Source organism: Abramis brama (genome assembly GCF_963993115.1).
Source record: "Abramis brama genome assembly, chromosome: 15".
Classification (NCBI taxonomy): domain Eukaryota; kingdom Metazoa; phylum Chordata; class Actinopteri; order Cypriniformes; family Leuciscidae; genus Abramis; species Abramis brama.
This window is the reverse complement of record NC_139977.1, coordinates 2689514-2750461: the sequence shown is the minus strand read 5'-3', so window position 1 is coordinate 2750461 and position 60948 is coordinate 2689514. Positions and strand designations below refer to the sequence as shown.

Sequence of the window (60948 nt, the reverse complement as noted above, 5' to 3'; positions counted from 1 at the left end):
GCAATGTCACATGAGCAAGTGTGCGGATTTCCCTGATATCAGCACGACTGCAAATGTGACATTGATTTTATACATTTTAGAATTATTCAGTGACTCACTCATTAACTGTGACTTGCCTACTGGGGGTTTTAGTTTCCTATTTAAAGTATTTCATTTTTAATATTTATTTGCATTATTCATGCAATTGTAATTGCAGTGTAAATTAATTCACGCCACCTCTAAACGGCATTGAACAGTCGGTGTAAATACATCTAAACGCCACTTCAAGTGCAAATTAGTGGACATTTTAATGGAAGAGTTCATTACTGGTGCAAACTACCAGAAAATGAAGAATATGAACGTTTTCGTGAGTCAGCTGTCCATGACAGGCCTAAACCATAGACTGTATAAAAATATGGACATATTCTGTGATGTCACTTTTTGTGCTTGATGTTTCTGAAGAGCATTTTTGAAGCCCAAAGTGGGCGGAGCCGGCCATCGCCATCTTGGGCGCGCGTCACTCCCGTATAACCGAATATGTGCAGCAAGGCGGATTAGCTGACGTGACGCTAACAGACAGCAGACAAACGGCTAGTAGTGACATCAGCGGCAATCCACCTGTCACTCAAGTGGCCACACCCTAATTACGCAGAAATTAAGGCTTAATATAATTTAAACGGATGAGTTATAAAAAATATTCACCCCCTCACAGTCGTCATGAAGGGCAACATTAGCTATATTGACCAAAACCACTTTTAGTACCAGGTTGTAAACATGTTTTTTTTCTGCTGTAAAGTTGGGCATTTTAACATGGGGGTTTATGGGATTGACTCTCTTTTGGAGCCTGTCTCTAGTGGCCAGTCGATGAACTGCAGTCTAAGTCACTTCAGTGTTGGATTCAAGAGAGACCGGAAGGTTGCCGCTTGGCCTAAACTAGCCATTATCTAATTATTGTTAGCAGGAAATATTAAAATATTTTTTGTCAATATCGCACACCCCTTGATGGTTTTGATTACCAGCAGCCGCCAGTTATAAATGAACGCCAGCAATAGAGACAAAAGAACAATAAGTGCAAAGATGTCGAAGTGGATAGCTCAATAACAACATATCTGCCAACAAATACAAGATCTACTCTGTCATTCTCGCCCTGTTACGCTGTGGGAGGAAAATGATTTGCACAGAAGCTGAACATTTACAGAGATTACGTAGAGTATATGTTATAGTTTTGGTACAACGAAGCATGAAAAAGAAGCATGAACTCTTGCAGGCGGCTGAAACTATTTCACTAAAGGCACAGTATTTCCATGACTGAACCAGAGAACGGCAATGACCAGCATCTATGATTAGTTCCTATTAAAGCAGCTGAGATACATGAGATCTGTACAGGTCGCTGTCTGTGGTCAGACAGCGTCACGAGTTAAAGGAGGAGCTCTCTTCAGAATGAACATTTCCTGATAATTTACTCGTCCCGACGTCATCCACGATGTTCATGTCTTTCTTTCTTCAGTGGAAAAGAAATGAAGGGTTTTGAGGAAAACACTCCAGGATGTTTCTCCATATAGTGTCTTCAATGGGGTCCAACGGGTCGAAGGTCCAGATGTGAGTTTCAGTGCAGCTTCAAAGTCTCGACACGATCCAGCCGAGGAATAAGAGTCTGATCTAGACAAACCAGCGGACATTTATAACAAAATTAACATTTATATACTGTTAAACCACAAATGCTGATGCGCCACACATTAGGTTGAAAGGTCCGGTTTATAAATGTAGGGTAGGGAGGAAAACTTCAAAATCGTCCGACATCGTTGTTTTACCTTTTAATTACTTTATTTTTTTTGTAAATGTTTTACTTAGTCTCTGCACATTCGCTTTGTAAACGTCTTGCGTGACCTTTCAACGTAATTACGTGATGTGTGGCGCATCGCAAATCTAGTGAGATCTACGAGAATTTGTGGTTAAAAGTATATAAATGTTTATTTTGTTATAAATGTCCGCTGGTTTGTCTAGATCAGACTCTTATTCCTCGGCTGGATCGTGTCGAGACTTTCAAGCTGCACTGAAACTCACATCTGGACCTTCGACCCGTTGGACCCCATTGAAGACACTATATGGAGAAACATCCTGGAGTGTTTTCCTCAAAAACCTTCATTTCTGTTCCACTGAAGAAAGAAAGACATGAACATCGTGGATGACGTCGGGGAGAGAAAATTATCAGGAAATGTTCATTCTGAAGAGAGCTCCTCCTTTAAGCCAATGAAGAGTGAGAACGAGGAGTTCGTTCTTCTCACTGTGGAGCCGTTCCAAACCCGTATGACTCTTCTGTGGTACACAACATGACAACCACTTGTTTGTTTATCAGAAGACTAGAACACAGCACACCTTTGGTAACAATGCGGTTCGCAAAATGTCACAACGGTGGAAGGGAAGGTTTTCAGTCAATAAAGACTAACATTCTGACTGGAATGTAGCGCATGGACGACGACGACTACTTTTTTGGACCCATTTACTTCCTCTGCGTGGAAAGACACATTGATACGGGTTTGGAACGACATGAGACTGAATACATGAGGACAGAAGTGTCCTAGTTGGGTGAATCCCTCAGGTGTGCAGAGAGAACACACACTCTTGCTCACGTACGCCACATATCAGTTGGTTTTGTCTCGTAAACAAAACATTTCAGGATAGAGCATCAGACTTCATCACGCGTGTGCTCGATTGATGATGCGATCCAGGAGTGTACAGGTGGACATCAGTGCAGGTCGAGACCTTCAGAAGATCAGGACACAAGGTTTACATCCACTTCAGAGCATATGCTGACTTGCTTTTCTTTGGCATCATCATACAATAATAATAAAATAATAAAATAGCCAGAAAGAAAAGAAACTCAGTGTTTCCTCTCAGATCCGCTCAACACACTTGCCAAAGAAACACAGAGTCGTTGGTGAATGTACAGGTTTTAACTCTTCACATGATTGCGATCACTTCTTCTCTTTAACCCTGAGATAAACACCACGAGTTGATTCATTAGACGTCACCAATGTCATTAAACTGAAGAACTGACTGACAGACGTTGGTTTATGAACAGCACTTTTGCTAATGCAGGATTGATGATTGTTGGAAGCTGTTTTCTAGGCACCAAGAACATCTACGGCCTCAACACTTTCATACAAGCTTTCGGACCATTTCTGATTGCCTTCATCGTGTTAAAATGGGGGGGGGGGGGGGGGGCTACAGAAGGCACGCTTTAATGGAGAATGACAAATGTTTTTTCTGGACAAATGGACCAAAACAAGTTTTGAATCTCACAAAAAGTAAGAAAAAGGTAAGACATTATATTTAGATGTAACAGGGTCACACCGTCACAAGTGGTCCAGTGGAGATTGCCTGACCATTTTTAATGTGATTACCTCTATGTATTGGTATTGAAAAATTAGCATTTGGTATTACAAATTTTGTGTTACACAGACGTTTACGGAAACCTCAGCATTGACTCGAGATGTTCCTTGAAACAAAAACTGATTTTTAGATTAGATTACAAAATACACAAACATTATGTAAACATTTTATACAAAATGCAATGATCACAACCACTCAGAGTTCAACTTCACGGTCAGTTTATAATCGGAAGGATTCGAGTCTCAGCCGTAATGTTGTATTATGGGGTACCTATTGTAGATATGTAGACCATTTGGGTGTTTTGTTCTACCTGGTGGCAGAAAATATAGTAAACACTGTTTACCTCGGCGTAGTAAACAGTGTCGGCCCAGATTCGGCCCACATCTGGGCCGTGTGAAATCCATGTGTGGGCCGACACTATGTTGCTGTGCCGTATTACAAGAAATAATGGGTAGCAGTCGATGGAAGCCACAGAATAAACAATTAAACGGTAATTCCGAGTTTATATTTCACAATTCTGACTTTTTTCCTTGCAATTCCAAGTTTATAATACTCAATATTCTGACTTTTTCTCCTCAGAACTGTGAGTTCATGTATTTTTTTTCCTCAGAATTGTGATATAAACTCCCAATTGCGAGAAAAAAAAAGTCTGAATTGTGAGATAAAAATGTTTAAGGTTTATATGTTACCACATGTGGTAACTGTAGGGCTAATATTTGAATATTATGTAGATCAGATTCATGCTTTAATAATAGGGTAATTGTCGCAGATTTCATCGGTCCAGTCTGTCCGTTTGTTGGCTTGCAACCATAAACATCTGCGTTTCACTTAAAAGCTCGTCTTCGACGACGGTTGTTCTGCCGACACAATGTGTGTGACGAAACTGTGACGTCTGCTCCCAAATGGTTTATCGTGCACATGCAGAACGTCAATTTAGAGACTTTGCTTAAATATTCACAGATGCAACTCTATTGGCTGTAAAAATTAGGTTAAGATTTAGCTGGTTACAAAGCTACAGTTAGTGGAAATCTGGGGGGAAATAAAAATGGCCAAGCAACCAACTCTTTTGGACCACTTGAGATAGACTGACCCAACTGTGCTCGGATCTGTCCACTGGCACACACACACACACGTACACGCAAGGATTACGCTGAAGCGGGCCTTGCTCATGATGCTGGTACGTCTAGACTCTGCCAAAGCGTATGGATATGACGTGTGCTACATTCCCCAATGGCTATTTGTGCTTATTTGTGTCATATTTTCTCTGGTAAATCATTTTAAAGTAGCCACATCCTCTGAAGACACACAACATACATGTTCATTCAAAACAAACACAACCTGAACAGACGTTATAATGCCCACGTCATTGTCCCAGTTCCAGGACAGATCCTATTGCTTCCCAAAAGGACACATCCAACAGTGTTCATTTCGACTTTTTCTTGTTCCTCGTTGTTTTGTCAAGCACAAATGGTTATGGTTGCATAAATGTAGGCGACTGGCTAATATACTCTGACAGATAAAACAGGGATAAGAACACAAGCCATTACAGCTGAAGGTCTGGAAACGTATGCATTGAGAAACCGAGCCTCGTTCTGATGACGTGACAACACTAAAGCGACATCCAGGAATAGCTTTAGGAGGCGAGCACGCTTCGCCGCACTACTTGCTCCTTCCCAGCATGCAGTTGGGGCAAGCGTAACTTTCGCCTGGACGAACGAAATTCAGTGTCACTCTGTTCTGCGTCGGAGAAATAACCATCCGTCTCAGTGTCCGGTGCAGATGTGCTGTTCAACAGCGAAGTTTCACTCTTAGACCGTGACTTGCCTTGTCTAGGTACACGTAGACGTAAGGCCACCTGCGAATCCGTATCCCCAGTGCCATCCCAAGACCCGTGCTCCTCGGAAATGTGGCACGAGTCCATTTTGGAAATGGCTGGTTGAAGCGGGTCTGGCCTGGCTTCGCTACGGCTGTGCCGGTGGAACGATCTCTCTCCTCGTTTGGACCAAACCTTGCCTTTAACCGTGGAACCGGTCCGAGGAAGCGAGGCGGATTTTCTGCGGCTGCGTGGCACGCCTCTCGCTTTGCGTCCCAGCTGAGGAGTTTTCCAGGTGGACTTCATGGAGTGGTCCATCATCAGGCTGAGCAGGTTCTCCTCGCCCTGCAGGAGGCTGGCGGACGGGTCGTCGCTCTCTCCGGAGAGAGACCACTGGCTCAGCATGTTATCTGCAGTGATGTGAACCGACTGAGCCAGCCAGCTGTCAAACGGCGAACCGTCCAGCGGGAAGGATTTGGAGAAACCTGTGGAAAAGATGTGCATTAAACAATGAGTGGACCGATCTTTGTCTGTGTCTCAATGCACAAAATTGGTTTTTGGTGTGGTGTAGTAGTGCAACTGATCACTAAACTCACGGTTCAGATCATATTATGGTTTTTGAGTCACGGATCAGATCATTTTTTCAGACCAGGGGGGAAAAAAAAAGGGGGGAGGGGGGTTAATGCAACTTTGCTTTTCATTTATTACTTAAATCCCACTTTAAGTACTTCGATACCACTGCAAAAATCTAGCTTTTAATAATTACACTTGAAAGACAAGTGAATAGTCAAAATACAAGAACAAAATACACAAATTATAAGCATAAGTAAATACAATATAATAAAGGTCTAACAGTAGTATTCAGGTACAGACATGTAATCATTAAAATGTAAAATAACACTATAGTGTTCACTGTATAAATTAAATATAGATTAATCTTTGTTAAAGATGTGTTTTGTTGTTTGATTAACATTATTGACACAGCAGGAATATTAGGCCGCTGACACTTTAGGACCGAATGCACGGATCTAATATACTGATACACATCCTATTTCTTTCTCACCTCACTTAAGACATGACCAACTGCATTTACGAGAAAATATGCAGAGACGGTCATTTTAACATCATTTTATGTGTATGTGTCCAGTCTCTCTCTGTGTGCGCGGCTCTCTCTCTTTCGCCTCTCTGGCTTGAATGTTTTAAAATCGCTTGAATGTGTAAATTGTCAAGAAAAAACACGTGCAAATGGTACATTTTCACTCTATGATGGTTAAACTTAACACTTAATCCACGAATCACAAGCGCGCCGAACCGTGGGGCAGACGATCCGTACGGTTCGCGGATCAACTGTGATCCCAGTAGGGTGTTCAACCTGGCTCCTGGAGGACTACCATACCAGAGTCTGAACGATTTGGGGGAAAAGATATTGAATTGCGAATTTTCTGCAAAAAATTGTGAGTTAAAAAATATGTTTATTTGTAGGACTGCACAATTTGACCTAAAGGTTGTGATTATATATCATTATTTCCAGGCTGGGCATTGACACAAATTTCACAATTTGAATTTTAACCAAAAGCCTGCATTTTGATTCGAGTTCGATTAATTTGTCGATTAATTGGGGCCTATCAGGTACAGTACATGGCAAATTTCCTCAAGGAAAAAAATCTCTCAAAAATATATATATTTTGTGAAAGATCCTGATGTGGCGGTATAGACTGAAAAACAAAAAATGTTGAGAACCTCTGCTGTATGACAAACCATGTGTAAATTCATAAGTCGACAGCATTGCTGAGTATTTCCTCCTTAAAACTGCAGTGAACCAAAGACAGTCTCAAAAACACGCTTTGAAATCGCTGGTGTTTCTGACGTCACAAACTACCTTGTAACCAATCAGATCAACGTGTGATCGTCAACCAGTGGATCTCTGAGCTGAGTGAGTGAGTGGAGGCGGGGCTCATTTGCATATTCATAGAACTGCGCATACTAAATGAGGCAAGGGTGTCGAGTTACATTCAAGATATTTTTTTTTTTAAATGTCATTTCGGTGATCAAAGATTAGTTTTAAGGGGTAAAATTATTGACTACAGGGTAACTTTAAGAACCATAAAAATGCATTTTAAAAGCGCAACTGAATTGCACTGCTGGTCAGTGGATTGAATCGAACGGATTCATTCTGATTTAAAACAAAAAATAAGTTTTTAAATCTAACTGAATTGGCCATTCACATCTCCAACAGCTGCTCATCTCAGACAGCAGAAGTCTTTTTTGGCAGATCTGTAGACGATGAAACTGGAGGGCTACACACTTACCCAGTTGTGTGAACAGAGAGTTGTCGTCTGATTTCCATTTGTCCTTTTTTTCTGGACTGCTCTTCCTCCTTTCTTTCACTCGTTCCCTGACTCCATTGCGATGAATCTTCTCCCCTCTTAGATTTTTCTCTATGAGGTGCAGAAAACAGAGTATGCAATACACTTAAAATGAGCAATTAATCCTCCCCGGCAGAGCTGAGAAAGTAAATTTGAAGGGTGTGTCTCAATCAGCTCCCGAGCTCGTGAATCAGTGTATCGTGTTCATGAATTCGGGCACTGGTAAGGACAGTAGAGGACGCTGGCTTACTTGTAATGTTATTTAAAGCACAGTATGATAAATACTTTGCTTGTTACATATACGTGCAACATTTCAGCCGTTAATAAATTATAAATGTTAGCTAGATTTAGGGTTGGGAATCGAATACTTGTTATAAAATTAAAATTTTGAATCCTCTCATCGATTCCTTTGTGAGCATTTCAATATGACTTTAAACCATTCAAGTGTGAGTGTTTTCTGTGCTGCACACACATCCAAAACGCACTCACAGAAAAAGTCATTTTAATGTGATTTCAAACTATTCAAGCACGAGACGCGCTGTTTTCAGTGATGCAGGCGTGCAACGATATTGTGCAGCTCTTACAGTGACAGCAGCCTAATATTCCTGCTGCCGTCTCTATAATAACACTAATCAAACAACAAAACACAAAGATAAAACTCACTCGCTGTTCTTGACTAAATAACTATATTTGTAATGTATTTTATTTATAAACTGCAGTGTTATTTTACACTTGATTAGTTTCTGTACCCGAATACCGGAAAATCTTAAAACACTGTTTATTTCAATCGTATCTTTATTCAGTTGTTTCTATTTGTTGCGATTGCTAATTTTTTATTTATTCTTTTAAAATTACTGAGTGTTTACTAGTTGTTTCTCTATAATATTTTTTAAACCACAGGCAAACGCTCCTTGTGTAAGTGTTCTTTAGCCTGTTGATCTTTGTTCATGATATTCAGCTACAATTAAATATTTTGCAATAAGACTAAATGTGAATGATATCCAAGTTTTTTTTGTTTTTGTTTTTTTACCTTATTGGAATCGAAATTAGGAATCGATAAGAATTTTAATCTATAAGCAGAATCGAAATCGGAATCGTTAAAAATCAACTAGCTAGCCTGTCTAGCGACGCATGTTTATGCAGAAATATAATTAAATAATGGTTTATATTTTTAAGAACATCTATCACGTTTCGTTATGCGCAGTGAGCAAGTTTCGTGCTTCAGAACTGAGAGAACATAGTGAGCATCGATGCTCCCTGGTTTTCACAGTGCATTGTGGGACTTTTTAGGGAGCGAACATTTCAGTGCACTGGAAGGATTCAGCGATTGAGACGGCCCTTGAAATGGCCAACTCCCTGATCAGTGCCCTGACTAGTGAACTAGGGAGCTGATTGATACACACCCAAATTATACACCCAGTGCTTCTAAATCTCAAACATGTCACCACACACTGTGAGTGTTTCCCTAATCTAACACGCCTGATTTAGATCATCAGCTCATAAGTGGAGACTGTTGCATAAACATGGCTATTATGTTAAGACAGTGTCTAAAGTTCTAGTGTGACCCACTATCAGTTAGTCTGGGGCAGCCAGTCTTACTTTTCGGTATCAAATTAGGCTAATCTACATTTTTATGTAACCGACTTAAAAAAAGCTATGAACAGTCTTAAAGAAAAAAATGTGATGTCTAACTCGTAAGACTAGTCTTAGCGGTTTATGCAACCGGCCCCTGAATTGAGGACAAAAGGAAGATATGCGATCAGTGTAGTCAGGGTCACACGCACATATGCCTTATGCTTACTTCTTCCCTAGGGCTGTTTGTGTATTATGATTTCTAAGGATTGTTATCGTTATACCATTCTTTTTTTAATGAGGGGTTAAGGGAGTGCTTGGGTAATAGTAATCAACTTTTATGGTCATGACTACACCACCGCATGCAATATGTGCAGTTGTGTTCTGCAGTGTCTCCAGAACAGGTTTGAGAAGCACTGAGTTAGAAGAAAAGATCAGAGAACACCAGACTTTACATCAACGGTCCACAAGAGGGCGCAAGGCATAACTCAACAACAAACAGCAACCTGTTTTATTGCTCATTGCAAAAGAACAAACCTGGCAGTCAACAAGTGCATTTCATTTTAAACTTTATTTAAATTTAGTCAGTGTTCATTCCATATTAGTAAATTTTACTAAATAAAATTGTATAATTGTATTTATATTTATATTTACTAAATAAAATTGCATCTAATATTAGTCTATAAACATTGTAGTTGACAAAACAAATTTTACACCAAATATTTAATAATTTCATGTATTTAAACGCATATCAACATTTACAATAAAACATGTGAAAACTGTCCTGGCTGATCTCCTGGATTAATAATAATATAGTGAGTACACTACTACTGTACAATATTTAGTATGTTTTATATTTCAGTTATTCATTGTCCATGTTTTAATCCATTGTAACTGAAAGAGCTCAATCACAACGTGATTTACACATTTTGCACAACACTGCGTTCATATCTGATTAAAACATGTGAAAAGTGCACATATTCATACTTGTAAAAGAGCAATTATGTGTCACGATTCCCTATGTCTCTGATTTCAAGGACTCTTATTTTGATATTCTTTTGGTTTGCCTGCGTTCAGTTTCTGTTTTAGTTTCAGTTTCCATTGTGGTCTTGTTAGTTGCCATAGTGATTCATTGTTTCATTGATTAGTGTCTCACCTGTTACTCATTATCTTATGTATTTAAACCCTCAGTTGTCTTGTGCTAAAGTTTTGTGCTGGTGTTTCTTTGTATCGTTCCTGATGTTTATTCAATTCTTCTGCTTTAAGCCTTAGTTTGGATTATCAAGTCTAGCCAGTGTGTGACATTATGGAAATGTATTGTCAGAGATTATACTAAAGTATGTACTTGATGAATGAAACCTTTAACGTCCAGACTAATGTGAAGGGCATGGCAATTTTATTGTCATGAAATTATATATTGGTGAATAATTTTCTCACAAGTAGATATCTTTGGGTATGATTTTCAATTTGAACAGCCAAAATAATTTTAGGAACATGACACATTTTTATTAATGCTGACATTTTTGAGTATCTAACCTAAACCTGGGCTGCCAACTTTGGTTTCCTGGTCGGACTGAGATTCGGATGGCATGGGCTGAAACGGCCCGACTCGACTACATTGACTCGCAGATACAACCCAGATTTCTTACCAGCTAATTCATTTATTTTAAAAATTACAATTATTTATAGAAAATATTAAGATTAAGTTTGTTTGTCCACAGTTGTAAGGCAGAAAGACTTTAACACCTTACTGTCCTTTATTTTTCTTTTGCTGCACTCTCTCCTTCCAATAATTACAAGAAACCTCAGTTAATCATTTATAAAAATTACTCTTTTGAACCAGCACTGACGGCTTGGGCTGTTTCTAAGCAAGACACCAGGAATATCCAGGTTTTCCTAGAAGAATCCACCAGGAAAATAAACCCTGACTCATGGCACAATCAGCCACCGAATGTCATGCAGCGCCTCCACATCTCACTGCAGTAAATCTCTGCACCAGTTAATGATAGTTGCTCGAATGTGATGTCATCAAGAGGCTTTGTCTGTTTACATGTGCGCCAATGATATGATTATTTGTAATAATTAGAGTGGGACTCAAACTGAAATAAGATGTTTACATCATAATCAAACCTCTTCACATCTATTTACATGCAGTTTTCCATGAATGCAATTATTACACCGAAAAAAAATATCCGTTGAATTTAATAAAAAAAAATATCTTAAGTGGTTTCACACAATTGATTTTAGCTACATTTAAACAAATGCATTAAGTTGAACTTAATTTTAGTTCAACTTATTACATTTGTTTAAATGTAGCTAAAATCAATTGTGTGCAACCACTTACGATCATTTTTTTAAATTAAATTCAACGAATCATTTTTTTCAGTGTATTAAGAATTATTTACATGTACTTTGATGCACAACATAAAAAAGTTGATCTCAAATGCAATCTGTGTTGTACTTAAATTATGTTGTTTATCTTCTTCATATTACTTTAATATACATTCATATACAGTACCTGTTCTTTTTCATTTTTTATATTGCTTTATGTTTCTGTTTAATCTTGTTATATGCCGTGTTGTCTCCTAACAAGATAAGAGAATATCTCCATCTCAAGTTTTTTAACATCACACAATGATGTTGTAAAGCAGTAGTTTTTAGCACTATTTTGTCTCCTGCTTTTACCTTACTTTGCGTATCTTTATGGTGTAGTTCCTAATATATGCCTACAATACCAATTGAAAAAAAGAAAAAAGGCCACAGACAGCCAAGCAAATTTCAGCAGCTAATCACTTAAACTGAGATTGTGTAATTTGGCTGATATGTAGGGTGTCTTACATGAGGCTGTAAATCAAATCTCGTGAGAATCGGCCACAGGGTGCCACTAAAGTAAGCTAACGGACATTTTCTAATAAATACAGAAGAGTACAGGCAGAAATAAGCATGCCCTTTTGCTCTGAATCTTCCAGTGCACCAAAACTAGACAGTCATAGGGATTAACATTTCTGCAAGACACATGATTTTTTTTTTTTAAACACTCATCCTGGGCTGTTTGTCTAAACTTGTATGAAATTTGGTATGTATCATCCATAAATGCTCCTGAAATTTGATATGTATCATCTGACACCCACAAGACCAGCCGAACGCTGTGAGTGTGTTTGAGAAATCAGGAATGGTGAGAGAACATTGAGCTTGGTATGTTTTTCCTTCAAACCAAACTTGGATCTTTCTTCAGCCGATAGTTTAAATCCCATCCGGCTAGAGCTCTTTCCATAATGTTTACTCATTAGGTCAGTAGATGGTCTTTTGTGGCTGTTTGAACACAAAACACAAACTCTAAAACGTTTTGAGCTTGTCTACTTTCACCACTTCCAGAAAAGTAGTGTTAACGCTCATGTGGTCGAATGCGTTTTCAATTACCTCTGGAAGTGATTGAAAGTGGACAAGCTCAAAACGTGTTAGACCCCGTTTACACCTGTATTTAGTGTCGTCCACTTGTGATCCGATCTACCAAAACACATCTTAATACCAGCTGTAAACAGGGCCAAAAGGATGTGTTTGTAAAAAAAGTTTAACTCTGGCAATTGATTCCTATAATAATAATCCTTGGACTCCAATAATTACCATTTGTGGCTGTTTTTATTTGATTAATTTTATACATTTCCCCAATTTTATGTTTATTGATATAAAGCAACACAATCACATAGATCTGGTAACAGGGTTGGACAAATGGCAAACCTCATAGACAAAGTATAGAAAATAAAACTGATCAAATGTTTAGTTTGAGCTAGGGCTGGGCAATATATGATATTTTTCACAATTTTATTTTTCCATATTGATCGATAGTAATATTTATCATGATGTATAATTTTATAATGCTGCCAGCTTGAAAAGTATCCTGACAATGACTGAAGCCTGGAGATATCATTAATTACATTTTAGAATATAGTTTATTAACATAAATGGATTAACAACATAAACTTTTAACTGTGCAAACATGCTTTTCTGCCTTAAAGCTGCAGTCCGTAACTTTTGGCGCTCTAGCGGTTAATAAACAGAATTGTATGCGTCTTGCGGAAGAACACTGTAGCCGGAGCTAATTCTGTGTGTTTATGTCTATGGCGAATCACACAGGAATGTGTGGATACCTGTGGATTCATGATGCACTCGCTTATCATATAAATTTTAAACACAAAAAAAGTTACGGACTGCAGTTTTAAAATAATTGAAGTTCGGTTTCCTTGTAACTTATTAAAATAGTGGCAGCAACAGTGACATCTCAAATATTTGAAGAGGTATAACCTATTAGAGCTGCACGATTCTGGATTAATTGAGAATCACAATCTCCCACAATTCTGAAATGACAACCAAACAAAATAACACGTAATTTCCTGGAAGTTTGATAAAATGTTGCTGCAGTCTACTTAAAAAAATATATTAAATTATTTTTTAATTAATTAAATTAATGGTTCAATGACTCACTCATAAAGACACTTGTTTAATTACTGGATGACGCTGCATTTTTGAACAGATCTCTTGAATGGATGATTCAATGACAAATACAGTTTTAACAGTCACTTGTCGCCACCTACTGGTGTAACGATGCAATCTTTATTCGAAGCATCAAGTTGCTTTTAAAGGTGATTTACTCTATTTTGATCACTACCGTAGACATCAGTGTGCATATATATATATCAGAACTAAAAACTTGTATTACATCACTTACACACTAAATAACTTCCACACTAAATCCGGTTGTCAGTTCAGTTTAGTCCTTAATCCTGTTCTGTACACACACAGTTCAGTAATTTAAAGAAGTGACCACCACATTCTACACCCGAATGAAAAATGCAGGTAGTGACAATCGCATTCACAAAAATCCTACGCAGCGTGTACAGAACCAAACTGATCAACTAGTTGTTAATGAGGTATTTCAACCTGCATCAGAGATGTTTCTCTCTTCTGTATGTGCGGTGCAAGAAAATCACTACGAGTCTTGACTTGTGTTGCCAGATCTTGCTAGAAAAAGCCAACAACAAGCCCATAAAAAAGCAAAATAAATCAAAATGCTTTGATGAAAATAATACCAAAATATCATGACCCGCACCTCCTCATGAGCTTTATGAGCCGAACTTAAACAAGCCCAAAACGCTTATAATAAGTGGACATGGCAACACTGATGTATGCATGTAAAAGTTTTAAAAAATAAACAACACAACCGCACCGCGCCGTGTAAGCTAACAGAAAAAGTTACGCGTCAGTTACATCATCATCATGTCTCGCGCACCTCTTGACACACCAAAAATTCGAAAGCACGTTTTTTGCATTCGATTGTGTTTTTTTTATTTTATTAATTCGACGAAAATTCGAAATTCTAATTATTTTTTTGACAGCCCTAACGTGTGTCATCACTGCGACACACCCTTACGGCATTGATCCTGGCTTTTGTTCACACATGACGCGTTCCGGGACTGATCCCAGCAATGTTACTAGGTCCCCATCCTGGCATCGATCCCGGCATCAATCCCGGGACGTGTTTGCGTTCACACAGAAGGCACTCTAGCAATTTTACGGCAATTTCCTGGGATCAACGCGTTGTGTGAAAGGGGCTATACTGAACAAGACTTTTGAGAGCTGGATCTTGTAGCCTAGAGATTTAACAATATTTTTTAAGACAATTTTTGTGTTGCGAGGGAGTGTCGATGGCCATGAATCGATGTGATTCACAACTGGGAAGACAAAAACCCTCCCCTAATGGTCAAATCAAGGTAAATGTGACCGTGAGGAACCAAAGAAAGAAGGTGAGAAGATTAAAAGAATGGGTTTTTTCCCTTGTTTGTAGTTTATTTCAACACAACATAATCAATACACAATGAAGGTCAAAGACACATTATTTAACACACTAATCTAAACACAGACGTATGAACTGTCAAACACCTTTCCTGGAAACAGTTCCTGTTTGACTGAAGATACAAGTAAACCATACCTGGTATTTCCAACGTGTCTGCGGCTTCTTTCGCACGGAAGAAAAAAACTGCCCCACCATCAGTAGTCAGTGATTCACCATGTTCATGTAAAATACTAGTTCAATTTAGCTGAAAAACTTGCTGATGTTGGTACAGCGCTGTCATAGAAAAACAATCGGAAGAGACTCGTGTGAAAGTTTGAGTCCGCAGGACTCATCAGTAGTGTCTATCTGGTCCCTGTATTAAAAAAAAAAGAAAAAGAAAAAAAGGCGTGTGAGCATGCTGATATATTAGGAGAAACTATATTATTGCATTAGTAATCACTATTAATTTTACCCACTCATAACAAAAACATGATTTTTGTAGTCATAGAGGCACACATGCTTTGTATTTATTATCATACATACAGTACAAGTCATTTTATATTTTAGAAATTCAATTATTATCATCATCAAGTTATAAACATGATATTTGCAAACAGTATTTCACAGAAAACACTACATTCTTAGACTTTAACATTCATCATATTACAGTGTAAACAAATTAATTTTATATCGTATTATGTTTTTTATTATAGAGCAAAAACCCGCTTTATATGTCATTAGATGCAATGAAAGGTTGCTTATATTTTATATTTTCACTCGATTTCACACTTTTCAATCTGGCGATATAATAAGAAGGAAAAGGGAAATACCCAAATAGTAAAATGTGTAAAAGTTTATGTAAAAATAACACGCTAACTAATGTGAAAATGAATCACTTACTCGTCAGAAAAGATATCCTCCGCTGAATCAAGCCGCGCGTCGCATCGCACTCTTCTTCTTCTGAGGTAAATTCAAGGCTTATTCCTCACAGCGCGTCTTCTTCCAAACTCGATGAAAAGCAGAGGAAATCTGATGAAGCTTGATGCTTTGTTTACTGAGGTGACGGGGCGTTTACAGGTTCACGTGGACTAGACATGTGCCGGTATTCGGTAATGCGATAAATCGCGGTAATGAATATGCACAATATTGTTATCGCGGGCACTTCAAAATACCGTGAAAAATAATAAATCAGAATTTATATTTATAGAACGCGCATTAGCTTATTTTCCATCAACCGCTTAAACAAACACTGCGAATGCTGCGCGAAACACGTGCGCACTCTGATGTAAACAATCCCCACATGAAGCACTGTGTGCATGCAGCGCAGTGCGCACTTTAGTCTAATGTAAACAATCCTCACATGGAGAAGCACGGCGGAAGGAGGAACGCTGCCGACGATTTATCCCCCTTCTAAAAGCAGGGCTGTCAACTCTACGCATTCAGTGTGAGACTCGCGCAATCGACACTTTTCACACTCTCTCGCGCCACACATCCATTTTCTCACGCAGAGAAAAATCACGGAGCAAAGAGGACACTGACACCGACAGACTGGACAGAGCAGGTTACTTTTGATATGAAAAAAATTCTCAGCTCTCATGTTCTGTCCATTTTATTACGAAATTCAGACAATAAATACCGTTTTGGTGCTTGTAAATGTGACGTGACCGATCGCTGTAGCGCCTCAGTTCAAGCAAACCGATCCTCTGTTACTTTTTATTTAAAGATACAGTACAACTTACCGAAAGGTATTTATGCCTCATACATAATATCGATCAATCAGTGTTTTTCAACCACGGAAAGAGGTCAATAAAACTGCAGGTGAACAATTATGTCACAGAACGTTACATTTACCTCAGGAAAGACATTGAATGACCAAACATGTTAGTTGACTAGAAAAAATAGCTATAGAGGGGAGTATTTTGCTAAATATGTGCACTATATTACATTTGTATTATATTTTTACTTGTCATAATTTATTATAATGAAAGCCAAATTGTATTTAATTTAATTTAATTTTTAACCTTTAATAATTATAGCAATTAAAATATCGTGATAATACCGTATACCGTGATAAAAGCTCAATCAATTAATCGCAGCATGAAAATTTGATACCGGCACATGCCTAACGTGGACGATCGCCGCATGAATGAGGTGCACTGCGAGTGGGCGTGGCCACATTAATAATAATGAGCAGAGACTTGAGGAACTGTATCTCTAGTTGGGTTCATACGGATTACATGAGCTGATAATATTTGTCGTCGATTTGACTTCATTTAAAAGTAGATGTTTCAAGCATTTCTCGTGTCTGTATTCGCTGAGTTTCGGTTCATATTTGTGATGCATTTCAGAAATAAGATCATGGAGACTGAGACAGCAGAAAGCGCACCCCGTTTGTTTTCTTTATTTTAAAAAAGCATAAAGTTCTGTTGTTATTGTGAGTGTACAGAAATAAAAATAGACCCTTTACAGTTTCGAATGATCTTATCAGTATGACCAGAAATGATTTTAAGTTCTTTTCGCTGGCGTTAGGAAAAAATGCAAGTGATCACGTCAGTGCCTATGTAAACAGTACTCAACTCAGTATACTATAAAAATAGTAAACGCATGACAACATGTAACAGTGTTTAGTGAAAGTTAAAATCTATGCACAATTGTATGTAACGTGACACGTCAAATGACTGAATGGCTGTCTGAAACATTTAAATAGTGTTCAGAAACAGAAAGTAGCGCAGCTGCGTTGTTTATGGGGTTACTGGGGTAAAGGCTGCACTTCTTGCTGCTCCTTCAGCGCCATCTACTGTCCGAGAGCAAATGTGCGTTTTCATTCACTCGTTCCGCCATGTGCTTTTCATCAGTATTGGGTTGTTTATATCAGAGCCTTTTTGACGTAGCACACACGCCATGTTGCAAATATTAACCGGTTGATGGAAAAATAATCTAAAAATGCATTCTTAAAATAAATAAAAAAGCACTGCTGTCATTAGTTGTTTCCAACCATCTCTGAAACTGGTCATCTTCAAGCGACTGAGAGTTAAATTTGCCCGCTCTCGTCTCCCAGGCGACTCATCTCTGGTGAGGTGCACACTGTGACATACTACATAATAAAAAGACATGTGTAACACAGTCAAGTTGCAAACTGGGTACTACCCAAGAGCCAAGACTTGGTGCTACACAGCCCAAGGCCGCATTTACACTGCAGTTCTTCATGCCCAATTCTGATTTTTTTGACTATATCAGATTTTTTTTGACGACTCGCTTACATCTTCTTTTAAAAGTGATCCATATCTGATATCTGCATTTACACTACACTTGGCGAAACTAACAAAAAACAACATTATGATATCAAGAAATCAATTTCAATAGTACATTGTGTTTAATTCATTGACATGGAATTCATAGAAACATTTTTAATACAATGGTTTAATCTTTATATCAATATAGTACAAATTCTTCAAGACAGTGATTATATCAGATTTATTTCCGCATTTAAAAAAGGCCTGAAATTGATCAGAGAATATCGGAATCCATGTGCATCTGTGTCACATGGGAGGAAAAAAATTTAAATCGGAATTGGGTCCCTTGAGCCATGCAGTGTAAATGCGGCCTAAAAGCATATATTTAGGACTTTTTAATGGCGTTAAAATCATGGGATTCTAATTCGAGACTTTCAAGATTGTTTAATGCCCCGTGGGAACCCTGGCAAAATGTAAACTTTGTAAACCGGTCACTATGCTACACATGTGACCGCATTCTCGTACTCTTGGTGTTGTCACTGGGATAGTACCCTTACTGGTGATGGAAAATGTTTGTTGTGTTTCCCAACCGTCCGTCGGCATTTTGTTTGCAGACTGTCTGGGACGGATCACACAGAACGCGTTTTTGCAATCCTCTGCGCTACTTTTCCACTGGTTTCTATGTAAACGTGCTAGATGGATGTGTTTCGAGTATTTCGCAGCGTCGCATGCATGACACGCCATTATAAAAACACGTTAAAAGAAGTTCAACTTTAAAAAAAAAAACACATTTTAAGAGCTTGTTCGAATGATCTTCATCTCGTGTTTCCGCAAAATCACGTTGTGTAATGCATTCTTACCTTTTTTTCAACAATTTCCTCAGCTTTGGAGGGTAACGCAAGTTTGTTTCCCTCGTCGGCTCTTTGGACACTGACTGGATGTTGTCACATTTATTTCTGATGTGTGATAGACTGGTAGGTTAATCCATTTAGAGTAAAAAAGCCTAGAGCTTATCATCGTTATCAACATAAATTATCGCAAACTCGATATCGTTATATTGTTTATCGCCCAGCCGTAGTTTGAGCACCTTCTTTCACTGACCATTTGTATAAAAAGGAAAAATAATACATTTTTGAAGGGTCATTTTGAACCCTATTTTAGCTGTAAATGAACTTGACCCCCAAACACTGCTTAAAGCTCTCATAATATTCTCGTTTCCAGCTTAGATATTGTGCTATCAATTAAAACCGATAGATCAAAATATTAAAAGAAAAACATAAGAGATTGTTGTGAAGAGTTTCCATACCTCCAACCAGGTCCTTCTCTAAGAGCTGAATCTGCAAGGAAAAGATCTTCTCCTGCAGGTTGCATAAAGAGTGTTTGATCCTCTCTCTGCGTGTGACCATGTAGCACAAGTTTCTGACCTGAAAGAAAACACACCAGTCACTGAAATAGCTATGGTTAGGAGTTAGCATGTTTCTGTAAAACATGATGTAAAACCTTCATTATTCATAGTATAGGTGGGAAAGTCCTCTGAGAAAGTAAGTGTTGCCACCACAGTTCTGCCAATGTATTTAACTCATTAACCTAATCAGTGACTAACCTTCATAATCAATAATATGTTAATTTGCTGAGCACCTTTACTGGTGAAAAGGGTTGGGCAACTTTGGTACTGGAGGGCCAAAGTTTAGCTCAACCATAATCAAACACACCTGAACAAGCTAAACAAGGTCTTCAGGATTACTAGAAAGCAACATGTAGGTGAGTGTTTATCAGGGTTGAAGCTGAACAGTCTTGTTAAGCACTGACCCCGACAAAGAGGTTTTCATGATGACGATTCAGTATGAATAAGCTAGTGAATATTCCTGCAAACACAGTAGCGTCATTCCATGTCAAATCAAACAAATTTCAGAAACATCCCTGGCTCAAATTCTTTAGTTTGTTAATATTCTTTCTGAAGAAAGGAATATCTCTCTGCTTAATGTAATCTGTATGAAATGTGCACTTCTCTCTATAGGCGCGTTCAATACTGCGAAGATGGCGAGTCAGCATCGTCAACTTCATCTTTGCAGCCGACACTGACACAGAAAACACTAGCTTAATAAATGGGTCATTGGATGCCCATTTTCCACAAGTTGGGATGATTCTTTAGGGTGTTCATGTAAAGTTTATAATATACTTTGGTTAAAATTCCTCAATGGTTGTGTAAAACGCCCTTTTTACCTCCTCAAAAACAGCTCTGTTCACAGCGACCTGTTTCGGTGCATGTCTCTTTAAATGATAATGAGCAACTGCTCACCCCACCCCTCTCTTCCATGGGGGGTGTCAAATGGCTGAGGGCAGAAATATGTTAATATGGAACAATCCGTCAGCGGTCGTGGGCGGAGCATGAGCATTATGACATCATAACGGCCTGATTATTGAGAGTGTTTAGACTTTTTGAGGATTTAAAAAAAAAAAAAGGAGTGAATGGATTTTTTTTCAATGTATTGTGGTTGTGTCCACAAACTGCAGACACATTTATATGTAAACACCATATAAAAGTGATTTTTGCATCCGATGACCCCTATAATAAACAATTAAAATGTATCTGACACATTCATAATCATTACTTTTGCTGGTTCTTTGTGACAGCTGTTAGGTGCGTTATTGGCAGCGCCACCCTCTGGTTACATGAACGCATTACCAATGCATCGGCACCGAAAACATGGGGATTTTTTTTTTCTTGGACAATAATCGCACAACCTATTCGATATTCTATAATTAAATCAACTAATCGAATATTCGAAAATCGTGACTCATCTCTAAATAATGCCTGAATAATAATGTTCAGGAAACCTGTTTGAAACGATCATTATAGGTTATTGAAAGATGCTACACTCACCCTCTCCAGATCCTGACGCAAGTGAGTGAAGAGCTTGAGTCGTCGATACAGAACGTCCTGCTCCTGCTGGGCCAGATTGTCCACCTCGTCCCTCTTGAGGACCACCAGCGGCTGGTTTAAGTTGGCCTTTCGTCGCAGTTTCCAGTACTGGAAGAGGAAGTCCACGTGAGCATCTGGCAGCGAAAGGCTTTCCGCAACATCCTTGGGATCCACTAATCTGTAGAACTCATCTTCAAGCTCTTGCAGCTTCTGCTTGCGATGGCTGGCTTTCTCCCGTTCGGCTTGTTCCTGCTTCAGACGGTCCGAAAGCATCCCGGGAAGATCCAGGCGCGGTTCTGCACTCGCGCCGCTGTTCGAGCGCGAGCTGTGCTCCAGACAGAAAGATTTGAAGCGCACCTCGTCGTTCTCTGCCAGAGTGGTGCGCATCTCTAGTCCATTGTCAAACGCACAGGTCACATGGAAGGCCACGGCGCAGGATGGCATGGAGCACTGTGGAAACAGTACGGCACGTGTTTCACCTCAAAAACGCTTCACATTCTGTCATCATTTACTCACCCTCGTGTCCTTCCAAAACAGGAAGGCAAAAGGAAAGATTCAAGGACCAAATATCATTACAGTACAACTTGCTATACTGCGGTACTCCCTAATTCTTCTGAAGTTGAGTGACCAGATTTCAGCCATTATTCGTGAAAAAATGTTTAAAAAGTTTATGAATCAGACTGATCTGATTCTGGGTTAAGAAATGGGACACCACTACTACACTATTACACGTCATCGCTAGCTCCTACGTCAAAGGAGATGCACCGATGTTTATCACAAGAACATGACCGTAAATATGAACACAAGGTTGAATGTCACAATTTCAAAAACACGCTTTGAAATCGCTGGTGTTTCTGACGTCACAAACTACCTTGTAACCAATCAGATCAACGTGTGATCGTCAACCAGTGGATCTCTGAGCTGAGTGAGTGAGTGGAGGCGGGGCTCATTTGCATATTCATAGAACCACGTATACTAAATAAGGCAAGGGTGTCGCATTACATTCAAGCTATTTAAAAGCAAGAAGAAATCTGATCAAAGATGAGTTTTAAGGGATACAATTATTGACTACAGGGGGACTTTAATATATTACAAACGTTAACATGATTTTCTGTAAGGCTGCTTTGAAATAGCCTAATGTGTATTATGAAAAGGGCTATAGAAATAAATTTGACTGGACTTTATGAAGTAGCCAATCCTCCCTTAGTTCTTTAAAAGCATTAAAGCAGGTGGAAGGTTCTTCTGCCTCGTCTCTCACCTGTATACATGTGCCTGTGTGTTCCCGGCACAGGCTACAGTACAAGGCCCATCGACTGGCTGGGATGTGTGATACTTTTGTAATGGGCTCCATCTTCTCAGGGCAGCCGATGCTCACCTGTGTGGACATGGAAACAAGTCAGAAAACAAAATGTAATCATATTACCCATATCATGCATCCACATAAATGTCATGAATAACATGCACTCCGTATAACTCATTACTCCTGTTTTCTGCTCGTGAGCTCCCCCTGTTGCTCTGGCTGAATGGATAACACTATAGCGAGATGGGCTAGATCGCTCAAACATCTTTCGATCACATAATTTCATTGAAAATTAATAGAAATGCTCACTCTTTCTAAAGAAATGTGACATAAACATGATATTTTATCTTCTTTTTTTTTTAAATGTGTAAGCCTTTGGACTAAAAAGACTTAATGGAGATGTTTTGTGCATTCCTGTGATCACACATAAATGGATGCAGATGCAACTGAAAATGTATGTGAAATGGTTAATACCAGTTTGATTCAGCATGATTGATGTGCATTTCTGAGAAAATTAATGAATTACTGCCACTGTAAAAAACATTTATTATAAAACATTGGTCAATTATCGATGCTGGAATCCAAGTCGAATCCATTTTCTCCTTAAAACTGCAGTGAACCAAAGACAGTCTCAAAAACACGCTTTGAAATCGCTGGTGTTTCTGACGTCACAAACGACCTTGTAACCAATCAGATCAACATGTGATCGTCAACCAGTGGATCTCTGAGCTGAGTGAGTGAGTGGAGGCGGGGCTCATTTGCATATTCATAGAACTAAGTAAAAACCAAACGTTCGATTCTGTCATGCTCATTTTGCGATCCTACTAGTTTTCAGTCAGCTGGTGAAATGGTTGTGTGACGTTGTTCTATTGAGGCATGTTAAGGGCGGGTTTTAGGGTACTAAACAGGTAGGTAGCACCTACTGACCCGACAGTGGGAAAACGGCTAGTGTAGACAAAAACAGAGCTACCTAGTGCACTAGAACACAATTTAATTTTGATGCAAGAGGACAAACGATCTACAGCAGAATCTACAGCACAATGAGCATGAGAGAAAGCATCTCTATGGTGCGACACTTTCACGTTAGATTGAAGTTCAAATCTTTAAAAATTAGGGCTGTGAATCGAAAAACTATTCCAATTCTGGAATCGAACACTTGAGGTCAGGAATCCGATTAAAATTCTTATTGATTCCTTTGTGAGCATTTCAATATGACTTTAAACCATTCAAGCGTGAGAAGACTTGCGTGCTGTTTTCTGTGCAGAGCACACATCCAAAACGCACGCACAGAAAATGTGATTTTAAACCATTCAAGCTTTTTTAGCGCTGCAGGCGCATGTGTATTTGGATCCGTGCAGCTCTTAAAGTGACAGCAGCCTAATATTCCTGCTGCCGTCTCTATAATAACACTAATCAAACAACAAAAGACAGAGAGAAAATTCACTCGTTCTCGACTGAATAACTTTTGTAACTATAATTGTATTTTATTTATAAAGTGCAGTGTTATTTTACATTTGATATTTACCTGAATATCTGAAAATTATAAAACACTGTTTATTTCAATCGGATCTTTGTTTAGTTGTATCTATTTGTTGCGATGGCTAATTTTTTAAGTGTTTACTTGTCTTTAATAATGCTTGAAATGTATATTAGTTAGGCTAGTTGTTTTTCTATGGTGTTTTTAAACCACAGGCAAACGCTCCTTGTGTAAGTGTTCTTCAGCCTGTTGATCTTTGTTCATGAAATTCAGCTACAATTAAATGTTTTGTCTTACGTCTAACCTTATCGGAATCGAAAATAGGAATCGATAAGAATCGGAATCGATAAGCAGAATCGAAATCGGAATCGTTAAAATTCAAACGATACCCGACACTACTATCAAGGAATTAAGCTTTGCATTGTAACACAACAGTATTTCCCCCAATCCTCTCAAACATGTTACAGATGAAATAAGCAGGAATGGGGAATATAATCAAATTCACTGCGTCTGGAAGATGTGGAAACTCATGTTCATTCATCAGCCGCCGCACAGCAGTTTCAATGAGCCTTTTCACTCACTTTTGTGGCTTTCTACATCCTCATCATTCCGCTATTGTTACTGCCTCGCTCTTCAATTTCTGTACATTTCATTGGAACACCCATTTTGGCCAGGCTTTTCAAAAATCCCTCTTTGAGTCCTTATCTTCTTGTCAAACCTTCTTTTGTCCTCCTCTGGATATTCAGAAGCCTTTTGCATGTAAAATAGAGCGCTAAATCTGTTACGCCTTTACAGAAACATCTTGCCCCCAACCTGACCAAACAATTTCCAGCTCAAAAGCTTTCCTTTCAATCACATGACAAGACAAAGAGGAAATATTTCAATTAGACTTCATCCATTATTGAGTGCTAATCACAATTCTCCTTTGTCATCTTCCAGAAGAATACGTGTGCACATGTTCTGTAGCACTTGACAAGAGTGAGCTGATTGTGAAAGGTGACGTGTTTATGATTTCCTTTCTGCTTTTAATACTTTACTGCATCTTCTGTCAGACAATCATTTGTGAGGCAAAATTCAATCAAAAGTGAATTTCAACTCAACTAGGGCTACAACAAATCAATAAAGTAAACAATCACCATTGAATTTGCTGACTTTACACATCAAACTTTAAAAAAAGTTCGGGTTTCGGATGATACTTTCATCCAGGATTCACTGTCGAAACCATCCCTAAAATTAAACACCACTTATAACTAGGGGTGTAAATCGGACAGTTCATCACGATAAAATATGATACCGATTCTCTCAGTCAGCGATACGATATTTGCCGGAAAAATTCTGCGATACGATTCGATTCAGGGCTATATCGATATTTACAATTTAGATAATACGTGCCAAGTTTACACAACCAGTTACATTTTTATTAACTCACAAATGCAACCAAAATATATAATATAAAATATAATAGGAACGTTTAATTAAACTCTTTGAAAATTGCACACCCTCTTCCATTTGGGACATTTACAACAGAAGAGTTCATTTGCAAAAACAGATAACTGTCAGTCAAACTGCAGCTGGGTTGCTTTGATTAAGTAATAATAACTATTATAAAAATATAGGTTACTTACTAAATTAAAGTTCATTCAAAGACACACTGGCAGACAGTATGGTGAGTAAACGAAAATGCGCGCTTTGGCATAAATGTGTAGATGGACGTTACGTAAGGATGAGGAGAGTGTCAAAATAGAGGTACCGCATACCGATATTTTACGTGTGGCATCGATGCATCGTATCGTTAGATGTTTGATCGATGCATCGATCCATATCGATGTATTGTTACATCCGTACTTATACCCACTATCCCCAGACTAGCTTCATTTGATACCTCAGGGATCCATAAGGCACAGCTGACGTGGACCCACTTGGTTCCACTGCGAGTGGGTTTGAGAGCTCCTCCTCTTCTGGGACAGAGCAAACATTTGGCCTGCACTCCCAGAGCACAGGTCCGGCACAGCCAGTTCCCCTGCGGCACCTTCAGGATCCCGTAACACGCCTGCAGGAGGAGAAAACAGTACTTCTCTCAACACAACCGGTAATGTGCACAAATCAGGAGTGTGTTTCCCGAAAGCAGCGTTAGCCAACTGTGATCGCAAGTTCTGTCGTTATCATCATAGTTCAACGAGTCTGTGTTTCCCGAAACCATCGTTCCAACGAACATTCGCAAACTGCATTGTGTGACCTGTGTTTAGAAGAAGAGTTTCTAGTTTTCATGACATGTGGACTCAATAAATCCTGATCTTGAGCAAAATAATCAAGCTGACATTCAGTGCAAACCTGTGTCTTTAATTTACAATACATGCAAATGTCATTTACGTCTTTTAGTTCGTCAAGAGATTTAAAGCGTAGTTTCTGAAGAGTGCGTGTGTGTGAACGAGCTCTAGTGTGTGAGAACGAGTCTATGATTGAATCTGGAAATAAAGCAAAATAACTGAGAAAAATGAGAAATAGTCCTCAGATGCCAGTCTGTGATTTATAGCAAAACATCTCGCATTAATTCAATCTCAAACAGGTTCATTAACAGTAGTTATTACTCCTCCACCGGCGTGACATCATTAACCAACGTGGTTGAACGACCAATTTGCGACAATATGGTTTGGAGAAACAGTCGTGACGAGCTAGTGGATTCTTCAACGATGCGTCGTACTGTGATAGTGAAGCACGAGTTACAGTGGTGTACGGGACACACACTCCTGAACGATCAATTTCTCCACTCGTGTTAATTATGTGAACGTGCTCCTGCCAAACTTTGTTAATAAAAGGTGTGTATGAACTAATAAGATCACACAGATACGCTGGTGCAGTCCCATATAGTGCTTTAGATGTTAAAATTAATTAAAAAGTTTAAGTTAAATTAAAAATAAATAAATTTATTGAGCATGGCAAGACATATTCACAGGTAGTACCAATAAAATATCTACAAAATTAGAATTTTAAAATCAAGAGAACTTTATGCAGGTTTGGAACAACTTGAGGGTGAGTAAATGATGACAGAATTTACTAACCCTTTAAAAAAAAGAATATTCTTAAGAAATGTTTTTGAGAATACAAAACATTCTTAACTTTACTCTTAAGTTAGAAAATAAGAAGAAAAAAAGCAATGTTTCGTGAATCCGACCCCTGGTGTCAAGTGGTGTTTCACTGCATGCATGCACACAACGGGATATAGGGAGGTTAACGCTTTTGATTACATTTTTTAAAAAATAATAAAGATGTGCACGGATAAAACATGAATGCAACATCCTGTAAAAAAAAAAGAAAAGAATTGTCGATCTTGATTTTATGGTGACTTTAATTCCAGCGCTCAAGCATTGGCAGCAGACTCAATAGAGACAAAGCGACACGCGTCATAAACAATGTCTAAAAGCTGATATGTGACGAGGTGTAAACAAGCTAAAAAAAACAGAAATACGTTTTTATAAGCTGTCGACCCCAAAAAATGAGCGTTTAAGGACACAAAAGTGGATTCAGGCTGGAGTGAATGGGTAAATTGTGGGATTCTGACACTCAGTGTGCGCTAAAATACACTACATGTGCAGTAAACATTTAGTCACTAGTAAGTCAAATATCCAAATGTCAAGTTTTATATATTATATTTCTGTAAGCTAAGCTATCCGGTCGCCTCCAGTGGGCGTAAGTTAGTTCTCAGAGTAATATGACACGCTGCTCTCTCTCAGGTGCCTGTATCCACTCGTGTGTATTAAACGCTCGTTTTTTTGAGGTCGACAGCTTATAAAAACTTGTTTCTGGGTTGTTTAGCTTGTTTGCTGTACACCCTGTCACTAACAGCTTCTCGCAATACAAAGTCAATGGAGACGGTTGGATTGATTCCCCCCCAATGTGGGCGTGGCCTAAATGTGCTCTGTCTCTGTGCAATGTGGGTAATTTGTTTGATGGAATACCTGGTGCACACAAACGTTGCACTTGTCGCAGAAAACCATCTCGTTGCTGTCCTCCCCCTCGGGCGAGCGGCACACATCACAGACCACGTCCTCGTCGTACTCGATGCCCAGGCCCTCCTCCGTCTCGATGGCCCGCTGCATGTTCTGCTGACACCGGCTCTCCAGCTCCAGCACAACCTGCTCCATGGTGAGCTCGTCCAGCTCCGGCAGCGCTGAGGACACACACACACACACACAGGTGAAGAAGAGAAGAGCAGAGGAGAACACAGGACACACACACACACACAGGTGAAGAAGAGAAGAGCAGAGAACACAGGACACACACACACACACACACACAGGTGAAGAAGAGAAGAGGAGAGGTGAACACAGGACACACACACACACACACAGGTGAAGAAGAGAAGAGCAGAGGAGAACACAGGACACACACACACACACACACACAGGTGAAGAAGAGAAGAGCAGAGGAGAACACAGGACACACACACACACACAGGTGAAGAAGAGAAGAGCAGAGAACACAGGACACACACACACACACACACACAGGTGAAGAAGAGAAGAGGAGAGGTGAACACAGGACACACACACACACACACAGGTGAAGAAGAGAAGAGCAGAGGAGAACACAGGACACACACACACACACACACACAGGTGAAGAAGAGAAGAGGAGAGGTGAACACAGGACACACACACACACACACAGGTGAAGAAGAGAAGAGGAGAGGTGAACACAGGACACACACACACAGGTGAAGAAGAGAAGAGGAGAGGTGAACACAGGACACACACACACACACACAGGTGAAGAAGAGAAGAGCAGAGGAGAACACAGGACACACACACACACACACACACACACAGGTGAAGAAGAGAAGAGCAGAGGAGAACACAGGACACACACACACACACACAGGTGAAGAAGAGAAGAGCAGAGGAGAACACAGGACACACACACACACACACACACAGGTGAAGAAGAGAAGAGGAGAGGTGAACACAGACACACACACACACACACACAGGTGAAGAAGAGAAGAGGAGAGGTGAACACAGGACACACACACACACACACACACAGGTGAAGAAGAGAAGAGGAGAGGTGAACACAGGACACACACACACACACACAGGTGAAGAAGAGAAGAGGAGAGGTGAACACAGGACACACACAGACACACACACAGGTGAAGAAGAGAAGAGGAGAGGTGAACACAGACACACACACACACACACACAGGTGAAGAAGAGAAGAGGAGAGGTGAACACAGGACACACACACACACACACACACAGGTGAAGAAGAGAAGAGGAGAGGTGAACACAGGACACACACACACACACACAGGTGAAGAAGAGAAGAGGAGAGGTGAACACAGGACACACACAGACACACACACAGGTGAAGAAGAGAAGAGGAGAGGTGAACACAGGACACACACACACACACACACACACAGGTGAAGAAGAGAAGAGGAGAGGTGAACACAGGACACACACAGACACACACACAGGTGAAGAAGAGAAGAGGAGAGGTGAACACAGGACACACACACACACACACACACAGGTGAAGAAGAGAAGAGGAGAGGTGAACACAGGACACACACACACACACAGGTGAAGAAGAGAAGAGGAGAGGTGAACACAGGACACAGGACACACACACACACACACACAGGTGAAGAAGAGAAGAGGAGAGGTGAACACAGGACACACACACACACACACAGGTGAAGAAGAGAAGAGCAGAGGAGAACACAGGACACACACACACACACACAGGTGAAGAAGAGAAGAGCAGAGGAGAACACAGGACACACACACACACACACACACAGGTGAAGAAGAGAAGAGGAGAGGTGAACACAGACACACACACACACACACACAGGTGAAGAAGAGAAGAGGAGAGGTGAACACAGGACACACACACACACACACACACAGGTGAAGAAGAGAAGAGGAGAGGTGAACACAGGACACACACACACACACACAGGTGAAGAAGAGAAGAGGAGAGGTGAACACAGGACACACACACACACACACACACACAGGTGAAGAAGAGAAGAGGAGAGGTGAACACAGGACACACACAGACACACACACAGGTGAAGAAGAGAAGAGGAGAGGTGAACACAGGACACACACACACACACACACACACAGGTGAAGAAGAGAAGAGGAGAGGTGAACACAGGACACACACACACACACAGGTGAAGAAGAGAAGAGGAGAGGTGAACACAGGACACAGGACACACACACACACACACACACAGGTGAAGAGGAGAAGAGGAGAGGTGAACACAGGACACACACACACACACACACACAGGTGAAGAAGAGAAAAGAATCGGGACTCTAGTGCTGCAACGGATCACAAAACTCAGCACCATTGTATTATTAAGCATTGTGTTATTATTATTAAGCATTGTGTTATTATTATTAAGCATTGTGTTATTATTATTAAGCATTGTGTTATTATTATTAAGCATTGTGTTATTCACATGACTCGTTTACCACAGTATGCATAACAGAGACAGTAGTAGTTGTGCAACGGATCACAAAACTCACGGTTTGGACCATTTACGATTTTTGAGCCATGGATTGAATAATTTTTCGGATCAGCAAAAATAAAAATAAAAATAAATAAAATAATAATAATAATATTTTTTATATATATACAGTGTTTCCCCTACCATTATATAAGGGGGGCGCCCCGCCCTCCTAACGGCTCCCCCCGCCCCCCTTGAAGGTCAAGTAAATTTGATTTGATTTTCTTTATAGCGCCAGATTATTTTTTTTTTATTTTATTACAAAAACTAAATAGCCCTTAATATGTTATTTATCTTATTTCCACGATGGCATGTCTTTTCTGTCTGTGTTTGCGCGTTTACGATTATCCAAATGAGTGCGCAAGCGCGCACACTCACACACAAACAAACACTTGCGTCAAATACAGATGAGCACTAGCGGACAGAGAGCGTGCGGCGGGAAATATGTCGCTGAACTGAAGATGGCAACACTCACTCTACTGCGAGTAGCAGCCGGAGTAGCTCTCCTAACGCCCGTTTCACAAATATTTCGTTTGCAGTGTGTATGCGGTGAGTATTGTTTTCCGTACCCATGTTTACAGAGCTTTCACACTGCACGTGGATGCAGTCCGTGTCGATGATCGATCCGTTCCAGTTGCGGTGCGTATACAGCAGTGCAGCGATCGTTTCCGCACCGAGTCTATTTTTGCCGTTTATATACTGTCTATGATTTTTGCTGTTCTGCAAACGCTGAATTAAAGTGACAGCGCATGTTTCGTGGTCAAAATGAACACAGATTGACCTGAAAATGTAGTCATTTCACCATAAGTGCGATTAATTAAATAAAATGTATGTATTTATACCATAAATGTATTTAATTAAATGCTACTTTTTTCATTTTAAGACCGGGGTAAAGCAAGGAAAACTACAATTTACCTCAACAAGGCGACATAATGACATTCGTGGAGGTGGAAAAACAAGTTCTTTGTGACATGCAAGATTTATTGTATTAAAATTGAAATGCAAAAGATTTTAATATAAATACATGGTTAAATATTTTACCACTTGCTTGAGCAACTTAATATATAATTATATAGAAGTAATGCATTGAATAATACATTGTTTAAAGTGTGTTTAAACGTGAACGCGCGTTCACAGCAGTGCTGCGCCTGACAGGATTATTCTCTCCAATGCATCATAGAAATAAAAACTTCTCCCATTTAAAATTTGTTTGTCATATAAATGTATTAACTAACATTAACGAACAATGAATGAGCAATATATTTGTTAGTATTTATAAATCTTTTTTTAGTTGTTAGTTAAAAAATAAAACTATTTAAGCTCTGGTCCATTAATATTAACAAATACTAATATAAATTTAACAAACGTTATTTGCAAAAGTCAATTTTAAAAAGATTTAAATATGTTTATTTTATTTTTTTAAAGAGATATCTTATGTCAACATTTTTTTAAAAAAATTTGTGTTTTATGTTAACTTTTACAAAGCATTACCCTCCCAGACAACCAATTAATGTGATTGATAGATAGATAGATAGATAGTGTCTGTGTCAATTTTCCTCAACCAACCAACATAGCCGAGAGAATACGTGCAGAGAAGGGTATTTAGACGGGTATTTTGTGTTTATGTGTCCGTTCAAGAGCAAGGAAATGCGAAAGAGGAATCAATTCGGTGTTCCCTTTTGTTAGATCATGTTAGTTCTTTATAATGCTGCATTACTTTATTTTAATAGCCTATTAAAATTGTCATATGTAGAAACTTGCATAAGCCAAGATTTAAAAAGGCTTAAAAGTATTGTTAGTTGATGTTAAGTGTTGCGTAGGATAGTGTTGAACCGTTAATGTAAAGGCTATACAGTGATTCAGACACATTAAACATGGATAGACTATCATGCACCTTCTCAACTAATCCTAAACTAACTTTTCTTCGCTGAACAGTAAGTTCATAACACAAAACAAAAAGTTACATTTCTTTAATCATTCAACAGAACTGTCGAATACATTTCAGACACTTTATGATTATGTTTTAGCTCCTTCCTTTATCCATGCCATAATGCGTGTCCTTGAATAAGCCGGGTTTCACTTCGACTGCTCAGGTGCTGTCAGTGGAATTAACCATTTCAGAGCAACTTAAAATCAGTCTGAGCTGTAGAAATGTAGAAATTATACTTTCATACGCACATGTAATAATTTAATGCTTATATATTTTAAAGCGTTGAATCGAATTGTGATTCATTTATCATTTTAAATCAATTTCATTGACCAGAACAAATGATTCACGATTCAAAAATACATGTTTCAAGATTGCCAGGATTTGTAATCGATGCACTGATTAAACGAGCGAATCGTCTCACCCCTAATAGAAATACATGTGACTCGACTAATTCCACAAAGAATTCCAAGTCTTGTTTTAAAATAACATACTTGCATCATTAAAGAAAAATGCTTTAGATGGTCAATAAATCTTACCTAGTTCTCTGAATTCAGCATTAACCAGTTCAAGCCAGGCCACATCCAGATCATCCAGATCGTAGCGGCTCAGGGGCTCAGCGAGACCATGTGACTCTCCGAAGCCAAACTCTGACTGGCCCCGGGTTTGGATCGGTGAAAAGAATGGGATTCGACTGACCTCCGGAAGCTCCCTGGGGGGAAAACACACACTTCAATGACCACACAACTCATCCAGCATGCATCAAGTCTTCAAAGTTTCAGGTTAAGCTCAGAGGACAGGACTTACTGCACAACAGGACATCACTGTGATGTGTGCATCATACTCCGTTATTATTCTTGAGTTGCTCACTTTACAGATCTCGTCAAGCAGAGACATGTGTGCCCTAATACTATACATACAGTGCAATGCATAAGTGAATACACCCATGCTAAAGTTGACTAAAAAGAGGAATAAAAAATCATATTTTGGAAATTGAACTTAATGCCTTAATTTAAAAAATTAGGAAAAATCCAACCTTTAAGGACACCAATTTTCTTTGTGAATGAATAATGTATCGTAAATAAATAAATGTTCTTCCTTAAAATACATGGTGCATAAGTGTGTACACCCCTATGTTAAATTCCCATAGAGGCAGGCAGATTTTTATTTTTAAGTATTTAAAAAAAAAAAAATTTAGGATACTATGCATCCTGATAAAGTTCCCTTGGCCTTTGGAATTAAAATAGCCCCACATCATCACATAGCCTTCACCATACCTAGAGATTGGCATGGGGTACTTTCCATAAGATCATCTCTCAATGCAAAATAAAACTAGCTTTTAGGCTAACTGAAATAAAATCATGCCAGTCTCTAGGTATGGTGAAGGCTATGTGATGATGTGGGGCTATTTTAATTCCAAAGGCCAAGGGAACTTTATCAGGATGCATAGTATCCTAAAAATAAATAAAAATAAATACTTAAAAATAAAAATCTGCCTGCCTCTATGGGAATTTAACATAGGGGTGTACTCACTTATGCACCATGTATTTTAAGGAAGAACATTTATTTATTTACGATACATTATTCATTCACAAAGAAAATTGGTGTCCTTAAAGGTTGGATTTTTCCTAATTTTTTAAATTAAGGCATTAAGTTCAATTTCCAAAATATGATTTTTTATTCCTCTTTTTAGTCAACTTTAGCATGGGTGTATTCACTTATGCATTGCACTGTATATTAGGGCTGTCAAATAAAAATTATTTTTTTTTTTTCTTTTTTTTTTTAATTTTCTATCATGAAATAGCCAGTCCAATAAAGGCTTTTTATAATTTTCTAAAGAAGAGTGCCTTGGATTTCCTTCTACTACATTTTACTGAATTCCCGACCCCAAAGAGCACCTTCACCTTGAGCACCCTGGACATTTTTTCTCTTTCAAATTAAAATTATTATTTCGAATATTCATCGAATAAAAAAAATAAAAAAGCAAATGCAAATGCATTCAAGTCTGTGTGTGAAGAGGCGTGCGAGACATGATGACGACGTAACTAGCGCGGTGTGTTTCTGTTAGCTTATCCAGTACAGCGCGGTGCGGATCAGTTGCTAATTTGAAAAATGGGTTCCCTGGTGATGAAAACACTCTCAGTTGGTGGCAAAAGTCGTGCAACAACACACTTGACCAAACCTGCACATCGGTCAGAGCTGAGTGTGTGAGTGTGTGTGTGTGAGCTGAAACACAGTCAACAGAAAGCGCTCAGCACTCGCTGCAGATAGAGATGAGCATCTGGTGTTTTTGATGAACTATATGTAGAGTTAGTGACTAGAAGTGGAGTGTTTCATGCAGTTCATTAGCGTCTGTTGAAGTGTGTTTTCTCAGGTTACTGATGCTCAAACACAGTTTTATGCACTATTGTAGCCTAATTTACACTAAAGCACATTAAGGAAATTATATTTAATTTAAGAACAATTGTTTCAAAAGTTAATGCGCTTTAAAAAGTGAATGTCATTTCATTTCAATAAAAGATGCGATGCTTGATTTGGTTTATATATTTGCTTATTGCGCTCGCTTGCACCCTCTTGTGGGTTGATTTCATACATTCATTTCTTATTCAAACAAAATCCTGTCATCCAGCATCTCCTCTTCCTCTTTCATCCTCATCACCAAAAATGTGTTTTAGGTGGACAGATGTAAAATGTAAAAAATGTAAGATATTCGAAAATAACAATGTGTTTGTTCACCAAATGCTTTTTAATCTTCGCTATTGCTTCAATGCAAAAGAACAAGCGCGCCGTTATTTGTTGTATAGAGACGTGTGTGTTCAAGTACGCCAGATATGAGCAGATTCTGTGCAATACGCTGTATTTAATATATCATGACTCACGAGTTGAATATTTGCGCTAAATCTGGTGGGTTGGAGGGTGTTCATTTCAAACCCTGAATATGCATATATACTCTGACTAGAGCGGGGCGATACATAAAAAAATGTGATATCTCGATATTGTTGAAATTTTACGATATTCTATATATATCACGAAATGTTTGCATTAGCTTTTAAATAATAAAAAACATGATTTTCTTTTGCTCCCATTGAAAAACAAGATAGAACAGCTTTTGTTACAAAGTAAATACAAAATGTTTAGTGCAAATTTAAGCAGTTAAATTAAGTTAGTTTTACGATCTCTTTATGAACTTTTTGAAGTGGTAGTTGCGTAGCCTGTCAATGGAGGGACAGAAATATCTCAGATTTCATTAAAAATGTTCATTGTGTTTAGAAGATGAATGAAAATCGTACGGGTTTGTAACAACACGAGGGCGAGTGGCCATTTTTGGGTGAACTAACTTTTAAGTCCCCGTGAACCGGAAGTTGCAAACGACTTTTCTCCAGTGTTGTGACGTACTTCCCAGTGAAAGGGAATATTGAACAGAGGGCAGGGTTTCACTCCAGCGCTCCTCCTCTCCATCTCTGCTCACAGACTGACGGTTTTAGGGGAGTGGTTACACGTTTCCAACCCAAGCCGTCAAACTGACGTCATCAGAGAAGGAACGCCATTCCAGACCGGAAGTAACTTTTCAGATTTTGATTAAAGATTACCACGGCAAACTATTATTTTTTTTCTGTGACTAGTAATATGCGCTAACAAAGTAAATAGGGTCAATTTTGATTTCATGTCGACTTTAAATTCAAAATCTAGACCAAGTGATCACTTACTGCTTTTTATGTACATTATTAACACATGTAAATGTAACTGAAGTAGTGCAAAACAAGTACAGAAAGTGCATTCTGTCAACTTTTTACATGCATACAATTCACAATTTACACTGTGCAACTGGGTAAAATAATTAAAATGCGATAAGTTTTTCGCAGGTTTGGCTCGTCCTTAGATCGGAAGTGGTTACGAAGTGCGTTATCTGAGAAAGTTTCTGTGACAGCTGTTCGCCAGCTTTAAAATGCAGTTTCGGGAGCGCATCCTGGGAAAAGTATTTACGGCAAGGCAAACTGTATGGAGGATCGATTGCCTTTAGCAGCCGTTTGAAGCCAGGTTTTCCACAGTACCGACAGGTATCATATCTTTGGCTATGTGAAACGTGATCGCTGATGTTTCTTCACACTTTTTACTATTTCTTGCATATAGCACACTACAAGAGAAGGAATTTGAAATATTTACATCATCGTCAAAATTATTGCGATATTATCGCTAATACTCTAAATATTGCCCACACTGCAAAAAATGCTGTTCTAACTTAGTATTTTTGTCTTGTTTCCAGTCCATATATCTAAAAATTCTTAAATCAAGATGCATTTACTAAAGTAGTAAAAGGCCATAAGATATTATGTCTTGTTTTCTAGGGAAATAAATCAAAATTAAGTGAGTTGTTGCTTAAAAAAAGCTAAATTATCTGTCAATGGGGTAAGAAAAATTATTTTGTTTGAATTAAGATCAATTTTCTTACCCCATTGGCAGATAATTTAGCTTTTTTTAAGCATCAACTCACTTAAAGGGATCCTTCACGGATTAGCATTACGCTTTGTATCAGTAGAAACCCGGTAGTATTCTCGAGTGACCGTGCTTCCCTCCCTCATGTCCCCCTGAGACCAGAGATTTCTGTATTGTGTGTCTGGAAAAAAACCTCTGATGATGCAAAAATCATCATTTATCGTCATCTGAGGCTCTTTTGTCCAGAGGCGAGAGACTCCAGCCAGTAGGGGGCGCTCGTTCCGCATGTCCTCAACCCGCCCATAGGGGGATCTCACCATAAAACGGCGTCCTCTCAGTTTCGAGTCGACTAGTAGCCTAGCTGTATAATTTCTCCTGATACGGCCCTCTGTAACCGGTAGGCGTGGCTTGGCCTCGTAGGGCAGCGAAGCAAGTGCATTCTGGGAGTTGTTGTCTTTCATCCACATGAGCCCAAAATACATTTTCAGGCTTTTCTCAGTCTAGAAGGCACCAACTTCTAAAATAATTTCACATTTCTACATAAATGACCCAATTTAAATACACATTCATCTTTCCAGCAGTGAAATATCCCTTTAATTTTGATTTATTTCCCCAGAAAACAGGACATTTTACTTTTCTGACAAATGCATCTTGATTTAATTTTTTTTAGATATTTGGACTGGAAACAAGACAAAAATACTAAGTAAGAAAAGCATATTTTAATTCTGACATTTTGAAAGCAGTATTTCTCCCTGGTCTGCGGGACCTCACCTGACCACGGGCTGGGGAATGGCCTCCAGGCTGGCCGGCACCTGCACACCCTTCTCCCACTCCTGCCTCCAGGGGTCCGACAGGAAGCAGAACTCCTCCGGGCTCAGCTGGGCGGAATCAGGCAACTTCATGGCTGTGATGAAATCGGTCCGAAACACCTGAAAGAACACGACGACATCATCACGGATGTTTTCTTCTGACATTTTCACCGTCACTGAAGCAAGAATTAAATACTTTGCCATTTTCTAAGCAATTACAAAAGCACTTAAAGATAAACTTCACAAACAATCTTCCAGACCTTTCACAAATGAACACAACAGATCTGAAGAACTTGATGTTAGGACAGATGAATATTACACATGAATAAACAAGATGAATAAACACAAAATCACACATTAAATAAATACATCAAATGTACAATACTCTCACATAAATCAAACAATATATACCATATAGCTATTCTCAACTGCTTGATTGTTTAGCTCTAAACTGCTGAAAGTGGACAATTAGGCATTAGGATATTGCCAACATTAACGTCACGAAACTGTATGCATATACTCATTAGTCATTTTTAAATCGAGTCTTAAAACTTTTTATTTCAGGATTGCTTTTAATTGACTTATTTAGTTTATTAATTCAGTGCTATATCTTTTTTTGCTCTCTACTTTGTGTTTTAAGTTATATTGTGCTTGCTTGTGTTGTAAAGCGCTTTGAGAAATGACATTTTAAAGGCGCTAAACGAAATAAACTGTATTATTATTAATATAAAATGACTTTACTTCACTGAAAATCTTGCCGTCCACCCAGTAGATGTTTTTTTATATACAAATCTTTACATTTGGCTTAATTTGGATTAAAGTTGTAATGTAATAAAAATGGACAACTCCTGTTTATTTTATAGAATATTGCAGTGTTTATTCTAAATGATTTATTATTGTGTTAATAATGTTGAATCAGAATAAGTTCCTCTTGCAGCATCTCTTCTCTTCTCTGATGATGAGGGCGGGGCTATAACCTGTCACTCACATGAGATCAGCCAATAGCAAACCACTACCATCCAATCAATTCCCCACAGACACAATCAAGCTCCGCCCACATTAGTTCTTGTTCCAGAAGCGTTTCACTCGGATATACGACACAATAGGGAAGATAAGACGAACGCAACTTCACTTTCACGATGACTTTAAACTTTCACCGTGAAACAGTGTTTCTCACCTCAGATGGTTTCTTCTGCTCATGGCGTACCCATGTGCTATTGGTCCCTGTGTTCTTCGAAGACCGTGACCAGGTGGTCACATGACCTGCAAGAGATTGAAGTGTCACACACCTGAACGCACAGAGAATTCAATCATCATTTACCCGCCCTCGTGTGGTTCCAAACCTGTGTGACTTTCTTTTTGGCTTTGCAATGATACGAGGGTGAGCAAATGACAGAAATTTGAGGTGAAAAATAAATTACAATAAACTTTCGGCATACTTGATAAACATCTGATGATAAAATTTCCACTGAGGTCAAAGTAAAAAACAGATTTAATCTTTCCATTTAAAAAGAAAAAGTATTGTTTGACCAGTAATTCAGTGAAAGGTGTTTTCATTGCTTTAGTGTAAATTAAACTGACTAAATTAATTGTTGCATTAATGTATCATATTTAATACAAATTTCTAAGGCCTTTAAATTATCAACATGATCAAAACTCCTCCAGTCTCCTCCAGTCCTTCTGTCTCTGATTGAGAGTTTAGACTTTTTCATCAAGGAAAAGTCTTTTAGTGTAATTGTACAATCATCCTCCTTCAGCTCGTGTGTTTCTGCTGTCAAATCTGCTCTGATTTATATCAAGGATAACTTTGATATTGTTAGTAATGACTGACGCAGCTTCGGTTTACTTGATTATCCAGACATCATTTTTTAGAGAACTCATGAGTATCAAATATGATGCTTTTGAGGAAGGTTTATTTGTTCATCTCTCATTCATCATTGGATTGCATCGCATTATGTTTTAAAACTACAGAGCTTTGATCATTAAACTATTCAAAAATCATCTTACTAAGATATTGATATTTATATGCATTTTATGCCAGTATCTGCTACACTATTATAAAGAACTTGATTTACATCACAAGCATCAGAATTTCATCTCACTATTTTTCCATATAAATATCAGCATCTGCACAATTCGAGTATCTATCGATTGTCAAGAATAAACATTATTTACAGCCCTAATTACTATTTTATAATATTCTAATCTTATACTAATCATTATTATAACTACTGTAATATAATATTCAGGTTGGCTGGGTTTTAAAAACTATCAAAAGTACAAATATTATTACGCATATCATACTATTCCTGTGCAACATTTGCTTGCAAAGCCTTAAAGTCATGTAGACAATGCAAGATCAAAGTGAATTAATGTACACTGTAAATGTCATGAATAACTAGGGGTGTAGCGATACCCTCACGTCACGATACGATATTATTGTGATCCTCCAAGACATATGATAAAAGGTTAACAAAAAAATGTCCTGTTGATTAAAATGCTAAATTTGGTTTTACATTGTGAGTGTAAATGAATAGTCTTGGACTTGGTGTAATAATATTCAACATTATAGTAGTTTAATGTAGTACTGACACTAAAACTCTGAAAACTTGAATTTGTTTTTTGGGTGAACTAGACACTATACATGTTGCATTTTTTTATTGCAATATATTGACACACGATATACTGTTACACCCCTAAAAACTACACACTCGAGTGCAGCCGAAGCCCAGTAAAACATTCACTAGCTGAACAACTGATGAACAGACACAAACTTTCTCCACGCGTAAATAAAGCTCTGGCTGAGGAGAAGCCATGTGTTTTCCTCCATCTGTGTGTATCACTCACTGTCAGTGGTGTCCGAGTCGTTGCTGCTGGTGGAGTACTTTCTCCTCTTCATCTCACTCTCCATCTGTCAGGGAAGAAGAAGAAGAAGGAGGGATGAACAATATCAGACCCTGTGAAGATGACAGAAACACATGCAGTGTTGAGTGTGTGTGTGTGTGTGTGCAGGCAGGAGAGGAAACACTTCACTGGCTGTTGGCAGATTAATGTGGTCATGAAACAGGGCTTTCCCTCTCAGTCGATCATCACTTCACGAGAGACTGAGAACCCCGCTCGCTGGTCCAGATGCCTTCACGACATGATTTAGGGGGAAATCTAATTGCAATTTATTAACATTTTAAATGAAAATATTAGGGATGTATGCTGTATCAGCTACTATATGATCACTATGATATGTGACTGGACCACTAAACCAGTCACATGTCACACGGGAATATTTGAGGCAATAGTAGGGCCCTATAATTTAATTGGCAAATTAACGCGGAATCTAGTGTTAATGCGGAATTTCACATATTTGGAATAAAAAATTTTAAAGTTTTTGTGTTGGAGAAAAACGTATGTCTGAGGAAAATGTAGACCGGGGGAAGAAAATCTGGGCGACACAACCCCTCCCGTCATCTCAGCTCCCCCTTCAAAACAGTGAAAGCATGGCGAAGCGGCTCTCAACGGCTCTGCTTTCGTCGGCGAAAAAGTTAAGAAACTCGACGCTAAGCCCTCAGTACCGAGCCGAGCAGTTCCCACGTGACTTATGTGTCAGGCGAACTCTTGTTTTGTAAGTTTTGTAGGGCTGGACCCGAATATTCGAATAATCGTTCGGTGGGTTGGTATTCGATTTGAAAATTTGACATTCGAATATTCGTTTTTTTTTTTTTGTTTTTTTTTTTTTGCACACCTGGATCCCCCGCGAAACGGTTCTCATTCGCGCTTGAATAAGGCCGGCGACTCACTGGCTGCGTGGCGTGTCCGTTTTTATTTCGGCTCCCATGTTAACAGGTTGGAGTTTGCACACTGCCTGCATGAGACACGCGTCTCAGGCGCGGCTCGAACCACGCGGAAAACGTGCATGCTAGAAATAGAACCGACGGGAGTGTTCTCTGACTAGAGCAGAACAGCGGAGTTTGTATGGACCGAATGCTTGTGTTTTGGGTTAAGCTGCGTTGCTTTGACATTGTGGAAAATAGAATAATAGAAACAAAATGTATTAGCCTTTTTACCCGTTATTATCAATCTAAATTAATCTCGTTTTTAATTTAACTTAATTTCGTTTTTCTTTATTTAAATTTCGTTTTTCTTTATTTAAATTTAGTTTTTTCTTTATTTAAATTTTGTTTTTCTTTATTTAAATTTTGTTTTTCATTATTTAAATTTAATTTTTTTCTTTATTTAAATTTTGTTTTTTCTTTATTTAAATTTTGTTTTTCTTTATTTAAATTTTGTTTTTCATTATTTAAATTTAATTTTTTTCTTTATTTAAATTTTGTTTTTTCTTTATTTAAATTTTGTTTTTCTTTATTTAAATTTTGTTTTTCATTATTTAAATTTAATTTTTTTCTTTATTTAAATTTTGTTTTTTCTTTATTTAAATTTCGTTTTTCTTTATTTAAATTTTTTTTTTTTTTTTTTTTAAATCTACCCTTTACTGTGTCAGCAATTTGTTAGTCAGAAAAATATTAGACTACCTTAAAAGTATTGCTTAATTTAACAGACCTGTGTGTGTGCGTTTTATATTTTTTACAGTCTATGGTTTTATATCACTAGTGCAGTGTCCGTTTTCGGAGAATATAAGCCCTGCCCGCGTGAGGCGCGCCGCTTCCCGCTCGCGCTGTTCTGTAGCTTACTAAAAGTTTAAATTCTGAATGTGTCGTCTCGCGTGTCCATATATTGCACCAAATGCGACACTGCACTCCCGTGTGAAGTCGATTGGATGAATGGTTCTCAAAATAATAATTATGCAAATGGACATACAGACACATAGAGATTCCTGCCTTTATTAGAGAGAAGAATATTTTCAGCCCCCTCTCTCCGAAGCTTCGAATATTCGATGTTCATTACTACCGAAGCTTCGAAGCTCAAAAAATGGTATTCGGACCAGCCCTAAAGTTTTGTCAACATTCCGTTGACTGGAAGCGCATGCACTGACCACCTGTTATCCAAAAGCCATGTGAAGAACAAGTACAATGATAACGCTACTAAGGCCACCACGTCCCTACAGACACGTGCATTACTGCAGTCAACTTTAATTTCATAACTCAGGGAGTAGGCCCTACTTGCTGTATTTTGCCTTGTTTTTGATGCACTTTAATGTACAGTATGGAAAAGCTGATTCTTATAAGTACTTTATGTATAACGCTGAAAAGTTTTTTTTGGTCCTTTTTTTTTTTTACTTGAAAGAAAAAGCTAATGGAGCACTTTTATTTAAACTTATATAAACTAATATAATTTATTTTACTGGGCAGTATAAAGCTCATTACCATTCATATTTTGTTGTTACTGAAAAGTACTGAATAAATGTGATGTTTGTTACCTCAATAAATTTAAGGTCATTCCTATTTTATTTGTGTACATTTTAATCATTAACATTAAAAACACTCTTTTTACGACTAAAATAACAGTAAAGGATAAAAAAAAAAATCCGGAATTTGGGAAAACGGATTTTATAGGGCCCTACAATAGCCAACAATACAATGTATGGGTCAAAATTATCGATTTTTCCTTTATGCCATGTTCCATGAAGATATTTTGTAAATTTCCTACCGTAAATAGATAAAACATGTATTTTTGTGAGTGAATGCAGCACAATCGCCAACATAAATGCACAACTTTAAAGGAGATTTTCTCAAGGTTTCGATTTTTTTGTACCCTCAGATTCCAGATTTACAATAGTTGTATCTCGACCAAATATTGTCCTATCCTGACAAACCATACATCAATGGAAAGCTTATAGCTTATTTATTCAGCTTTTAGATGATGTATACATCTCAACTGAAAAAAAAATTACCCATGAGACATATATGATAATTTTTTATGTTACTGTTATTGGCCTGATAAGAAAATTCAGCCAATATATTGAAGCTGCATAATAATGTATTATTTCCTTCAGCTGAGACTCTTCAGATGCGCACTGTTCAACATGATGGTTTTGAATTGCTTGAAATATGATTGGAATCACTTCAAAAAAGGAAAATACAGTAAAGTGCAACATGTGCAGCGCAAGTCTGTCATATCGGCTACATAACATTCAAATTCATTCATTCATTCATAAACCTTATAATTGTGTGTTTGGGACATGGCTTTTAATAGTGAGACTTTTGTTTTTGTAACCAGGCTCTCAAAAATAATATAAATATTTGGATTTAGATTTATCGGCCAATATATATCGGTTATCGCCTTTCAAATATAAAGAATTATCGGTATCGGCCAAGATTTTCATATCGGTGCATCCCTATAAAAATATAAAACTTATTGTAAATTGCGATTTAACATTTGGTTTAAAATAAATTCCAGGTTTGCTGTGCTTGATTGTAGGTTCTATGAAATGTTTTTTTTTTTCTTCACACAAATTCGGTGTTGTGTTTTTTTCTGGTAATCAAATAAAGAAATAAACAGTAATTTAATTTCTTTTAATCATAAAATTTAAAAAAAAAATTGGCCAAACAACGTTCTGCACAATTTACTTTGTTACTGTTTTAGAATTTTACAGTAAAAAAAAAACAAAATATGTGAAAAACACCTATTTTAGCTTCAGGTTCTAAAAGGTTAACAAGACACAGGTGAAAACAATGAGGGACTAATGAGGGGAACCAAAAGAAATACAAAACTAGACTCAGGAAACAGGAAACTAGAAATCCAAACAGAGAACACGTGACAGAATGAAAGCATGCGGGGCTGGGCTAGGATGGGATGGGTACAGCTCTGCGGCACGAGCTTAGTGTGTGTGTGTGTGTGTGTGTGTGTGTGTGTGTGTGTGTGTGTGTGTGTAGAGAGAGCTGGATGTGTCCAGAGAGAAAGTGAGCGTGAACAGGAGTATTCTGGGTGAGAGAGAATAGACTGCAGTCCCCCAGGGAGAGAGAGAGATATCTTCAGCTGTTCTCTCCTGCACAGCACAGCCAATGCTGCTATTTATAGGAATATAGAAAGAGACACTGTCAGACCAGAGGAGCGCACACACACACACACACACACACACACCATCAGGCTAACAGAACCGTCTGTGTTACCATCAGACCACTGATGTTACCACGGCCCTGTTTACACCTGTAACTCTCGTGTTATAGACTGAGACCGATTGTGAGCGAGGCTCACCAAACACAAAGAGAGAGTGTGAACTGTTTTGATTTATTATTTTATAAAAAGAATTTTGAAAAATGTTAAGAATAAAAAAAACTAAACTGGATGGATGATAAAAACAAATCTAAGTGTCTTGAATCAAAGTGATTAGGCCTATATAATAATTGTCCTACTGCTCCACTACACACTGAAGCATGCGTGACGTTCGTCTGCGTCTCGATATGAGGACATGAACTAGAGCCCTATGAAATCTGTTGGATTTTTTCCCAAAATTCTGTTTTCATTTTTCTGGATTCCATTTTATTTGGAATTTTTATCTCCATTTTAATGGTTAAATAACATTTTAGTAATCAAAAAACATGTCTAATTAATTTAACAACAATTTATTAAAAGTTTAACAAAAATTTCACGTTTAGGGCCCTATGAAATACGTTTTATTATTTTTCTCAAATTCTGTTTTATTTTTACCAAATTCTGTGTTTACTGTTTTCTAGATTCCATTTTAATGGTTTAATTAAATTTTTATAATCAAATCATGTGTAATTAATGAAATCATAAAAACATTGATTTATTAATTCAAAAATAAAATTGTATTTCTTAGAAAAGTTTTTTTTTATTTCAGAAATTCTGTTGTGTATTTTAATTTTTCTGGCAATTAAATGAGGGCATAAAACATTAAATTATTTATCTTTTAATCATATGAAATTTAACAAACTTTTATTTAAAAAATAAATATTTAATAATAATGTATTATTATTATTATTATTATTATTATTAGTGTTAGTATTATACTGTACAACAGTAATATATTTCTGTCACAAATTCTTTAAGTTAAACCAAACCTTTATTTTGAAGGGTTGCCGTGAAGACCTTTGAGTTTAGGCTGTATGTTTTATGATATGATGATAGTTTTCCTCAGATGAAACGGTAAAATGCTAATAAAGAGACTATAGAGATGAAGTTCATGCGTTCATGTCCTCATATAGTGAAACACTGCGACCACACGGCATACGCATATAGTTCCTATAACAGAGTTCCTAGAACTAACCGGCGCAAACGCCCCTATTATTATACCAGGCTTTTCTTTTCTTTTTTTAGGAAGAAACCAAACCGATGTTTAGTTGACATTTGAAGCTTAATGTTATAGAAAAGCAATAAAACTTTTTCAGGAAGAGTGTTTTCAGCTTGTTTTTTATTTTTATATAAAATGATGCCATGTAGTTGATGTAGTCAATGGAATAAAGCTTTTCAAAACATCATTCAATGTAAATTAATATTAATAATCACAATTAAAATTTTAAGGGAATAATCGATTATTATGATTTTTGTCATAATCGTGCAGCCCTGCGTCATACCGTCCAGCTTTAGTCGCAATATTCATACGCAGAATAAAGGGGCGGGGCCTGGTTGAGTGAGTTAGTAGTGTGTTAAACTGGCAATTATGGTAAGGGGCGGGACATTTCCCAAACACACTCGAAGCGCTCGACCAAGCACAACACGCTGATCCAGCCGACCAATCAGAGCACAGTGTGCTTTAAGAAGGAGGGGCTTCATAGAGACAGGAAGTAAACAGAGCGTTACTGACAGACTGGGAAGAGAGGAGCCGCAACAATGGAGAATATGAGGAGAATAATCAACATTCACGCAGGAAAACCTGTTCTAGTAGAGCCTGAAAACAACATCAAGAAGACTTTGTAAAAGGGCATAATAATAGGTCCACTTTAAAGATTTACAAATTCAATTAATTAGACATGATTTTTTTTTTATTTATTAAAATTGTATAAAATTGGAATCCAGAAAAATAAAAACACAGAAAACATTGAATTTGGGGGTAAAAATACAATGGTTTTCATCTCAAAGATGATCAGACAAAAAATTAAAATGCTCTATTCAAATTGTAACAGCAATGTAATTGTTTAAGTTTTTTCTTTTTAATAAATTTGCAAAGTGTCTCTGCCTCTCGGTTGAGGAGCACCTTTCTCTGGTTTATAAATCAAAGCATGGTAATGTCATCTCTCTGGGTGAAAACACTCATCTGGAGATGTCATCCTAACATCAGGACCACATCCATCTCTCACAAACATGTAATCCGCCACACGAGCACACGCAGTCACACACTGCCCTCCTAACGGCACGCGTGACACAAATCCACGAAGAGGGGGAACATCAGAGGCAGAACTCACACAGGCAGAGCTTCATTCATCAATAACTCCCACACCCAATGAGGAACGCACACTGCTACCCATGTGACCGCCTCGCCTCCTTCTCCACCAATCACAAGACAGCTGCCAAACACACTGAACAGATATAGCTATTCTACAAGCAGTTGAAGATATTGTTAACTTGAGCAAATACAGTATGATGGCAAATAAACTGACGCAACTATTGTCAGACCCCTTTACAACACAAATGCTAAAAAAAAGGCTGAATATATATGCTGCCCCCAGTGGCGCAAAAATGGGGTTTGCAGTGCATAGGGGGCGCCATTGTGGCAAAATAATTCTTTGAAAATCTCCTTTAATAAAACTTTATAAATAATCAAAAATTATTTGTTACAAATTATGAAAGGAACTTTTGTTTAGCATTTTAACTGATTATTTATTATATATTTATTATATAAATATCAACCGCTCACCCTCCGACTACTTTAAGTCTGTCCCATGACCAAAAATGGATAGATGTGGGAAGTGTTGTGGGAAACAGAGCAGAAAAGGGTAAAATGATAAGCTTAACCTATTTTTATTATTTATTTATTTTATCACTAAGTCTTTAAATTGATCAACATTTAACAACGGTTAACTTTGGTTCAACTTCGCATTTCAAGGCTCGACAATAACGCGTTATGTGTTTTTTTTGAAGGCCTGACAAGTAGCTTAAAAATAATTAGGGAAGCATCGAAACGCGAGAATGATTCTGATTTTATTAGCCACATTCAGTGTAAAGAGTGACTGATGAGCGCAACAGCACACAAGAATCTCACAGAACATATGATATAGTTATTTAACAAAACACAACCATGGGAGCTGTTTGCTGAATATTATCATAAACAAGTAGCCTATTTAATATTAAGTAACTTCAATTTTAGATGCATTATTGACAGACGAAAATAGTTCCAAAGGAAAACAACAATCAGCACGGTGTTTTGTTACTGAATGATTAGGATTCGGCCGTTTGAACGAATTGTTTGAATGAATGACTCAATGATTGACTTATTAAGACCATGGCCGATATATCGTTTTTCTGATTGGCCGATGTGTTGGAAGTGGGACTTTTATTTTGACGGGCGGCGCTGAGAACACCAGCACCTGATCACACAGCACTCACTCACATTCTCTGTTTTCATTAGCTTTCGATATCTTGTCAGTCATATCTAATACTTTGTTAGACAGAACTGGTAAACAAAGAAAGTTTATGGTATGCGAACAAGTAAAGCGTTTGCTTTTATATTATTTGTAACAAAAAAGGCAAACAATCAGGCTAAAATACTTTCTCATTTGCCGTCAACATTCAGCAAATGCGCATCAACCTCTGAATATCTAATAAACATTTAATTTCACAAAACTTGCAGATGTAATGGAGTCCAGCTGTGATATCTTGTGAAGTGTGCGAGTGAATGCGAACAGAAGATCAGCTTCAGGAGACGCGATCGAAAAACTTTAAATCCTTCATTTTAAAATATGCTGTGCTATATCCAGTTGCCCACTGTGTCATATTCATATCATTTTCTCTGTGTACTGTATGTAAAATTAGCGTTACCTTGTCTTTGATTACCAGTGCCCACAATAGTGTTTACTTCCTTTTTATTCACATTTTCATATATTTTTAAACAATTACTTTATTTGTGAAAAATACTGTAATAGGATTGCAGATTCAAGAAGTTGCCATCTATAAGCATGTTTATTTTAAAGATTTGTTTTCTAATTTATTTCTAATATTGATTAAAAATAAATATAAAATATATATATAAATATCGGCTTTATATCGGCCACCCTGCTCTCTAAGATATCGGCATCGGCCATCAAAAAACCAATATCGGTCGACCACTAATTAAGACGGTCACCTGCCGCCACCTACAGGCGGTTTAGTTTCATGTTTAGCATCATTGCATTTTTTCTTGTATATTCAAACATTTATTTAAAACATTAATCTCATAACATTAGGCTATTTATTGCAGTTGCAGTTTTGCAGTGTTAATTATTTAATTTCATTGGTAAAAGCCCCGTTTTATTATTATAACTAAATTTATTGATCAAATGTAAGAATTTGACATGAAAGATTCATCTGTTTCATCTTTGTTCTATATTAAATTAGTTTTTGGCCATTGCTTGTATTTAAGTTTATATTTTCTTATTTTATTACTGAGTGTTTGCTTTTCTTTAATAACATTTGAACTTTATAGTTGACTTTAATAAAGTCTTTGGCTGTAGTAGTTTTGCTGTAATATCGAAAATGTCACTGGTAGGCCTATGTAAAATTTTGTAACTTATTCATTTGACTATAAGGTTACATGGGTCAAAACAACAAAAGCAATAACAATTTAAACTCAAATCAGCGCCAACAGTGATCTTGCAGACCCCTCAGCAAACGTGCAGTTGCTGCCCTGCGCGCGGAGTGACACTCCACTCAATATTACAATATAACTAGCGGTTAAATGGATCGTAGTTGATCCGTACCAGGCCCCACTTGGTACTCGCACAGAGAGATGCGTTTGTGCGCTTTAACGAACCCCAGACAGCAAGTGTCGGCCCAGATCCGGCCCACATCTGGGCCGTGAGGAATCCACCTGTGCCGGATTTGGGTCGACACGATGTTGCTGTCTGGGACACATACACACAAATTATGTCAAAATACCAGCCTCTGCAAGTATTCCCGTAAACACAGTTGGTAAGTGAATATTAAGAAAGAAATCTGATGTGCATCATTATATTGGATTTGTGCATTCGGTCTTAAAGTGACAGCAGACTATACATTCCTGCTGCTAAGTCATTAAAGTTAATCACACAACAAAACACAGTTTTGTACAAAGATCAATTTAGATTTAATTTCTACAGTGAACACTATAGTGTTATTTAGTAATATTTATACCATGGTCTGGGTGAATACTCGATTCTGATTGGCTGCAGGGTGTCCGTTAAAAAGTGATAATGGACACCTAGGAAAGGCGTCCCGTCAATTTGCCTGATGACAGTTATAAATGATTGGGCTGGCTCAAACTCACTGATCAACTGCTGCGGTCGGGTCGCTGTGGCCACGTTGCTTGGCAACGCCTGTATACGGGAGATATTAAATAGTGCGCTCGACTTAATAAATAAAAACCCTCACGATTTTTACTCTAAAACACATTAAAGTATTATTAATTGATTAAATATTTATTTCCTTCGTAAGTAACCATGGTATAAGCGGGTTAATGCCCTTCGAGGTGTCCATTATCAGGTTTTAATGGACTTCGGCGGACCTCCTAATGGACCTCCGCTGCGCGTCGGACGGTTCACGCCTCGCCGTCGTCCATTAAAACCTGATAATGGACACCTCGTCGGTTATAAATGCTGGTGAAGTTATAAATGCTGGTGAAAATCGGGCCGACTCCCCGAATTTTTTAAACATGTTTAGAGCCGCGACCATGCGAGCATCACCGATTCCACTCGATTTCTCCCGAGTGAAAAAAATCATCTGCAGCAAAACAAAAATAGTGTCTGTGACTGTTTTGTTGCAACTGATAAGACACAAGTTGTTTTTGTTATTGTTTCATCCCAAAAAAAAAACGGAGATTCATTTTCCTAATTTAAAAAAAAAATCTTTTTATTTCTTAAAACATGATATATTGTGAGTTATTACTGATAATATATCGATTATCGCAGTATCGCCATATCGTGATATTATCGGTATCGTGAACAATGTATCGCGTATCGTATCGTGAAGTACCCAGTGATTCCCAGCTCTAATATATATATATATATATATATATTAATATATATATATATATAACTTGATTTTTTTTTTATTCAGTATCATTAAAATGATAAAATTTCATTAAAAAGTCTAATATTAATACAGTTATACAAAATTAAACTAATTTAAAATAATACATAAATAATAATTAAAAATAAATCGGTTTTCGGCCAAGAGTATCCAAAATTCCCTCAAATCGCTAATTTGATGTTGTAGAATAAAAAGTAAAAATATCTTGAGCTTATGTTCAATACAAACCTAATTTCAGACATTTAACCAAAACCCATTAAAAAAAACCCATTGACTTCAGGACTATGGAACCGGAACAGTAATTATGCTAACTTGTTTCCAAGTATTAGGAGCAATTGAAAATTAGGCCTACCCCATAGCACCATCCACATACATTTAAAACAAATATATTGATGCACATAAAAATATTTTTTAATAAATGCCACAATATTCCATACAAATAAGAACCGCCAAATTTGATTTCATGGTGACTTTTTTTTTTTTTTTTTACTTTAACTGTAGGCATTTGAAATGGAAAACTAGACTAGTAAAACACTATTGAGTACCGATATTGTTAAGATAAAATAATGAGGTATAAAATATGAAACGCGTTTTCCCGCTGCTCACACGCAGCCACGCCCCCTCCGCACACGTCACAAGCAGACTGTAGGGGGCGTGGCCGATGACCCGCAGGGCTTGTTAGTGAATCTCTTGCAGAAGCATGCTAGGCCATCCAGCGTTTATAACTTAACGATACTAAAACAACCACTAATTTCATTTTAAACAAATATAGTGTGAGCGCACTGCACTTTCAAATAACTTTGGAATAATCAAGTTGTAGTCAGCTGAGTAAAAGCTCTACCTCCCTATAAAAACTCAAGACTATTATTGCACGGAAGAGTTTATCAATAATGACAGACAGGTCGAAAACAGACACATTTGCGATCATTAATAAAGCATATCGCTTCAGTTCGTGAGGATGTATGTCTCGATCTCAGAATGAGGCTGCAGAATTCAGGCAAACTTAAATCTCATGTAACACAAACGCCCATCCTGAAACTGCGTGATACCAGAAAAGATGGCACATTCTTTCGCTTTACCTTATTTGCGGTTTGCACAAGAGGGCGTGATGTCCTCGATGCACAGAAATCAGCGGATCATGATCATCTGAGGCCAGGGCACATGTATGTCTCTCAGCATCCGTGTGACAGATGATTTCCCCTCCACAGCCCGAATAAAAGTTACAGTCGGCGGGTTTAATCCACATTAAATGGCGTCCTGCGCCGCGGTCCGTCGAGTTGCTAAAATCGCAGTTTCCACACTTATTATAGCAACGTTCATCTGTTCGCCATCCGTAAAACTGTTTCTGAGGAAAGCATTTCCTCACATCCCTGCAAAGTGAAGCGCACTAACTGCTCCAGTGACGTGACAAGTCATCGAGTTTAACGTCTCTACAGCGTCTAAATCTCGTTTCCGTCCAATGAGGCGTTTTACATTCTGTTTTTGTTTGTTTGTTTGTTTGTTTCCGCGTAAACAAGACCGACTGAGGTGCGGGATCGCAACATTAAGCTTACACTTATAACTCTTTTGGCGCCATATTAATGACGTACCAAAAATTTCCGTTACAAGCGCGCGGATAAAACCCTGCTGTGGCTCGTGCGCGTGAGAGAAAACACCGCGAAAGCTCTTTGCGTTGTTTACCTGTCAAGTTTTATAATGTCCATCAAGAGCCAGCGAGCATGAAGAAGAAAGTCAGCGGCTTCTCTCTACTCAAATGAGTGAAGAACGGGGCGGTTCGCTCAAATAACCGACCATTTTACACAGAGTCCGATGGGGGGAGCCATGAACAAACACGAAAGAGGAAATGCCGTTTGACACAACAAACATGACATCTTCAGTTTGTCTGGGAAGACCTTCTTCTCCCTACAAGCGCACAACTTTGCTTGGGATTAGATATGGACGTAGTATTTGACATGAAGTCTCTTCCAACGAGGGAACATTGAAGTCACGTCATCATGTCATAAGGTTATAACACACACTATAGTCTATAAATGAGCACTGAGCTACACACACATAAACAAAATAGGGTGAATAGGGTAAAAAAAAAAACTAATAGATATAGATTTCACCATTATTATCCAGCTGATTGATTACATTAAGATTACATAATACATGTTTTTGTATTACAAGTTTTCTGAAATGTTATGTTCAAATATGTAAATGAGGCATTATCTAATTAAATATGCACTAATTTGCATACATTTCTAGAATAAAAATCTGAACATTGGATAAAGCCAGGTTCAAAATTCTTGTTTAATTTTATTTATTGTTTTGACATATTATACTTTTTACGGAGGGGATTTTGGATTTCTGTTTTTATCAATAAATAAATCAGAAAATAGGAAGTAGTATTTTACATTAAAGTCTCTTCTAATGAGGGAACATTAAAGTCATGTCATGTCATTCGGTTAACACAGTTTAGTCTACAAATGAGCAAGACTGAGCCACACACACACACACACACACACACATGAAAAATAAAAGGAAAGAGAACCTTTCATTTATCACCCCTGGTGAAGAGGGTAAAAATAACTAATAGATTTCACAATACTTATCCAGTTGATTGATTACATTAAGAATTGCAAAATAAATGTGTTACAAGTTTTCTGAAATGTTATGTTCAAATATGCAAATGAGGCATTATCTAATTAAATATCCGCTCATCTGCATACATTTCTAGAACAAAAATCTGAACATTGGATAAAGCCAGGTTCAAAATTCCTGTTTTAATTTTTATTTTGACATATTAGACATATTAGGTTTTTTACAGAGGGGATTTTGGATTTCTCTTTTTATCACTTTTATCACGCAGCCAGAAAAAAATACATTTGCACTTTTTTTTTAGGAATTCAATTCTGTATAAAATCAGGCAAATTATATATGAACAAACCTCTGTGTAAAAACCTTCAGAATATAGATATAGATAGGAATAAAACTGTAAAGTTTGGTGTATGTAAAGCTGCTGAAGTGGAGAAAAAAACTCATTTTGAGAAAACAGCCTTATAAGATATGTACTGTAATTGAAATCTACAGACACAAGTAGATCAAGTGCTATAAAACGTACACTTAAAAGTGTATTTTGTTTTCTTTCCACTAGTCTGAAAAAAAATAAATAAATTGTGGAAAGCCAAAAACCCCAAAATCTCAAAACTGACAGATAAAACAGTGTTTCTGCCTGTAGTGTCTCACCTTGAAAGAACTATTTTTTGTCTTAGTGTAAAAAACATTTTAAGCACCTTTTATGGGCTGAAATATGTGCCACCAGAAACTGAATTTGAATCATTTATATTTGAATTTGAATTGCTAAACTTGAATAACTGCATTGGAAAACTGAATTTGAATCACAAAATTTGAAATTGTATTGTTTAATTTGAATAATTGCATTGAAAAACTGAATCTGAATTGTATAATTTAAAATTGAATTTATTTGTTTGGAACTGAAGTCCAATACAATTTGATCCTCACTGAAAATTCAACTCTCTATATATCCTCACATTCAGTTCTCACAATTCAGATTCAGACCACCAAATTCAATTTCAAGTTACCGTGACAGACATCCGGGTAGTTGGAGGATGAAGGAAGAGCAATCGAGCGCAGATCAATATCGATAGATAGAGTTCAGTGTCGCAGGGTCATCACTCAGCACTAAATATGCCAGACTGTTGTGCTGCTTATGGATGTTAGAACGAAAGAAATGAAAAAAATAAATAAAAAAAATAACAGCAAGGGATAACATTTCACAGGTGAGAATGAAACCTGTGGCCTCTCTCTCTCCGTGGCCCGCGGCAGCATCTCTTCTCCCGGGCAGGAACACAGCTTCACCTCGCTGCTGCACTGGTCCCCGCTGATCCAGATGGGACCGGCCAAAGACATAGTGGTGATCGGGAGTACGTATATTTCGGCGGGAAGTTCCACTGCCTTTGCCGGTGGCCAGCGGACGGAGAGAAACTACAGCGGGGCAGCAGAGTTCGTCTGCGGCTGCAGGATCTGGAGACTTACTGCCCGCTTCCTGGGATCCAAAACCGACACAACGCTGCTGGAGGAAATAGTTGAGTTTTCTTTTGCTGAAGAAAATAGTCCGTTCCGCGTCCATAGCAACGCTCTGTTTTTCATGGCAACGGTGTGATATACTTATTACATGGCTTGGTTGAATTCCAATGTTGAATGCGGTCTGTTATTTCTTGATATACTTTCTGCCAAGCGTTGCTATGGACGTGGAACGGACTATTTTCTTTAGTGGAAGCAATACAATCGTTTTTAAATCAATAAACTCCTTTTTAAATCAATAATTTGTGTCAAATTATTTATTTATTTTGTAGGTAGCCATGTAATAAGCGGGATAATGTATAGCGAGGCGGTTGTAATAGCGAATAACAACCCCTTCAGGCTGTTATTCGCTATAACAACCGCCTCGCTATATACATATACTGTTATCCCTTATATATATATACTGTTATACTGTTATACTGCTATATATATATACTGTTATCCCTTATATATATATATATATATATATATATATATATATATATATATATATATAGTTATAGGCTTCAGGCTGATTCAGGCAGATATATATATATATATAAGGGATAACTCTATCTATCGATCTGCGCTCGATTGCTCTTCCCCAACTACCCGGATGTCTGTCACGGTAACTTGAAATTGAATTTGGTGGTCTGAATCTGAATTGTGAGAACTGAATGTGAGGATATATAGAGAGTTGAATTTTCAGTGAGGATCAAATTGTATTGGACTTCAGTTCCAAACAAATTAATTCAATTTCAAATTATACAATTCAAATTCAGTTTTTCAATGCAATTATTCAAGTTTAGCAATTCAAATTCAAATATAATTGATTCAAATTCAGTTTCTGGTGGCACATATTTCAGCCCAAACCTTTTTCCACTATAAAGAACTGTCAGGCCCGCCCTGGCCCCTTGAACTGTCAGGCCCGCCCTGGCCCCCTGAACTGCCAGGCCCGCCCTGGCCCCCTGAACTGTCAGGCCCGCCCTGGCCCCTTGAACTGTCAGGCCCGCCCTGGCCCCCTGAACTGCCAGGCCCGCCCTGGCCCCCTGAACTGTCAGGCCCGCCCTGGCCCCCTGAACTGTCAGGCCCGCCCTGGCCCCCTGAACTGCCAGGCCCGCCCTGGCCCCTTGAACTGTCAGGCCCGCCCTGGCCCCCTGAACTGTCAGGCCCGCCCTGGCCCCCTGAACTGTCAGGCCCGCCCTGGCCCCCTGAACTGTCAGGCCCGCCCTGGCCCCCTGAACTGCCAGGCCCGCCCTGGCCCCCTGAACTGTCAGGCCCGCCCTGGCCCCCTGAACTGTCAGGCCCGCCCTGGCCCCCTGAACTGCCAGGCCCGCCCTGGCCCCCTGAACTGTCAGGCCCGCCCTGGCCCCCTGAACTGTCAGGCCCGCCCTGGCCCCCTGAACTGCCAGGCCCGCCCTGGCCCCCTGAACTGTCAGGCCCGCCCTGGCCCCTTGAACTGTCAGGCCCGCCCTGGCCCCCTGAACTGTCAGGCCCGCCCTGGCCCCCTGAACTGTCAGGCCCGCCCTGGCCCCCTGAACTGCCAGGCCCGCCCTGGCCCCCTGAACTGTCAGGCCCGCCCTGGCCCCCTGAACTGTCAGGCCCGCCCTGGCCCCTTGAACTGTCAGGCCCGCCCTGGCCCCCTGAACTGTCAGGCCCGCCCTGGCCCCCTGAACTGTCAGGTCCGCCCTGGCCCCCTGAACTGCCAGGCCCGCCCTGGCCCCCTGAACTGTCAGGTCCGCCCTGGCCCCCTGAACTGTCAGGTCCGCCCTGTCCCCCTGAACTGCCAGGCCCGCCCTGGCCCCCTGAACTGTCAGGCCCGCCCTGGCCCCCTGAACTGTCAGGCCCGCCCTGGCCCCTTGAACTGTCAGGCCCGCCCTGGCCCCCTGAACTGCCAGGCCCGCCCTGGCCCCCTGAACTGTCAGGCCCGCCCTGGCCCCCTTGAACTGTCAGGTCCGCCCTGGCCCCCTGAACTGCCAGGCCCGCCCTGGCCCCCTGAACTGCCAGGCCCGCCCTGGCCCCCTGAACTGTCAGGCCCGCCCTGGCCCCTTGAACTGTCGGGTCCGCCCTGGCCCCTTGAACTACTGATGCCACCCTGGAGGCTTCATAGCCTGCCAGGTCCACCCTGGCCCCTTGAACTGTCGGGTCCACCCTGGCCCCTTGAACTGTCGGGTACGCCCTGGTCCCATGAACTGTCAGGTCCGCCCTGGCCCCTGAACTACTGATGCCACCCTGGAGGCTTCATAGCCTGCTAGATCCACCCTGGCCCCTTGAACTGTCGGGTCCACCCTGGCCCCTTGAACTGTCGGGTCCACCCTGGTCCCTTGAACTACTGATGCCACCCTGGAGGCTTCATAGCCTGCTAGATCCACCCTGGCCCCTTGAACTGTCGGGTCCACCCTGGCCCCTTGAACTGTCAGGTCCGCCCTGGCCCCTTGAACTACTGATGCCACCCTGGAGGCTTCATAGCCTGCTAGATCCACCCTGGTCCCTTGAACTGTCGGGTCCACCCTGGTCCCTTGAACTGTCAGGTCCGCCCTGGTCCCTTGAACTGTCAGGTCCGCCCTGGCCCCTTGAACTGTCGGGTCCGCCCTGGCCCCCTGAACTGTCGGGTCCGCCCTGGCCCCTGAACTACTGATGCCACCCTGGAGGCTTCATAGCCTGCTAGATCCACCCTGGTCCCTTGAACTGTCGGGTCCACCCTGGTCCCTTGAACTGTCAGGTCCGCCCTGGTCCCTTGAACTGTCAGGTCCGCCCTGGCCCCTTGAACTGTCGGGTCCGCCCTGGTCCCTTGAACTGTCAGGTCCGCCCTGGCCCCTTGAACTGTCGGGTCCGCCCTGGCCCCCTGAACTGTCGGGTCCGCCCTGGCCCCTTGAACTACTGATGCCACCCTGGAGGCTTCATAGCCTGCTAGATCCACCCTGGTCCCTTGAACTGTCGGGTCCACCCTGGTCCCTTGAACTGTCAGGTCCGCCCTGGTCCCTTGAACTGTCAGGTCCGCCCTGGCCCCTTGAACTGTCAGGTCCGCCCTGGCCCCTTGAACTGTCGGGTCCGCCCTGGCCCCTGAACTACTGATGCCACCCTGGAGGCTTCATAGCCTGCCAGGTCCACCCACGCCACATTCTCTAATACTTGCCTTCAGTGGATCCTTACATTATAATGCGATATGACCAAATTCTTATTTCACGATATGAGAAATTTGATTTCATGATAACGATATACGTATATCACCATATAGTTATTTTGTGTTATTTTATCTAATATCTGTTATTTAAAAATAAGAAAAAAGAAGCAAATTACAAACAATAGGGAAAATACAATATAACAAAAAATATTAATTAAACAAATTAAGTTTTCAGGTACAATAGGTTCATTTAATGTGTGGTTAGAATTAGTACAGAAATTTAATAAATGTAGCAGTAAAAAATGTAAAAAATAAAAAATGTAAAACATGTAAAAAATCACCATTACTGAAGGGCAACGATCAACTCCTGGCCTTCTCTGCACTTCAGGATGCCGTGCTGTCCAGCGTGGCCTCAGCAGGGCCGCAGGCTTCGACTCACAACAGCCATGTGCTCGAAACCACCATGCAAGTTTATCATATCTTCTCCACCCAGCAGAGAAGAAAACGACTGCAACTTTTGCACCATGACTTTTGACACTCAACAAACTCAATTTTCAACCACTTCAAGAATTGTCCTCTGCACGGACCATGCAAGTATCAATTTAATGAGGTGCTCTGAAAATGATAAGCTGATGGTTTCTTTTCATACTTAAATAGATCTTGCTCCATAGTTCTATTACCTGCTTCCAGTTCCATAACACTCACCACTTTACCTATGCATGTATGTATGGAGGGATGTATGTATGTATGTTTGTTTGTTTGTTTAGTTTAGTTATGTTTGTGATTTAGTTAATAAAACGTATGCACAATTATGCATTTGGTTTCTGATTCTCTGCTTGCAACAAAGTCCCTTTTACGATCTTGATCTTGTTACATGCTCTAAGTGCTGTACCTGCTAAGGAATAATTATTTTTCAGTGACCATGAAAGATACACTTTTCTTAGAATAAATTAATAATCAAAGAGTTTGTTGGAACTGATTAATTGATTGTAATATTAATTTAGCTTACCTCAAAGTTAATCTAATTAACTGACCCAAATATTAATAATTAATCATAATTGGTAATTATGGATTATTATTAATATTTCCCCTTTGAGCTAATATTGTTACAGCAGGACCTGGAACACGCTGTCGTATACGCCGATCCAGAGCATCCCAAACATGCTCAATGGGTGACATGTCCGGTAAATATGCTGGCCATGCAAGAACTGTGATGTTTTCAGCTTCCCGGAATAGATCCTTGCAACATGGGGCCGTGCATTATCACGCTGCAACATGAGGTGATGGCTGTGGATGAATGGCACAACAATGGGCCTCAGGATCTCGTCACGGTGTCTCTGTGCATTCAAAATGCCATCATTAAAATGCACCTGTATGGCCCATACCATAACCCCTCCGCCACCATGGGCCACTCGATCCACAACGTTGACATCAGCAAACCACTCACCCACACGACGCCATACACGCTGTCTGCCATCTGCCCTGTACAGTGAAAACCGGGATTCATCCATGAAGAGAATACCTCTCCAAAGTGCCAGATGCCATCGAATGTGAGCATTTGCCCACTCAAGTCGGTTACGACGACGAACTGCAGTCAGGTCGAGACCCTGATGAGGACGACGACCATGCAGATGAGCTTCCCTGAGACAGTTTCTGACAGTTTGTGCAGAAATTCTTTGGTTATGTAAACCAATTGTTGCAGCAGCTGTCCGGGTGGCTGGCCTCAGACGATCTTGGAGGTGAAGATGCTGGATGTGGAGGTCCTGGGCTGGTGTGGTTACACGTGGTCTGTGGTTGTGAGGCCAGTTGGATGTACTGCCAAATTCTCTGAAACGCCTTTGGAGATGGCTTATGGTAAAGAAATGAACATTCAATTCACGGGCAACAGCTCTGGTGGACATTCCCGCAGTCAACATGCCAATTGCACGCTCCCTCAAAACTTGCGACATCTGTGGCATTGTGCTGTGTGATAAAACTGCACATTTTAGAGTGGCCTTTTATTGTGGCTAGCCTAAGGCACACCTGTGCAATGATCATGCTGTCTAATCCGCATCTTGATATCATGATATGCCACACCTGTGAGGTGGATGGATTATCTCGGCAAAGGAGATGTGCTCACTAACACAGATTTAGACAGATTTGTGTACATTATTTGAGAGAAATAGGCCTTTTGCATACATAGAAAAAGTCTTAGATCTTTGAGTTCAGCTCATGAAAAATGGGGGCAAAAACAAAAGTGTTGCGTTTATCATTTAGTTCAGTGTAGTTCGAAGGCTCAATATGAGTCATGCTAGACTGTAATGCTTGTTGTAAATAATCTTTCACTTTTGCAACAGAAGCACATTTGTGCACCAAATTATAGCGTTTGCCTGACCGAGCTGACGACTCATCAGATTTACACATACAACGGCCCATTATTTTGCCATAGCAGTCTGTTTCAGTGTCTATCACACTGTAAGCTTGTGAGTTACAATAATGACCAGACATGCATATGAAGAAGAGCACAAATCCTGCTTATGGAAACAAAAGAATAAACCTGATTTTATGAATTATTAAACATTTTAGGGTAACACTTTACAATAAAGTTCATTAGTTAACAAACTAAGAATGAACAATACTTCTTCAGCATTTATTAATCTTAGTTTTACTAAGCATATACTGATACGTTATTGAAATCAAAGGTTGTATTTGTTAACGTTAGCTAAATGCACTGTGAACAAACATCGACAAACAATGAACAGCTGTATTTCCTATTACCTAATTTCAAAGATGAATAAATACTGTAACAAATGTATTGCTCATTGTTAGTTCATGTTAGTTAATACATTAACTAATGTTAACTAATGAACCTTATTGTAAAGTGTTACCCATTTTAGTTGTGAAAAAAATACATCAGTCTGTCCAATGGATCGTGTTCACTGAAAATGCAGAAACAGAAAACATCAATGTAAAGACAACTGTACGTCTATTCCTCACGCCTCATTTTCATTTGAGAATATGCCTGTTGTGATTATTAACCTGGTAACTGACTTGTCATCATAACTGACCTTATTTTAACTCTTCTGGTGTT

General features: G+C 39.0%; 1 protein-coding gene across 2 annotated transcripts; it reads right to left on the bottom strand.

The window, feature by feature from the left end:
* Nucleotides 1-4192: 4192 nt before the first annotated feature.
* jade2 (jade family PHD finger 2) lies at nucleotides 4193-52506 on the bottom strand. Of its 2 annotated transcripts, none has more exons than XM_084137853.1 (12): nucleotides 51769-52506; nucleotides 40427-40490; nucleotides 38757-38842; nucleotides 37542-37699; nucleotides 32876-33048; nucleotides 27843-28054; nucleotides 25769-25936; nucleotides 22368-22484; nucleotides 21071-21559; nucleotides 19493-19610; nucleotides 7495-7623; nucleotides 4193-5670 (listed from the first exon to the last, which is right to left on the bottom strand). In XM_084137853.1, exons 2-12 carry the CDS (start codon nucleotides 40488-40490, stop codon nucleotides 5006-5008), a joined length of 2379 nt encoding a protein of 792 aa, XP_083993979.1. In that variant the 5' UTR covers nucleotides 51769-52506; the 3' UTR covers nucleotides 4193-5005. The 2 variants fall into 2 exon arrangements, with proteins under 2 accessions (XP_083993979.1, XP_083993980.1); XM_084137854.1 differs by having other exon boundaries at nucleotides 52370-52500.
* Nucleotides 52507-60948: the final 8442 nt, after the last annotated feature.

Coding starts and splice junctions, on each gene's coding strand:
- jade2 (XM_084137853.1), bottom strand. CDS start 40,490: ATGGAGAGTGAGATGAAGAGGAGAAAGTACTCCACCAGCAGCAACGAC. Junction 22,485..25,768: donor GTGCCTTATGGATCCCTGAG/GTATCAAATGAA, acceptor ATGTCCACACAG/GTGAGCATCGGCTGCCCTGA. Junction 19,611..21,070: donor TGCGTCAGGATCTGGAGAGG/GTGAGTGTAGCA, acceptor GTTTTCTTTCAG/GTCAGAAACTTGTGCTACAT.